At 38.4% G+C, this 55,856-nt stretch overlaps 3 protein-coding genes across 3 annotated transcripts in view; 1 reads left to right on the forward strand and 2 right to left on the reverse strand.

Moving 5' to 3' along the window:
- LOC107296427 (inactive pancreatic lipase-related protein 1-like) overlaps positions 1-7,067 on the forward strand; it is a 21,927-nt gene extending 14,860 nt beyond the window's left edge. The window contains exons 9-12 of the mRNA XM_015825776.1: positions 1,077-1,206; positions 2,473-2,584; positions 5,334-5,501; positions 7,004-7,067. Coding sequence (XP_015681262.1) covers positions 1,077-1,206; positions 2,473-2,584; positions 5,334-5,501; positions 7,004-7,067 — 474 coding nt within the window. The remainder of the gene's footprint in view (positions 1-1,076; positions 1,207-2,472; positions 2,585-5,333; positions 5,502-7,003) is intronic.
- Positions 7,068-13,171: 6,104 nt separating this feature from the next.
- Positions 13,172-24,502, reverse strand: CUNH10orf82 (chromosome unknown C10orf82 homolog). Its single transcript, XM_029286061.1, has 5 exons — positions 24,445-24,502; positions 22,027-22,248; positions 17,277-17,466; positions 16,335-16,423; positions 13,172-13,332 (listed from the first exon to the last, which is right to left on the reverse strand). The coding sequence occupies exons 1-5, from the start codon at positions 24,500-24,502 to the stop codon at positions 13,172-13,174; spliced, it is 720 nt and encodes a 239-aa protein (XP_029141894.1).
- An 8,425-nt stretch (positions 24,503-32,927) lies between these two features.
- HSPA12A (heat shock protein family A (Hsp70) member 12A) lies at positions 32,928-51,163 on the reverse strand. The gene is made up of 7 exons (XM_015825777.1): positions 51,128-51,163; positions 42,164-42,335; positions 40,280-40,366; positions 37,771-37,875; positions 35,555-35,813; positions 34,041-34,144; positions 32,928-33,562 (listed from the first exon to the last, which is right to left on the reverse strand). Exons 1-7 carry the CDS (start codon positions 51,146-51,148, stop codon positions 32,928-32,930), a joined length of 1,383 nt encoding a protein of 460 aa, XP_015681263.1. The 5' UTR covers positions 51,149-51,163.
- Between the last annotated feature and the right edge of the window lie 4,693 nt (positions 51,164-55,856).

Raw genomic sequence — 55,856 nt, forward strand, 5'->3', positions numbered from 1 at the left:
CATCCTTCGGTATCAAAGATATAAAAGCTCCTGTCCATGACTGTGGTACTTGTTCTCCCAACATAATCCTATTAAATAAGACTTTTAAGGGTTGAATCAATTCAGCTGACAAAGATTTATAATAGGTTGCTGTCAAACCATCCGTACCAGGGGCTTTGCCAGTTTTCAATTGTTTAATTGCATTTAAAATTTCCTCTGCAGTAATCTCATCATTCATCAATTTCTGTTGTTCCGATGTAAGTTTGAATATAGGTGGGAATTGCATATATTTATCAATGTCCTCAATTTTTGTAGACCCAGCAGCATATAAGTGTGAGTAGAATTCTGTAAACGCTTTCTTGATCAATTCATGTTGATGAACCTCACGGCCTTTAACCACAACTTTAGATATAAGTCTAGCTTTCTGTCTCTTGCGTAATTGGTAGGCCAACCATCTCCCTGGTTTATTTGCATTAGCAAATGTATTATGTTTAATATACTTCAAGTTGGTGGCCACCTGGTCAGCAATTAAAATATTAAATTGATCCTTAAGTAGTTTAATAGAAGCCTTCAAGTTAATATCTGTTGGCCGGTGAGATAATAGTTTTTCTTTAATCCCAATTTCTTTTTCCAAGTTTATTCTACTCTGTATTTGCTTACGTTTATGTGCATTGTTCATAGAAATTAGCAAACCCCTCAAGTAAGCTTTACTCGCATCCCACACAGTGTGTGTAGGGGAAACCCCCACCCCAAGAACTGTATATAGTTCTTCAATAATCACCCAACACTTTGGGCACTATTTTTGAAAATTATGCTGAATTTTGAACTTTCAGGATACACTTAAAATTTTGTACAGCTGGAAAGGAGAGTGCTTAATATTCTTCTGACTATGTTTTTTAAAAAATAAATATACAAATATATATCTCTTGTAGCATGGCATAAAATGTGTTGTCTTGAACAAGGAAAATTACTATTCAGTAGTACAAAGGACAGGGAAAGGAAAAGACAGCATAATTAGCTGTCATTTTCCACTAGTGCAACAAATGTAAAGGAAACGAACAGGACTGAATATTTTCCTCTCTCTATGTTTTTATTAGGGCAGCTGCTTCCCGTGTCCAACAGGCGGATGTCCCCCTATGGGTCATTATGCAGTTCAATTTAAAGACAAAATCACTTCTGGATTTACTAAGCTTTATTTGAATACTGGAGATGCCAGAAATTTTACTCGTAAGTGTGGGACTGAGAATTGGGGACGATTGATGTTTGTCTTCTTGCAACTGTGTGTATTTATATCTGCATATACTTGGGTATATATGCGCACAAACAGACACAAGTACCTTCATCACTGTGAGAGGAGAAAACCCAGATTACCTCCCAGATGATTAACCAAGATTGGTTTGGGTTGTAATGAGGATAAGAATGGCGAGAGAGAGACATAGAAACAGAGAGGCGAGAGAGAGAGGGACAGAGACACACACAGAGAGAGAATATGGGTGACCACTCCTGTTCTTGACAGAGAAGATGAATGTCTAACAATAGCTCTCCCCTAAAAGGAATGAAAGCTAATCACATTATATGGTTTTTTTCCGCTGGAAATTAGATCACTAAACATCAGTTAAGCTGTAAGATGCATCTGTAAGAAGCAGTTATAAGTAATAATAGTAATAATAATAGTAGTAGTAGTAGTAGTAGTAGTAGTAGTAGTAGTAATAATAATAATAATAATAATAATAATAATAATAATAATAATAATAATAAAAAAAAATTGGAAGGGATCTTCGAGATCATCTAGTCCAACCCCCTGCTCAGGCAGGAAACCCCATACCATTTCAGACAAATGTCTGTTAGAATATCTGCCTATGCCAATATTATAGTAGGTAGAATTGGGGGGAAGCTCTATGCCTCCTACAGATGCATGAAGCCAAATAATATGTGATTGGGAAGCTGCTTCCCACCTTAGCCTAAAGTTCACCTAAAAGATGAATGCAAACAGTGCTCAACAGCCTGTCTTTTAACTTCATAAGAGCCCACAAGGCTGAGCAAAAACATATCAGCCTCGTGGAACAACATAGGGGGGGGGGGTCTGATTTTAATCTTCAGTTATCTACATTTTTACTTTGAGCAGGTTTTGTAATGACACTATCTGAAACTGAAAAGGTGATGGGGAGGAGGATATATGATGCCTGATATTATATTGAAGCTTCTCTACCTCCACACTACATTTAAGCTATTTTGTGACATTATTTGTGGGGAATCCAGATTATGAGCAGATTTCATACATTTTGGATACGTAATAAAATACATGGACTCTGGAACACTATTTTTATTGCATGAGAATAATAAAATAGGGGTATTCCTTCCTGATTAAAGCTAATTGATATTTTGGGTCTTCAAAGTGAAGCTCATTTTGTGAGTGTATTATAAACAGTCAATTTTAGTAGTAATAGAAGCTTGCTTGACTAAAACTAAATTCTCATTAATGGTGGTGTCTAGGTTGGAGGTACAAATCATCAGTCACTCTGTCTGGAAAAAGCAGCATCTTGGGATATATAAATATTGCCCTGTATGGTAGCGGAGGGAACACAAAGCAATATGAAATTTTCAGGTAAGTTTTGAGAAATACCACATCTAAAAGTAGAATTTTTTACTTGTTATTTTTACTTTCCTGATTTTCTTCATCTGAGAGGTGTATCTAAAATATTTATTTTATAAATAAGATAAATAACAATATACATGTGTTGTTTTAACATCACAGAATATTTAAAAATAGTTTCCTATCTTCAAGAATTCTTTGGAGGGTACTTTATTTATTTCTCAGATTTAGTTTCAGTATATCATCCAGCCTTTTTGCAAAAAATCGAACCACATTTAGAAAGCATAGTAGCATGACAAAAATGAAATGCAAGTATGTGGGACTTTTATCAATATATGATGTCAGGATTTATTCATTTTTAGAATTTACATCTATAGGTATTTATGTACAGATTTTTCTGACATTTTACTGGTAGGTATATATTTAGATTTTACATTCAGATTTTGCCATCTGGATAATTCAATTTGATATACTATTTCATATAACCAGAATCATTTTATTTTTCCAATACCAATGAGTACTCAGTCAATAATTTTGCCATATTGAAATAAATAAATAAGGTTTAACAAATTAAATAGAAAAGAATAAAACTGCAGCTAGTGTTGCAAAAGAATACACTGAATTTCCTGCTATAATATCCTGACCGAATACATTTACTTCTCTAATGAAGAAAATTGACAAAAACAATAAATAATCCTATATTTCCACTATAAATACAGGTAGTCTTCATTTAGCGATCACAATTGGGACTGGCAACTTGGTTGTTAGGCAAAGTGGTCGCTAAGTGAAACAATGATTGTCCTTGAGATCTTACTTCAACTTTTCTTTGCCTTAGAGACCTATGAATATTGTAAATGCAAGGATTGAGCATAAAACTACCTTTTCATTACTATCATAACTGTGAATGGCTACCAAATGAAGCAGTCACTAATTGAGGACTACCTGTAGTATGATGTACAGGTAGTCCTTGACTTACGACAACAATTGAGTGCCAAAATTTCTGTTGCTAAGTGAAACATTTGTTATGTGAGTCTGTCCCATTTTACGATGTTTCTTGCCACAGCTGTTAATTGAATCACTGCAGTTGTTAAATTAGTCAAACTGATGTTAAGTGAATCTGGCTTCCCCATTGACTTTGCTTGTCACAAGGTTGCAAAAGGGGATCAGTGACTCCAGGACGCTGCAACCGTCGTAAATATGAGTCATTTGCCAAGCGTCTGAAATTTGATCACATGACTATGGGGATACTACGACGGTCGTGTGAAAACTGGTCATAAGTTACTTTTTTCAGTGCCTTTGGTCCCTAAACAAACTGTTATAAGTCAAGAACTTCCTGTAAAATGCTTTCAGACAATACTTTCAATTACTGTCAATTGATGATTTTCCTGTATTAACCTACTGCTTGTTCTTTAAAAAAAATTCCAATATTTATTTCATTCACAAACACGTATAAAATGAAAGTAATTACAACCATTTCAAGAGTAATTTAAAAACTTCTGAAACCTGGAATTACTCACCTGGTTCTAAATTATTAAAACCCTGGGAACAATATATGTTCTTAATATTAAGACCAAGAAGCGACATATGACAAAATTTTTCATTAGTTGGCAATCTAGAAACATCTCTCAAAGAAATCAAGAAAAAATATTGGAATCAAGAGTTAGAATTTGATTCCCCATCTTGTCAGATAAAAATAGAATCTGGATTCTGATTTATCCAGGTATTATATAGAACTATGCGTATCAAATTTGTTCTGGATTTCATTTATTTAATTTTCAAATGATACGTAAATCCCTTATAAGAGTCCCTGCCATAAGATATCCTTTCAACAGGTTGAGATTACAGCTCCCATAATTTCTGGTATTCCAGATGGTTGGAAATCCCAGGAACTGTAATTCAATTGATCTGAAAGGCATTTATTTGAGGATTTATCTCAAAAATTATTTTAAGCACATTGCATTTTCATTTTAGTATCTTTGTGTTTATGACTGCCGTTTTCTCCAAAGGATTTTTAAAATTACACTTTCCAAATTATTATGATGTTAAGTTTCCACTTGTCATTTGCTGTGACTGTTTGAATTATAAGCTGTATTATAATTAGACAAATATGTCACTTGCTACTTGACTAATATTTAGCTCAGCCAATAACATGTTATAGTACCAGAAAGTAGTTTTACTAGCTGGGATATATTAAATGGTTATGACAGGTAATTATTTCCATTTAGATTGCATTTAATCTGACTCTTGCAAGTTATCAAGGGGGGGAAACTTACTGCAATATATTCATATGCAAATATACTACTAAATAAATTTCTGAGTCCTGTATTCTTGCATGTGTAATCTTTTTTCCAATTTTCTTTTTTCAGATGCACTAAATTTTACACAAGTCATTTGAGCCATCTTTTTAGTAAACTTCACAGAAGCTAGGTCAAGCAAGAAAAGGTCTTGGTTAAAGTAAACATCTCTCATACAAAACTTAGAATATTAATATTGATGAATATTGCTTAATTTGTTTTTCAATTTGGAGGGTTATCCTAAAACAAGACACTACAAAAAAAATCAGTTTTATGGATTTGGAAATTGGTGTCTCAAAAATAACTTACATTAAAAAAAATAGGATAATGATAACATTAACTCAATTTTTCCCAAACTGGGAGCAGCAAAGATCCAGGTGCAGACTGGAAAAAATAGATGCATGTATGTATAAGGAGAAAAAAATAATGAAATGACTTTATCTGTTTTATGTTGTTTTGTTTTTAAGGGGGAGGCTCAGACCTGGTGAGATTCATACCAAGCCAATAGATGTGGAACTTAAAGTTGAAACCATTACTAAGGTTAAATTTCTTTGGAACAACATGTTCATAAACCCAACTTTCCCCCGACTGGGAGCCTCGAAGATTATGGTACAAGATGGAGAAACTGGAAATGTGTATGTATACCCTCACTAGTTCAAGAACAAGTAATAAAAGAAACATACTTACTAATTACAAATTAAACTTTCAAAATTATTTAGATTCTACGGATGTGGGTCTTACAATTTAACATGATAGCTTGTATGTTTTTTATACATACCAAATTATTCTAAAGCTATTTTAGTAGGACATCGTTGAAACTCTCAGCTATCATGATGGACACTAATTTACACTGGTTTTAAAAGAAAATTCTACAAATTTGTTGAGAGGGTGATCAGTAACTACTGGGTTTGATTATTGCACAATTCCTATTTAATAAGCATATATTATAAATAGTTGATTCTATGCAAGAACTGGAAAACAAAAGACAGCCATGACTCAGTGGGGACTGTCACAAATACCGTACATCTGTTTGACCGCAGAGTTGAAGAGAATGCTAAAGTAGATTGGCCCTTAGCCTGATTCAGCAGATTTCTTATCATCTCATAATAAGCTGTATGTATCTGGGTAGAGATGAACAGGGTGTTATCCAGCTCAATCCAGTTCTTGTGAAATTCCTTCTCTTTCTCAAGGAAAAGTTGGATGCCCAGAAGGTTCAGGTGGAATGGAGAGTTCATGATTTCTAGGATCATTTCTAGGGCTTAGCTGTTCAACCCCACACTCTCCCACTGTTCATTGCTTGTGTTCTCATTGCCCCCAATTTCACCCATTGGCTACCCGTACTAGCTGCTTTTTCTGCAACTATGGTGTCCACTTGCATGTATACGATTTGGGAATGAGGCTCATCTCACTGAAGAATGAGAGTCTTAACATTCTGGATAAGGAAGAGGAGGAGCCAGGCAGAATTGATTATTGCCATTGGATCCAGCTTTTGCCTAATTTGGATACTTAAATGAATGATCCTTTCTCACTGTGCTTCCCGTAGCTAATTTCCTTTATATTTGATTAGACAAAATTGTGTGTAAAGAAGATCCATTGAAAACAAAGTCAGGAAAAAGTCAGGTTTATATTAGGTCTTGCTAATCAGGACCGTAACATAGTCGATCTTGATTAAAAAAAATATCTGTTGTTGAATTGTGTGAATCTGGTGCCCTGGGTGTGAGAAGACTGTAACAGAGTTTGGACCTGTGACAGAATTTGATGGGGAATCAGCAAAAAAAGTGGGCATAAGAATCTGATTGATTACAATCCATCTTAAGCAAATAGTTTTACTTCTATATCATGGGTACAGAGTTGCAGCCACAAATATCTTCTTTGAATATTAAAAATGGGCGTTTTTTTCTTACTCTTACTTACTTTTCTTTCTTTTATAATTTTGTACTAAGTACAAAATTATAAAAACAAAGGTACAAAACTAATCGTATATCATTTTATCATATACCATATATAAAATACCTCAAAGGTGATTTTGAATTAATTGCACTTATTGAGAGTCGGTGATACAAAATATTAAAGTTCATGCTGTTGCAACAGTGACATCAAAGTATATACATTAATGCTGCTTTTTTAAACTCTCCAGATTCCATTTCTGCGGCAGCGAAACTGTAAGAGAAGATGTGCTGCAAACACTCACACCGTGCTGATCTTGAAATGTGGAAGGCTTTTGTGCAAATCTTAATAAAAAAAACTAACATTTCAAGCACCTTATATATTCTTATGCCAAAGTGATGTTAAAAGGGGACTTTAATTTTAAAGACAGAGGAACTCTTTTCCTTCACTGCCCTTGCTCCATTATGCCAAAAGGATAGGGTTGCTGTCACTGCAGTAAGAAAATGACATTCAAAACCTTATGAGCATTGATGCTTCTGTGCCCATGTAAAGTTAGAGCTTATCCAGATATTTTCTCAGCATATGGAACTGGCCCAAATTATTGTATTGCATTAGACAAAGACAAAAGACTCATCAGATACTGGGTGAAAGTGCAATTGCACCTTTGCTTAATAGTGCTGAAAGAGAGAATGCACCACTGTATCTACAGGGTGAAAGCAAAGTAATAGCTAAGGGGGTTCAAGGTAGGCCACTTCTTAATCTTATTTCTTAAATAAGGTCCTCGGGCTTAGTGCTAGCTCTGTGCACCCAGACTGAAGAAAAATTGCATGATAAAAATATGTGATATGTACTTAGGATGTTATGCTCTTCCTCCATGGACTTAAATATTTCTTGGTTGTATGAAAAAAATATATATAAGCAGCAACACTAATCTCAGACCATTGTCTTATCTGGAAAATCTATTCTTACTGGATAATTGGATATCAGTTGCACATGAATCCATATTGGTGTAGTTCCAATGGATGAAAGCAACGGATGAAAACTAATCAAGGAGAGAAGCAATCTAAGAACTAAGAGGAAACTTCCTGACAGTTAGAACAATTAATCAGTGGAACAACCTGCCTCCAGAAGTAGTGAATGCTCCAACACTGGAAGTTTTTAAGAAGAGATTGGACGACCATTTGTCTGAAATGGTATAGGGTTTCCTGCCTGAGCAGGGGGTTAGACTAGATGACCTCCAAGGTCCCTTCCAACTCTATTATTCTATTCTATTCTATTCTATTCTAGTCTAGTCTAGTCTATTCTATTCTATTCTATTCTATTCTAGTCTAGTCTAAATTCTAATTTTAAAACAATTAAACAAATATTTTGTCACTCACATTTGATTTGGTCCATTCTTTGGCATCCTTTCTTTAATGATTATATTCCACCATTTACTTGGTATTATTGTACAAGTTGGCCATGGTGAGTTGGCTTCAGCAAGTTGTTCCATTCCGCAGCAAACCTGAATATATACCTTCCTAATTTACAAACAGTCTTTGGATGTTGGTAATGGAATCAAGTATAACTTTTTAAAAAGATAATATTGTCTTCTAGGAAGGATATGAAACTAGAAGAGGTAAGCAACCTCTGCTTGCACCATGCTTACAACTGCTTTGTATGACAAGTCACCACATCAATGCATTCATAGTTAACAATGGGTTTCCATCAAACATCCTCTTTTAATAATGAAGTGAAGCAACAATCACTTTGTTGGGTAGTGTTTAAGCAAGCTACATTTTGCAGCTATCCCACCAAATGCAAAGTTAAATGAACACCAAATTGCTGTCCATTTTCCTGGCTTTCAGTGCTAATGGACATATTTTTGTGACCTTTTTCAATGCTTACAGTTTTAAAATAGTAGCAACAAAGAGAACTGCTGTTTGAAATGCAAGTGGCTGTAAACCATATATTATTTGTAAATACAGCATATTCTGAAATCATTCATTTCAGTGTGTCACTAAGGCCTAATTGGCATATATTTTGGTTGACATATATTGTTCTCTTGTAAAGGTGTCAACTTCCTCAGTAACAAAAGGACTGCAGTTTGTGATATACAAATTAGGCTTCTCACCATATAATCAGGCCTATCAATTAGGATGCTATTTGCAACAAAATATGCTCAAAGTGCATGCAAGATTGATGGGTCTTTTCAGATTTTAACACTGTACTATTCATAGCAAAGTTTTTGATCAGCATCATATCAATTAAGAGACATTTGACTTGTGAAACTGATGTAGCCTGTTCAATAGAGTTTGGCAGCAAAATTCAGCTTTTGCTATCAACATTTGAAAACACCCTGACATTTCTGTAATGAAACACAGTGTTGGGGTAGTTTAGAACAAAATCTGTAATGCATCTCCTTGGTGCAGGGCTATATTCTCTAGGATTTAACATCCCAGGAATAGTAAAGGGGAACAAAAAAGAAAAGAAAAGCTGCTATTAACAAAGGTCTTTTACCATCTCTACATTGCTATGTAAAAATCATATCGAACAAGTTATTATTTTTGACAATATGATCTAAAAGTAAAGTTTCTATTACCTTTAAACCAAGTTCTGGCTTGTAAACACTGAACATGTTTTGGTCCCTCATAGCAAGCTGAAAACGGATATAAGCTTTTTCCTACAACTGTTGTTTTAAGCTATCCTATGACAAACAGATCTCCACCCACAATTAGAACAACTATAGGTAGTCCTTGACTTACAACAATTTCTGTTGCTAAGCGAGACAGTTGTTAAATGAATTGTGCTCCATTTTACGACTTTTCTTGCCACAGTTGTTAAGTGAAATACTGCAGTTGTTAAGTTAGTAACCTGGTTGTTAAGTGAATCTGGCTTCCCCATTGACTTTGCTTGTCAGAGGTGATCACATGACCTCAGGACACTGAAACCATCATCAATATGAGTCAGTTGCTAGGCACCTGAATTTTGGTCACGTGACCATAGGGATGCTGTAGTGGTGTGAAAAAGTATCATAAGTCACTTTTTTTAATTCCGTTACAGTATAGTAACTTTGAATGGTCACTAAATGAACTGTTGTAACTCAAGGATTACCTGTAATTGTGCTTTAATATTAGCTTGTTCCCAAGCTCGTAGTTGAAACCATAAATTATGGTTAAGTAAAAGCTTTCTTTGTTCAAAGGATCTGGAAACATAGTCAAACCCCTTATTTCTAAGCCATTAAGTTAACATATGTGCATCCAATGCAGCCTGTACTTTTGTGAGCCTGCTTCTTTTCCCCATCTATACACTTTTTACATTGATTTTCCCTTGCTGATCATTTGAGTTATAATGATATCTTACAATAATGATGCCGATTTACACATTCTTCAATACTATATTATCAATTTCCAGATGGGGGTTCCTGAGTTGGGACCCTTTCTTTTGTGTAGAAAATGGTGGTCAGTGAGTGATGGCTAAAAGTACAGGTAGTCCTCGACATACAACAATTCTATTAGTGACAGTCCAAAGTTACAACAGCACTGAAAAAAGTGACTTATGACCATTATTCAGTTTTGACCTTTCCAGCATCCCCAAGATCATGTGATCAAAATTCAGATGCTTGGTAACTGGTTCATATTTATGACTGTTGCTGTGTCCCAAGGTCACGTGATCCCCTTTTGCGATGTTCTGACAAGCAAAGTCAATGGGGGAGCCAGTTTCACTTAATAACCAGGCTACTAACTTATCAACTGCAGTGATTCCCTTAACAAGTGAGGCAAGAAAGGTCATAAAATGGGGCAAATTTGTTAAATGACTTAAGAAATGTCTCACTTAACAACAGAAATTTGGGGCTCATTTGTGGTTTTAAGTCAGTGGTTCTCAACCTTTTTAATGCCGCGACCCCCAACCGGTTGTAAGTCGAGGACTAAACCGGTCGTAAGTCAAGGACTTGACTGGTCGTACGTCGAGGACTAAACCGGTCGTAAGTCGAGGACTACCCAACCGGTCGTAAGTCGAGGACTTTCCCTGTCTGGGAGCGCTGCGCATGCGTGGTTCCACCCCCTGCGCCGGCCGAGGCGTAGCTGGCAAGCTGCAGAGACGGAGCAGGCCGACCACCAGCTGGCCCAGCCCAAGGGAGGTAAGGCACCCGCCGGAAAAGGGAAAAAAAATGGCGGACAGCCTTGCTTGGCGACCCCCATGAAATGGTCGATCGACCCCAAATGGGGTCGCGACCCATAGGTTGAGAACCGCTGTTGTAAGTCAAGGCCTACCTGTAGTCCCCTCAGGTTGGCAGCAATTTCTTCGGGAGTTTCTTTTTTTTTTTAATTTGCAGAATGCAACTCCAAACTTCTCACTTGAAGAACTGCATGTAATCTAATATTTCAACACATCTGAACCACTCAGCGGGACTTCTTCCTGCAGACACCTTTTTCTGAAGAAGACAGACTGAAGTAGTCCCAGTGTGTGTATTACCTGTGTAAAGCTTCAAAGGAAAGAATTTGAAGGGTGCATTTGTAATGCAAAACACTGTTAATAATTACAGTTTGCAGTATAGCAGATGCCATCTAATCTACCTCCCTTTTCTGACGGCAGACCATACAAATTATAGGCTGAGAAGGAAAATTTAAGTGTAAAGGTTAACAGTTTTACAGAAAGATTCAGAAACTGAAATGCTCGACAAGGTACCATGCAATCAAATGCAAAGGGGAAAAAACCCTCCTAAGTGTAATTAAGTGAGGCACTTATTTATTATTATGCTAACATCTCTTCACAAAACTTTAACACAGTTTTTTTTCCCTCACCCCTGATGCTCTCCAAGCAAGCCAAATACAATTCCCTCTCCTTTCCAATCAAAAGAGCCACTTCTGCTTGGGGATGACTGGAATTCGGACTGACTTCAGTCACCTTGAGGACACAAGATTGAAAAAAAAAATGCTTTATCATAATACATCGCCCCAAAAGGGTTGCCCTCCAGAAGTGTGGACTTTACTAGAAAGGGGAGGCTACTGCAAAGAATTCTGGGAATTTGGGCCCACATACCGAGGGCACATGAACTGGAGAGGTTGATTAATTGGTGATTGGCAAGGACTGACTGATGTTTATCCAACAAGCAGATTTACTATATTATCCCTTTTAAGTGAAGTTGGGGAAAACACAGGTTTTTTGTATGTGTGTGCACAAAATAAGCTTTCAGTCTGGTCCATATATCTATCAGGCATGCATTAGCATGTGCTTTGCATGTATTTTCCATGGTATGTCTAAGTATGGTTGGTGAACATTTGCAGTGTTAAAAATCAAAGAAGTGTCTAAGTCTAAAATCTGCTGATCCTTATCTAGAAGGAATGCTGGCAGAAATGTAGGGTCAGCTGTAGAACAGCAATTAATTAGATAATTTTAATATGTACATAAACATTTCAAATAATGCACTTGAAGCAAGTAGCATGACATAATTATCTGACCTCTATCAACATAGAAAAGTACTTTCATATGGAAAAATATTATATAAACTGCTCAAATATTAAAGCTGTTATTTTAAAAATAACCCCTGCTCAATACACCTTAATAGCAAAACACCTGATAAGTGCTTTGCCTATGACAAAATTCAACAGCAGGATAATAGACTATTTCTTTAAATATAGATTTTTTTTCTCAAAATGCAGTAACTCTGGAACAATCATCTATGTAGGTAACTTCACCAAGGTGTCTTGTTTGTTAAGCATAAATAAATATAAATACAATTATGGAGAACTTTTAAGAGCAAAATCAGTCCCACTAAAATTCCTGATAAACAAGGAATGAACAAACATCATTTCTACATTCTTGTTAGATACTTCTGTAATCTTCTGCTATAAAATCACAGTTGTTCTCTTTTAAAACAGATTGAAATTTCATTGTACGTGAAAACAACCTTTTTCCCTCTTGGTTTCCAGTGACCACGGCTGCCACCAGAAAAACTGGGACAATACTCTTGTGTCAATTTTTTTTCAAACAATTCTCAATATTTTACTTTTTATTTCAAAACTTCAACTAATGTATTTGGAAGTGGTGGTTATCTCATCTTTGCAGAAAGTCATCTCGTGTGAAATCTCTTTTAAATTCCTTACTTGTTGACACCTTATAGTTTTTATGCTTCCTTAAACCCAAAGACAGCTGCATTTTGTCCATATATCCTCAAAGCCGCTTCTTCATCAAAGATGCCGCTGAAATCATTCATTTTCTCCAACTGAAGTAAGTGACTTCTCAGTTTACTGTATGTGTCAAGTTATGGCTCTCTCCTGGCACAGCAACTCTCTTACAAATGGAGTTGATAAGAAATATCACATATTTTTAAATACTTGTAAACTTCCACATGATTGCTCAAAGAGAGAAAGTTTTTAAATAGCCCCATTCCAGACATTAATGTTCATTTTAATTTTCTAATGGTACAGTTCAAATATTATGCAATTAAGGTTTCCTTGTCTTCTTTGATTTGGTGTTGACCTTTTTCCATTTTACGTTTCTTACTAAGGTAAGCTCCATAGTTCACATCTGTGTGACTGCATACAGAGCAACTTCTGCATATATTTCCAAATGTTCTTCCAACACCAGAGCGTTCGTCTGCAAAACACAAATATTTTGCATCATATGCACCAGTTGGTCTTTAACTTTCTTCTTTTCTATGGTGGAATGGCTGGATTAACACATTAACTATTGCAACAAAAAGAATGCAGTTATTACATGGTATCATGTTCTACGGCCATGTTTTTCAACCTCAGGGCCTTTAAGATGGGTAAATTTCAGCATAATTGATGGTGAATACTGATGTGGTGGTGAAGTCCATCAGACACTTAAAGAGTCTGAGATCAAGAAGCACTGCTCTGTGGGAATTCCTTGGTAAAAGATTGGATTCTATTTCAAATATATATATTTTGGGGCCAAAAGACCTAAAGTACTACACAGGCTTAGATTTTAGTTTTTCTAAAAGGACTGCATCTCATGCTAAAAGAATGAAAGACATTCAAGTAGGTGCAATCTTCTTACCACAATTCCACAGTAGTTTGAAAAACAGACTCGTTGAAATATTGAAATAAGATTGTTGGCCGTACAGGTACAATGATAGCTAGGGAAATGACTGAAGTCTGGGAAATGGGCTGTCAGTCAACAGGACTGCGGATTTACCATCAGCTTATCAGGTACTTAGTAGCCCAGGGCTTGGCAGCACAAGGAAACAACAACCAATTAATAGGAACACAAAAGGAGCCCCCAATCAGGCATCCCATGAGCAACGGTGATGTCACTGGCTAATCCTTTTAACCAGGCAGCACCTTAGGTCAGCGGTTCTCAACCTATGGGTCGGGACCCCATTTGGGGTCGATCGACCATTTCACGGGGGTCGCCAAGCAAGGCTGTCCGCCATTTTTTTTGTCTGCCATTTTTCCCCTTTTCCGGCGGGTGCCTTACCTCCCTTGGGCTGGGCCAGCTGGTGGTCGGCCTGCTTCATCTCTGCCGCTTGCCAGCTACGCCTCGGCCGGTGCAGGGGGCGAAACCACGCATGCGCGGCACTCCCGGGCAGGGAAAGTCTTCGACTTACGACCAGTTGGGTAGTCCTCGACTTACGACCGGTTTAGTCCTCGACTTACGACCGGTTTAGTCCTCGACTTACGACCGGTTTAGTCCTCGACTTACGACCGGTTGGGGGTCGCGGCATTAAAAAGGTTGAGAACCACTGCCTTAGGTGCTTCCAACACAAACATGTGCAACCAATTTGGGATCTGACTGCACAAATTAAACTATTTGGAGTCCTCCTGATATTAAATGTATCTTCACCTATATCTCCACAAGCTCAGTCAACAGCCATTGGGGGAATGGAAACTGTTTATCAATTCTTTAGGGAAGACTGAAGGACAAATACCAACATTCTAATGTTGGAAAGCTTGATCCCTCCATACTGCTGTGAGAGGGAGAAATTTTCATTATGCTTGTCTTTGGTGTCAGCTGCAACATTCTAAACTCTGTATGGGTGTCTATGCTGCCAGATGAATTTCATAATCAGCTTTGTTACTTATGAAATTTGAAGCTATAAAAACAAATTTATTTCTTGCAGAAACAGTTCTAATTTATCACTCAAGCTAGCTAGTCTCGATTTTTTTCAATATATCCAGCCACGGGCAGAAATATTTCATCTGCTATTTTATACTCATCTTGTGGAGTTAGAATATGATCGCTTATTATCATTGTTCTGCTTAAAAGTTGAGCACACTTGAATGCTAAACATTCGGGTTACAAATTTAAATCAACCAACTCCTTTAGCAACTTTGTGGTACAGCTTATAGACTGGGGTGGGCAACTATGATCCTTTACTGTGGACTTCAACTCTAGGATCTGGGTATTCTGAGTGTTGAAGTTCACAGGTCATAAGTCACAGTTGCCCATCCCTGTTATAGACTGATATACGCATTAGCTTTTTCTGCTGCATGCTCTCAGTTAGTCACCTCTACTTTCCAACTCTGATTTATATTTCTTGAAGCATAACATCCCCCACCCACAGCTCTGCCTTTGCTGGCTAGAATTATAGCATTCTTGAAGGCCAAAAGTGCTTTGGCGCAGGCAGGAAGACTCGTGTTGTAACTTCTTCAACCAAGGGATCTTTCCCTGGGATTCTCTTGCAGCTGCTGGAGAGGCTTCCATATACTTTCCCCTTGAATAGAATAGAACTGGAAGGGACCCTGGAAGTCTTCTAGTCCAGCCCCCTGCTCAAGCAGGAGGACCGACACCATATAGTCTTAGAAAAGGCTGCAGTTGCTTTAAAAAATTAGCAATAAATAAAAGTTTCTCAAACTTGACAACTTTAAGATGTGTGAACAAACTTCCAGAATTCCTCAGCCATGCTGGCTAGGGAATTCTGGGAGTTGAGGTCCCCACATCTTAAGTTGCCAAATTTGAGAAATACTGCAATAGATACTGCATAAGCATTTTGCCAGGCTCTGGAAACCATTTGTTTTCTCGGAACTCACTACTCTAGCCGGCATAAACCTGTGCTGATCTGGATCATAGATGTGCCCCAACATATCTGGAGAAAGTTGCAGTAGACAATGTTTAAAATCACTAAGCTGTAAAGAAGCATGGAAAAACACTGCCTCTATTCTTCCTTTAAACCAGCGGTTCTCAACCTGTGGGTCGCGACCCCATTTGGGGTCGATCGACCATTTCACGGGGGTCGCCAAGCAAGGCTGTCCGCCATTTTTTCCCCTTTTCCGGCGGGTGCCTTACCTCCCTTGAGCTGGGCCAGCTGGTGGTCGGCCTGCTCCGTCTCTGCCGCTTGCCAGCTATGCCTCGGCCTGCGCAGGGGGCGGAACCACGCATGCACGGCGCTCCCGGGCAGGGAAAGTCCTCGACTTACGACCGGCTGGGTAGTCCTCGACTTACGACCGGTTTAGTCCTCGACTTACGACCAGTTTAGTCCTCGACTTACGACCGGTTGAGGGTCGCGGCATTAAAAAGGTTGAGAACCACTGCTTTAAACCAAAGTTGGGACAGACTTGTCTATTAAAAGGAAAGTGAGTTTGGCCAATAGCTGAGTGCCCCAGCATGGTTTCAAAGAATAAAATCTGAACCCTTACGTGGAATATGGCCAGTGTACTTGGGCATCATTCCTTCAGGTCTATAGAATCTCTGGTGGTGTGATTCTTTGGTTACAGGCACTTCTTTCCTAAAATAGAATAGAATAGAATGTATATCAATGTATACATATATTAATGTATATCTAGCAGTTCTTGCCATTTTCCAACTTTTTTGGTTCTTGTTATGCACCCTGTTGGGTCTTCTCATAATTCTCCTAATAGTTTTCTTCTCATACTAATTACTTTTTATTTTTAAAAAACAAAAATCCAAATTCATGTCAGGCTGTCACCATTTATTCCTAGAGCTTTTAACAGTTATCTGGCAGAAATAATCACCCATGCAGAAACAAAATAGCTTTACTCCTACTGAATTTCTTGCCTTAATAATAAATAATAACAAACACTGGTTTGGCTAGGCTTGGTTGCCAGAAATATTTGGCTTTCTTACTATTAAAGCTGAGGCTGAGAGGCAGGAAACTCTATATTGATTTGATTTAATTTAATTTAATTTAATTATTTATTTTTGCCTTTGAGTCAGTCTTGACTCCTGGTGATCACCTGGACAGGTTCTTAAAAGTTTTCTTGGCAACGTTTTTGGAAGAGGTTACCATTGCTTTATTTCTAGGACCAAGAGAGAATGACTGGCCCAGAATCATCCCTCTGAGTTCACGCCAAATGTAGGATTAGGGCTCACAGTCTCTGGGTTTCTAGTCTGGGGCCCTAACTACTACACCACTATTAGGATAATAATAGACCATTACAAAAGACCAATCTTTGTTCCATTTTAAGTCCATTTGTGGCTTTAAAGGTTCATTACTTATGCAATTTATATATTTATTAACATTATATTTCCAAATGATTCCTGATCCATTAACAAATACAGTTCTGTAATATAACATCAAAATTCTCTCAAGAGAGAACAGCAATGTACACCATTTGAACATCTCAATGTGAACGTACGTGAAATCTTGTTTGCCTCCATCCAATGAGTTTTTAAAATCTCGGTAGCAGTTTTCTGCCATCACATGATAGCGTACTCCATGACCAAATTCTGTGACCTTGGATCTAGGCACAAAGCCACTCCAGCCTGGTATGGGTGGTTCAAGGAGGCTTCTTTTGGTCTCCACAGGCCCTGTAACATGGTCAAAAGAAGTATTATTGAGCTAATGGAGGCTGAAGCTAAAGGAGGCTGACATGGATTCCAAATGGTACAGGGGGAAAAATGTAAACCAGGTCCAACATTAACCATAGTTGAAAAAACAGATCCAAGTTTTGATATATTCCCTAGAATTTCAATGTCTTCCCTTAAATAGTTTGCTAAGAACCTACCATATAGCAGGGGTGGCTCATCCTTGCCCCAACATCTACCCAAGTCATTTACATGGCACATTTTTTTCCAGTCAGAGATGAAAAGCAGCAGATTTGAAGAAATTCTACATTTTGCAGAACTTAAAATAATTCTTTAGAAAATCTTCCCACTGCTCCAGTTCTCTGAACTCAAAGTCCCAGTATTTTCAGTAAAGGATAATTTCTCGCCTCATCACCTGCAGGACCATCTCCTCTGAATTAAATCTGCCTATGCAACTCAGACCAAGCTAAAAGTGTGTGAATTCTCTTCCCCCAAGATTCTAAAGGCACACAAGCCCAACAGTATTACATCTCCGGCATTCTCAAATAGTATTCTCCATGAGGCCAGGCCGATTCCCTTTTTCTTGTCATTGTGGAAAGCCATTCATGTTTTATTGATGTAAGCTGCCTAGGTTTGTTACAAGTGGTTGGCACACATCTTGTAAAAATAAATATATATTGGTTGGGGAAATTTATGGAGGGGTCTACCTATCTGAAAACTGCTAGCATGGGGAAGGCTGCTGTAGAGAGTTAGGAAGATGACCTTGACAGAAATATTCAGGAATTGTTACCTAGGCAAAAGCAGGTGAAAAATTCTTAAGATAACATTCAGAAGTGGCTCAGGCAGAGACCTTCCTAATTTACGGGAGTATAAGAAAGAGAAGGTATAGCATTATCAGACAGGGAATTCTGATAATTCTGTTATTATAGTTAATCTCAAGAAAAGTAGCATTAGTCTTCCTATGTAGTTGGCTTTCTGGTCTGGTCTACCTAGTGGAGCTAACATCTACTAGAGCAGTGGTCCCCAACCTTTGCAGCTTGGTGGCCCAGCTGGAGGGGGAAGAGGGGAACCGGGCTTCATGAGTGGTGAGTGGGCGCGCACACACATGCAGCTCCACTCATGCAAAAAAGAAGCCTTTGGGGGTGCGGTTTCACGCTCCTTCAGGGTTCTCCAGACCAAAAGCTTTTGCAAAGGGATGGAAGGCCTGAAGCAGCGCAAGATCGCTCCCCTGAAACATTTTGTCTGTTTGCAAAAAACTTCTAGTGCAGAGAAGAGAAGCCTTTGGGGGGGGTGTCTCATGCTCCTTCAGACTCACCGAGGCTGCCCAATGCTCCAAAAGCAGATCGGGTGTCCGGCTCAGGCAGCTTCGATGAGTCAGCGAACCTGAGCAGGGTGTGCTCATGCCACTCAGACTTGGTGGCTTGGCTTGGCAGCCCAGCTGGGTGGGAAAGGGGAACTGGGCTGCGTAAGTGGCAGACCAGCACACACATGCGTACACGCAGTTCCACTCACACATGAGAGAAGTCTTTAGGGCGCTGTTTGTGCAAGTGGAGCTTGCGCTTGCACCAGCCTACCTCTTGTGCCACCCAGTTCTGAATAGACCATGGCCCGGTAATGGGTTAAAGCCTAGAGGTTGGAGACCTCTGTAGTAGACTCTTTGATCTCTTAGAACAGTCCAAGAACTAAGGATGCCTACTGACCACAGAGAATTCACGGATTGATAATTGATTACAGTAAAAGTGGAAAACCTGATAGGAGAGGAGTGAAATACCCTGAACAGAAAAACTCACCCTAAAAGTATGCCTCACTTATAAAAATCAAATAATATATGTAGTAGAACCTCAATTGTGTAAAATTAATTCTAAATTTGCAGAGTATTTTGTCCAGTCCTCCAGCTGAGCATTTTAGAGGACACAAAGCAAGTTCACATAGAATCACAGAGAGAAGCCAATACATGTTTCTCCCTATGTGAAATAGCAAGATTATTAGAGCCCTTTGTCATGTTTTATCTTTCCAGTCTTGCATATGATTTGAAAAATAAAAATTAAACACCAAAGGACTTGACATGGGAGAAATACTCCTCATACCTCTCTCCCAATGAGAGAATTGCTATTATCCTGTTCTTCATTACAATTCATCAAAGAGACTTTTCCTTCCCATACAGTGCCTGCCTCGGTTGTGGGTAACAGCCATGAAGTCCCTTCAGTAGAGCAAAAAGAAAAAAGAAAAAAAAATCCTACAGAACTTGGCATCTCTGATGATAAAACACCAAGCTTTGTCATTTAGCCTTAAGCTTCGGTATTTGGGGGAAATAAAATGAACAAAGATAATTTGTTCATAGTGCCACTATTTCTTGTAGTAAAAAAGTCTTTCCTACTTAAGCTTCTAGAATGCAAAATTCTAGTTGGAATGAAGAAAGCAGAAAAAGAATTAAGACCTTGTAGACTGTTAAAACTATTCATCTAACCAGTAAAAAGAAATCAGTTTGGATACATTGCTACAGAGGCTGTCAATCTAAAGTTAAGACAGGGTTTGCTTATAACATTGGCTCTATTGCAGTGGTGGCGAACCTATGGCACGCGTGCCAGAGGCGGCACACGGAACCCTCTCTGTGGGCATGCGTGCCATGCCCCAGAGATGGCAACCGTCCTTTTTCAACCAGCTTCCCGCTAACTCGCCGAGGTCCCACATGGCCAGATGCATCCCAGCATGGCTGGTTTCCCTCCACCCGTCCCATCCGTCTTGGCCTCACATGCTCTCCTTTTCCCGGGCACGACCCACTGCAGCGCCTCCTCAGCTGTTGGCCATCTGTCCAGCTTAGAGGCGGCTTCTCTGAACTTCTTGTGGCGGGCTGCGGAGCCCCAGAGTGCGCCGGTCGAGGGGCCGGCAGGCTGTGGCTGCTGACAGACACTGTTGGCCCCCATGTGCTCGCTGACCTCTGTGTGCGGGGGTCGATGGTGTCAGGCAGCAGCTGCCCCAGCCCCTGCCTCGCCTTGCCCTGCGACAATGGCACCCCAGCTCTGCCTCACCTCACCCCGCAGGACGAGCCTCCTGCCCACTGTCCCACCTGCCAGAGACCCCTGGATCTCCCCCAACCCTGCCTGGTTTCCACAGGCATCCCTCCCAATGAGCAACATCGAGGTGACCACGCCCACCTTGGCCACGCCCACCCAGTCTGCCATGACTACCACAGCCACACCCGCCCAGTGGACCACACCCACCTGGCACCCGGTGATAAATAAGTGGGTTTTGGGTTGCAGTTTGGGCACTCGGTCTCTAAAAGGTTCGCCATCACTGCTCTATTGCTTTGCTAGCAGAAAGGCTGAACATAAATGCTTGCTTGTTCCCAAGAGCTCAGATGCAGTGAAGCAAGAACAAAGCTAATAAAACAGCCCATCTCAAACCCAATATTGCAAAAAGGACAAAAAAGTGTGATTCAAAAAGGACAAAAAAGTGTGATTTCAGTCCCTGAAACAAGTAATGCCATGAAGACAAACAGATCCAAAGATGATTCAGAGTCATGTAAAAAGCAACTTTTGGGGGGGCTTTGAACAAAGCCCCTAAACCAAGACACTTAGTGGACAATAAAAAGTATATTAAAGACACTATACACTGAAATTAAATTCTGTATTTTATTTTTATACTTTGATAAAGTTGTAAGACTAATCAATTAATAAACTATCTATTAAGAACACAATTCACACCCTGATTTGTATACTCTGTACTTAATCAGCAACTGAAAGAAAATTTTGACAAATTAATTTGTCTATTTAAAGGTTACTTGTAAGGCTGGCTTAAAAATATTCTTTCTTACAATCTTTTTGTTCCAATGTATCTTCATTCTGTACACTTCAGCTCATCTAAATATCTGATTTCCTAATCTTCATCTTTTATTGCAAAGTCAAGATTACTTTATTCATTGATAGTGCAAGAAACATTCCCTTTGGCATGGTTATGTTTTTAAAGATTTACTGTCTTATAGTTTAGTTCATTTCTAATTTGAAGACTCTAGGTGTCCAGATCATAAAATACAACTGAATTAAAAGAATACCCACAGAATGCCTAATCTGTATCCTGGAGCAATAACTCAAATACTATGAATGTCCATTCTGCTTTTTGATTCTTTTAGCTTTTTCATTTCTACCAAGTTGCATCTTCTAAGGGTTAGTTTATTTTTAAAATGAGAATACTTCTTCTCCTGTTTGACCTCACTTTTCAAGTGATAATTTAATTTAAATATTGTTTTGGTCCAAATTATATATTACTTACTGTTTATCGTGGCTTGCTGTTACACTTGAATTGTATCACATCTTAAATATTCAATACTGCCAGATATGTTTGCCTATCTAAACATAAGCTATTGCTAGATGTTTTTCAGAGAAAAGTCCTTTAAACAAAGACTCCCAACAGCCTTTCAGCCATTTCCACAACAACCAAATATTCTGGATTCTGCTGTACTCAAAACAACTAAAGATGCAATTATTTGTCAATACTGTTAAAAGTACAATGGCAATAAAAGGGATTTAAGTAAATTCAAATTATTATAAATTATGCATACTGTACCCAGCACATTGGGATGACGTTTGTAATTATAGTCATCAAGTACATTTAATATTTCTTCATTAGTGCAAATAGGTGGTAGCTGTGGCACGGTGGCTGCTGTATGCCTCAGTTCAGCTATCTGGTCATTATTTCTCTCTGTAATATTACGAAAGGTCTTAACACACCACACAGAATCATTTCCAAAGCTAGTTCCAACACGATAGAATCTGAGAGGGATGTATCCTACAAAAAGCAAAGAAATGTAGTCAGGCGCCATTCAGAAACCTTCAAAATAGGATAACTTAGGATTTTTCATTAAGTCAATTGTTTATGTATATATAGGACAGGGGACCCCAAAATTGGCAACTTTAAGACTTGTGGACTTCAACTCCCAGAATTCCTCAACCAGCATATCAAAGTTGCCTGGCTGGGAAACAATAATCTAATCCAACACTTAAAAGCAGAGATCTTGTACTATTACTTCCCTAAGCAATGGCCATCCATCCTGTTTAAGGAGTTCATACCTTTGGAAGCAGCTACTTCATTATAACCTCATTAGTTAATTAGAGTGTCCATCATAAAACCAGGTTTTATTGCCTGCATTCACAAAGGTGTGCAAGATAGATTATTTATTGGGTTATAAAACAGAATGTTTAGTTCTGGGGCTATATCTTTCAAAAGTATATTACAGTGGTGGCGAACCTATGGCACGGGTGCCAGAGGCAGCACTCAGAGCCCTCTCTGTGGGCACGTGCGCCGTCGCCCCAGTCCTAGGCCTTCAGCTGGGTTTTATAAAACCTTTTCGCTTTAGGCCTCTGCCACCGTGTGCAAAAAAACAAACAAACGTTCAATCAGTCAATTTCAGCTTTTCGCGGGGAAAAAAAGATCTTGCAAAGTTGGAATTGATTAATTGAACTTTTTAGTCCCACCCAGTCTGCCGTTATCACCGCAGCCACACCCAGCCAATGGGCCACGCCCAGCCAATGGGCCACGCCCAGCCGACACTCGACGATGCATAAATGGGTTTTGGGTTGCAGTTTGGGCACTCAGTCTCTAAAAGGTTCGCCATCACTGGTATATTATTTTGCCAGGTGATTAATTTATATTCATAACATTTGATCATTATACTTCTCCCACCCATCCCTATAATATAAATTATTATACCTAGCACAAGGCAAAGATTAAAGTCTGGCGTGCATGCCACTAAGGAAAGGAAGACTGGGGGTCTTTATATTTGCCCTGAACTACAGATATGAAAATGAAAACAAAGGAGGTAGACTTCACCTTGAAATATCATATGAAACTCTCAGCAAAGAAAGAGACTAAAGAAGAATATGATATTGATGGTATTTCCAGAAGACATATTAAAGATTAGTGCTTCCCAACTAAATTATCTCCAGAAATAGTACCACTCCCCCTATATTAATTGCAGATCAGGATGATTACGAATCCTTGGATACAGAGGGTCAGTTCATCTGGAAGACATCAATTTAGGGACTGCTACCTTACTATTTCTTTACAGACATTGGTTCATCCACAACCTGAGCATTTAAACAACTCTGGGTACAGGTGGTACACGGAATCTAGTTTTAATCCAGAAAGAACATATTCCAATGCAAGCTAGTGTCCAGATTACCAAATTAGCTAGAGCACATAAAAGACTCCAGTGTTGTAGTTAAATCATGACACATACAAAGTAGCAGTGAGTATCTTCAGTTTGATAAGTGACAATAATTTCAGATCCATTTCAATCATCTATGACTGGACCAGAGCTAGCTAACAGCTCTTTGCCTTTCAGTGAATAGTGAAATTGGGTCATTGTTTCAGAGAGATTTCCTTACCAGATTACTCAATGCCTTCAACATAGCAGAGCTTCTAATGTACTGGAAAAGTTCTTAAAATTTCAAGGAGATATCCAGAGATATACCTGCTTTGAAAGTATCTCATGTTGAACTGAATAGCACAGTCAACATCAGTGGTTGACCACAGGAAATATTTTATGACATTTTGTATTACGTCATAAAATACTTTATGATAATTATGTCACATTTGCCAAATTTCAATTCAAGTCATGGTTCCCAAATTTTAAATACATTCTCTAAGTTAGCCATTTTTGTCATACCTTGGTTGAAAAAGTTTTGCCTTTTGATACACTCTTTCGCCCAGTTAAAGGTTCCAAGGCACAAGAACTTTAGCAGTATATAGATAACGCGCTACTGGTTAAACATAATATCCTTTCATACGATCATGTAAGGCTTTCTTTTTAGCTTTAGAATACTAATAAAAGTTATAATCTCATTTGTTATTGGTACATCAATGTATTAAACAGTAACAAAGAGATTGAGCTGAGAAAGTTGATCATTGGCTTCCTCTTTATCTGGACATTGCAATCCTTGTCAAGTTAATGGCCGAGAAGTGGCCAAAGCTGTAAACTGTTACCTGTGTATCCTGGTATCAACGGATGATATTCATCTACTTGCCGCTGAAATGCTGTCATGATTTTTCCAGCTACAATGACAGAAAGCAAATGCTCACTGTGGCATCCACACTTTAATATGACTTAAGCCTTTAAAAGGCCAGTTTACTTAAAACATATTGACTTCCAGTTTGTCAAACTCTTCACAGTCAATCACTTCTGCATCTTAATGTCATGAAGACCATCCACATGGATATAGGCACCAATTATGAGAAAGAAGCCTTCCAAAGCAGATTCAAAACAGCTCAGGAAGGACAGCAAATGTCAGAGATAAGCAAACCCTCCCTAGAACCATGGTAACAAGGACCTACTATCCTTCATATAAAAGAAGTGTTTGTGTAATTTCTTAAGGACACAGGCACCCTCAAGTCAAACTCAGTTCCTGTTGACTACTACATCCATGTTGCTTTTTTTTTTTTTGGCAGCATTACAGAAGTGATTTTGCCTTTTTATAGGACATTATTTTTCAACTGTCCAGTTAAACCAAAAGCCCTGGGACTTCTAGAGAGGTATTTTGTTTTGTTTTGTTTTGATCCAAGCAAACACAGACCCCTTAAGCTTACAAGAGCAGTCAAGGGGAACTAGGAGCTATCCAGAACCAGCCCACAAAACACAAAACAACCCAACTTTCCAGGGTTTGTCCCATGTTATCTGGTAGTCATTTCCTGTCTTTAAATGTGGCAAACTGTTAACTAAATGGTCATACATAGCTTCTGGTAAGCAAATTCTCCTCAACCTCACCATTTTAAAAGCTAACAAAGCTCTTCAGACCACTACAATCACCCATATCTCCCACTAGACGCCCGCCAGCCTTCAGCTGCCCAGGTTTCATTGGCTTCTACTGCTTTCCCATAACTTTCTTTTGTGCAGAACATTAGAAGAGAGAGAAACGGTGAGAAAAAATAACAGGGCTTGAGGTCTACTCTAAGAAGCGCAATTCCGCAAAAGCAAACTTGCGAGCCAGAGAAAGAAAAACAATTAACGCCTTTGGTTAGTAAGTGTTGTAAGCGGAAAAGAGGTAGTGCGACCACCCTCCCCTGATTTCAGTTTTGCAAAGAACCCGCCAGGCTTAAGGAGGGAATCGTTTACCACCGTAGTATCTGCCGACTACACACTCCTCCGCCGAGTCTCTCCCGCCCCTCCCAGAAGAGGTCAATATAGCCGGCTCAGTCCCACGGCATTATGACCTCAGTCGGCAGGATCTTTACAACGGGCGGGAGGGAGACTTCCGGAGTTTAATAATAATAATACTCAGGCAGAGGCGGTTTAGCCGGTGTGTGTGTGTGTGTAAAAGGATCGGGCAGGAAGAGAGAGGAAGAAACGCGCTTCTTTTCACTGGTCAGTTTTTCAAATTGACCGCTTGCCTTTGGGTGCTCCAACGATCCCCGAACGCTGTTCCGAAGCAAGCAGGAAAGTAGCAATATTGTTTTTTCAGACGTAATTAGTTGCCAATAGATTTGAATCTGGAGTTTTCAAAATTTTACTCCGGTAAACTAAGCTGCATCCCAGATCTGGATTAAGGCAGTGTTTCATTAAAGACTGAAGCAGGAAGGACTCGGGTTTTTCAAGGATATAGCATGTCTGCACAAGAATATATTCGACGTGGATACCACCAGGGTGATGAGATTTTAGATCTACGATTCATGGTCGGCATGAAGTCCACCATTATTTGGAAAGCATCAGATGACACTGCAGGTACCATGAGTGATAAACTAGTACGGCGTTGCTTACTGGTTAGCAAGGACCATTAAACCTCATGGTGATTACTATAAAGCAAAAGGTGGATTTTGTCGCTCTGATTTCAAAAACATTGTAATTTTCAGGAATGTTGGATATCAATTAGAAGAAATGTCAATTTCCAAGGGAAGTTTTCAGGACAGCAAAAATACTAAAGAATAGCTTTGCTTCTGGATTCAGGGTGGGTTTTCCCCCCCTTTTATTTGTTTCTTATATAAGGTTATTTTACAGTATTTAGTATATTTCAAAAATAAATTTGGAATATCCAATTGCAAAGATTTAATAATTAAATACTAGGCAAAGCAGAACAGTGAAAAGTATCTGAAAATACTTGCAAGCTTAAAGAATAATGTATAGAATAGAATAGAAAATAACTTTTACACAAGAAGCCTTTCAAAAAATAACACAAGACTTCCAACATGATTTACTAATTTATTTGAAATTTTAAACAGCAGTGTTTTCAGATATAAATGTAACAAGCTGTAATCGTCAGAATTTAGTGGTGTTTAAGAATCTGGAACAAGGAAGGCAGTCAATAAAATCACACCAACCAGATTGTTTTTATAATCTGTTTTAGAAATTATCCAAACATAGATGTATAGATTGGTCTTCTGTCCCACAACCTACACAAAACGTACCCTGAATTTTTTTTCTCATACGTATTGCAATTTGCTATAATTACATGACCTTTGTTTGAAAAGTAGATCTTGTAATATCAATATATTTGTTTATCCAAAAACAGAATGCAGAGAAATGGTTGAGATCTTTTTTAGCAAGCCCAGATTTGATTGACAAGATTTCTAGTTTCCAGAATTCTTAAGATTTTGCCCAAGCAGAAACTTCTACCGAAAGCAGAATGTAACGTTGCTGCTCAGAGTGAAGATTGTTATCAGTAGACCAAGCTTTCCTTTTACAACTTTTTTTACTAGATTACTTCACTGAATAACTTCAGTTATCTATTTCTCTTATATCCTGCCTTTTTCTCCAGGAACTCAGTGGTGCACTTGAGACCTCCTCCTTCATTTTTCTCCCTCCTGACAACTCCATGAGATCAGCTGGGCGATGAGAAAGCCTTTGGCCCAAAGTCACCCAATACATTTCTGTAGCTGAGAGTGGATTTGAACCTGTCTTTTCACACCTAATCAATCTAGTTGGCCCATTTGTGAGAAACTAGCAGATAATAGATATAGCTTATAATTTGTGGAAACTTTAGCTTCCTACTCACATTTTGATAGTTTCTACCAACTTAGGATAAATTCTACCTATAAGCAAGCATTTATTTACCATTTATTTTAAATGTAACATAGTGCTTCATAATAAAACCTGAAGTTGTCACAGCATTAACATATTCTATTGCTAAACTGTTCCATTAAACATCTATCCTATTTCCACTATTATTTTAGGAAGCGGGGGTGGGGAGTGGAACCTGAGTGGCAGAGAGAACATCAAGCAAAATTATGCTCAGTTTGGGGCAGAGTTGACAGCAGGGAGGAAAGATATTTTCCAAAAACCTCAGTCTTATTCAGTGGCATTCTATGTTTGTGTGTGTGTGTGTGTAAATTGTTGAAAGCTTTATATATATATAACTAAAAGTAGCAGAAGCCCCAAAAGAGCAAATCAGCTGATATATTTGTACTTCTGTTGGCAGGATTATAGCTGAAGTGGTTTGTTGGCTACACTATATATTTTGCAAGCATAGCAGCCCTCCATGAGTTATCTCCCTTCATTGGCTGCAGGCATACAAAACAAAGCACATTGAGGCATTAATCAGATCAGATTCTTACATGTCTCCATCCAAAGGCAGTATTTTCATGTAAGCTCTGCATTGCTAAGCAACTGGTTAACGTTAAGATTATTGTAATCCACTTTTTAAAAAGGAACAAATCTTTTTGCAGAAACTAAAGGACCTCTAGCCTCTCACAAGCTAGACATGTTAACACTCTGTGGATTCTCAATAATGCAGGAATATAATATTTTGGACCTCGAATAATAGCTAGTTTGTTAATAGCTTGATTCACGAAGACAGAGAGAAGTACAGGTGCTTGCTATGCATGCACTTTTGTTTAGGGAAAAATAAAAAATTACAAAAATAAATCTTGCTCCTATCAAGCTTTCTGTATCAGAAATATAACCCATTAAAAGTAACCTAAAATTAAATGATACTTCAATAAATATAAGCTAAAAAAGGAGGGTTGCAGGAATCCATTTTGAATTTGGTTCACTATGTAAAAAGTGGAATTTTTTTAAAAAGTGGATTGATTAACCTATGGCTTTAAAAAGCAATTCAGATTGGGAACTGGTGATTCTAACTAGCCTTTCTTAGTTAGAACCAGAGGGCATTTGTGCAAAGGAAGGAAGGAATGAGCAAGAATATAAAGGATCTGAAGTGACTGAAATTTGCAGAAATGTTGGACAGTATATTCCTCACACAAGCTGACAATTCAAGAGTTTGAGGGGAAAAGTACTGGTAACTTAAACCTCCCTAACATGTTCCTTTCCTGCAACAAACCTGATGGAAATTTAGTTGTATCCAGTTTTTCTGATATAAGTTATAAGCACTGAAGTTCATAAACCCATTTCCGGGAAGTAAACCCCCTGCTCGTTTGGAGGCTTATTTATGAGGTGCAGTTTTGGGTTAAAATTTGTATCTCCATTATGTAAGGGGTTTGTGTACTTTGAAAAGGAAATGTTTCACATCTCCTGCCAGTGCCATTTTTTTTGCTATTGCTGGAAGTAGTCTGACCTTTTCAGCTTCTTGTTTACACCTGAAAAAAAGGTGTTGTAGCTTCAAAAAATCACTCATGAAAGTTAATGTGACTTTTAAAGCCACAGTATTGAACAGCAAAAAAGTCTTGCTTTGTGGCACTTTTTAATTATTTCTGCCCTTGTTAGGTTGATTCTAAGCCTTATAAACAGCACTCTATTGAGGTTATGACAATGTAGCAAGTAAAAATGCAATAGTAGTAATCCAAGGTAGTCATGGGACTAGGAAAAAAAATTAAATTGTAGTCTTACAATGGGATCATGTGACTCAGTCAACAACTCTGTTCCACAATTTTGGATATAGATTTCATAATACAGAAAATGTACCATTGGTATATTGCAGCATTTCTCAGCCTTGGCAAGTTTATGACAGGTGGACTTCAACACCCAGAATTTCGCAGCTAGCAAGCATGGGAATTGAAGTCCACCCATTGTAAACTTGCCAAGGTTGACAAACTGATCTATTGCTTATCCAGGCATGGAAGCCTCCAATGTGTGATTTTATATTGAACCGATTCCTGACTTTACGTGGTCTGCAGTCAGAGGATGGTACAAGGCCTGTACAAACTTCAACTCATCTACCATTACCAGAGCCCCTTTCTTTCTGATGCTTCATTCTGGTTCAGTTTTGTCTCGCAGAAGAGACGTAATTAAAATAGAACGTATGCCTTGAAACAGGAGTTCATTTGGTGTGATAATGTGGTAACTGATCATCTACTTTCTATAGAGTAGGTATTATCCAAAGCAGAGCACAGATGCAGAGCATTAAGGCAGCCTATACCTGTTAAAGCAAAAAGAATGAAAAATCCAGCACTGTCTGCAAGCTATTATTTGCATAGCACGGAGAATAATGTGGTACTGTCTGACATCCTGACACTCCACTCCCCTTATTATAAGATCATCTTTGTGCATTACATCCCTTGTCATCTTTAAAAGCCTATAATTACTGAAGTCACGGCAGAAACTATATTATTTAAAATTAAACACTGATGCAAATCAACAGGGATAAAGATCATTCTGTACAAGAAAATACTACTTTCAGGAAGAAAACATCTGTACAATATTTAAATATTGTATATACATCAAATAATTTTTGTTCATAGCTCATTCCAATGGAGTTGCTTATTTGAAAGCTACAGAAAGGCATTCACTCACTCATGGGAAGGGGGGCTTTTAAAAACACAGCAGTCAGGATGAAAGAAGAAATGCTAGCATGCATACTTTATAATTATTCCAGGAGAATAATTACTGGAGGAATAAGTTAGATGCTGTAATTAAAATGACCCAATCTATTCCTCTGATAGTAAATCAAAGCTTATTCTCTTCTATCAGGAAATATTATTTATAGGATATAATGCAAAGGGACCTTTAAATTCTTCCCAGAAAATCAAAATGTTTGCATGATGCAAAGTTGGTCCCTAAATTATGTAAGTGCTTAATAAGGAATCTTGAGATTTTAAGGGGGGGGGAGAAGGAAAATGATTCTATGGCTTTTCACTCATGCATAGCTAATAGGGAAAAAGATCCAGCTAAACAATTAGCTTTCAGGCATCTTGAAAGCATAATGGATTTCGGTGGATGACAATGTTTTGTCAGTGTTGTGAAAAAAAAGTGTCAGCTAGCTGACAAAACAGACCTTCTGCTGTCATGAATTTGGCCTCAAATCCAACATGTTGGAATTAGCTACCTATCAAGGCCTGAACTGTAATGCTCAACTGGAGGCAATCTTCGTATTTGCAAGTTGTTAGCCTGGAAAGACACACTAGGCTGGCAGTGTATTTTCATCAAATCATCTGTAGTCGTATCACAGGAGATTTGTCCATGGCATAGACAGCTTTAGACAGACTAAGCAGAGGCAGCCCCCTGTTGCTAGGGATCTTCCACAATATAGTGCTTTCAGGATGTTTTGACATTGTAACTTCCAGATTTCCTATACAACATGGCTGCTGGTTATACATCTTATCTAGGAATTCTGGGATTTACAGGTCAACATTACTGGATGACATCAGTTTGGACAAGATGGCACTAGAGTTTTAGTCAGTTTCTATGTGAGACTGATGTTTCATTCTCCCTTCTTGGATAATAAGTTTGTCAGTTAAAGCTTCACTCACGTTGAATGTAAAGTATTGTTGTGTACCTTGGAAGCCATTTAAGTGATCTAAGAAATAATGTCTGTACTCCCTCTTCTGGTCAGAAATAACATTGCTCAACTACTTTTTTTCTTTTTCCTCTGCTGAGAAGCTACTCTTCCTAAATCAGGCTATTGGTCACAGAATAGAAGAAGCTCACAAGGAGCTAAACTGAAGACAGCACATTCTGTTCAAGGAATATTCAGCTTTTTCAATATCAGTTTATGCAGTTACTCCAAAGGGAAGATTAGGGAGGGCTGTTATTTTGCAGAGAATGGTAAACAACGTAACACCATACACCAGGGGTCCCCAACCTCTGGTCCGTGGACCGGTACCAGGCCACGGCATGCCAGCAACCAGTCCGCACAAACAACCAGTCCATGGGATGCAGGCAACAAACACACAAAATCACGCACTCTCCGGTCTGTGGAAAACCCTTTCTCCACAGAACCGGTCTCTGGTGCCCAAAAGGTTGGGGACCTCTGCCGTACATAGTTGTAAATTTAATAGGGTTTTTTCCTTAATGAAATGTTGAGTAACTTTTGTGGAGTTATATGAATTATTTTATCAAGTTGGTCCCAGGAAAATGTTATCGCTTGTATGAGATACCATTCCCTAGGATCAACACAGGAAGTTCTCCCTTTGTTTGGCATGGCTGAGAAAGGCAATGAAAATGGATTCTTTCATTCTACAACCTGAGGATAGAGATGATCTCTGGTTAACTATTGCTACCACACCTCTTGTTTGTTTTGTACAAGAACTGGCTGAAGAGAGGTATAGATAAATAAAGCCAGAGGTTGGCCAACAGTAAAATGGGAAGTAGGGACACTTTCTCATTTACAGAATTGGTTTAATCTTTGGAAAGCATTCCTATTCAATATTGAAAAAGGGAGAAATGCAAACATCAGTGCTGCAAAATTAAAGTTGGTGTTAAGTAATTGGATAGAGCATTATAAAGGAGTGCTTTTAAAACTATAAATGGCAAATTATTCAGGTGCAATGCTACTTCTCTCCACAGGGAGGAGGAATTCCTTTCCTAAAATAATGTTCTAATGTGTGTTGGCATTATCTAGAAATTAAATAAAGTATACTTCTTGCTTCAGCACTTCCAGCAAATGTTACTATTGGATCAATTTCTTTAATAAGATTGCAGCTCTAACAGGTTTACTAACTTAAAACTTCATTGAACAGAAGCAAACCCCCACCAAACCAACACGTCATTTGATCCTATAAAGAAATAGTTTCATGCTACAAAGACCCAATTTCTAAACCTGGTTTGCAGCAGCTGTTCATTTGTATTTTTACATGCTTAAATTCCAGTATTCCTACTTCATCAAATAAATAAGAGAGGTTGGCTTTTAAAATTGCTGAAGACTTAACATATTTCTACTGTGAAACTGATAGCCACAAATCGTGATTATAAATTTCACTTTTAGTGCGCCAAAAAAAAGTAGATTAGTTGGTACCCTAAATGTAGAAGTAACAGGTTTGATTATTAGGCCCTAAAATTCAGAGCATATGAAAGACATCAAGTACAGCGATATGTCTCCCAAATAAATAGAGCAGTAATATTTCAGTGCTTAATTTTCATTACATATTTTGGCTGTTCAAATATGTTGTTTACTGGGTAGCACCTGGTAACTCCTTGTTCAGATTTTCAATTGGTAATTTCAAGAGCAAAGAATAATAATTAAAAATCCTGATGCTTTTCTTCTTCTATGCTTTATCTTTCTAGCCTAAATTCAGGATGTTTTTGGCAGCCAGTGAACAAAACATTGAAACAATAGGTGGTGGGGGCCATGGAAAAGAAAAAGAAATCAGTAGTTTAAGAAATCAATACCAGCTTTTACACTTTTAGAAGTGGCAACATCAATTGCCATGGCTTTAATCTCAGTGTCTCCAAACTGCATTAGCGTTTTAATTTCCCTCCGGCCTGGCACGGATTTGTCAGTTCCAGTGAGATCCAAGCGGAGTGTGCCACACTTCCTCACTCCAGCTTCAGTGATGAAATTCACATTATCGTGTTCCGAGCTGTAGATGTTGATCACAATGACCAGCTGAGAAGGCTTGGCAGGGGTATAGCTGCGGGACACGGTCTCACCAAGTGCCACCGATTGGTCAGCCGAGATAAATTTGTCGAAGACATCAGTGCACCAACGGGTGCCATCTTTAACTAGCAGCTTTTCAGTAGGGTGCTTCCCTTCTACGTAGCGATTCAGGACCCCCACCCCATAGGTCAAGGGGGACCGGCGCACTTTAATGACAGCAGGATCCAGACCAAAAAGGACGGCTCCTTTGAGGATTGTGAGCCCCACATCTTGAGGAATGATGATTCGGCATTTTGAACCAAAAGCATTCTGGACAGCTTGTTGTAGTAGTGGGGCTTCTGCAAATCCACCCACAAGGAACAGGAACTTTACATTTGTCAGTTCCGGTTTTTCAAAAATATCACCTGAGCAGAGAAAGAAATCGATGGGGTCAGAAAAATAAGCGCACCCAGTGAAAAAAGAATCTAGTCTCATGAGAATAAACTCATTATAAAAAGGCTAGGAACAAAGGTGTGCATGTGTGCCTATGGGGGAATATACAGATACTTCTGTTCATAACGGGAGATAGTGTAAGTAAATCAAAATGGGCAATGTTCTTCACATATAACTTGATAATCTCAACGATAATCCTACAAAAATGATAATCTTTAAACCCAAATATAATTATTTCTGTCATACTGAATTTGTATTTTTCAGGCTATATGTTCAGTGGAAATTACGATAAAAGACTTATACATTCAGACTCAGCAACTGCTAAAAAAAGTGCAACATGATAAACGTTTTGGAATAATATTTTTTGTGACGAGATGAGATGGTCTCTAAATTCTGAATGTTCTGACTCTTAATGACTATTTTAAAGCCTTATACACCCTTAATACCTACTGAGATGCTCTATAATTTGGTCAATTGTAGGTTTGAAGAGGGCATTCATTGCATCAGGACTCATTCTCAGCATTCCTTGAGAGGACCACTTCACAAAATCCACACTGAAAAAAAAAAGAAAGAAAGCAACTTTAAAAAAAAACTATGCTAGTTCTACGAAACATTCTTGGAGATAGTCATGAAGTCAAGGGAGGCAACATTGTACAGGTTAAGAATGCCTTGCAACTTTTTGTAGGGAATGAGGGAATGTGAAGAGATGGATCAATATTCCATTTGGGAAAAAGACTGAAAAAGATCCTACTGAGTATTCATAAGTCTACACGCAGAAGGTTAGTACAAGGATGTACACCAGCTCTGCCCCTTCAACTCCAGCCTCGCTGTTGTCCCACAGGAACAAAGATTTTAGGGTCAGAGGTCAAACAGTCAATCTCACTTGTGCAGTCCCATTTTCAGTTTAACACCAAGATGGAGAAGTCTTAAGGAAAGGTCAGCCCACATTCCTGTGTACACCTCTACAGTTACAACTTCCTAGAAGGGAAATATTGTTTAAAACTGGCGGGAAACTCTTGCCTATTCTGCAACTGAAATGTAACTTATTTTTTGTGCCTGACATCCCTTCTCCCTGCAAAGTAGTCAGGCAGAGCTCCTCATCTGAAGGAAGATCTTGATCTGATTGCCACTTGTTAACAAACGAAAAGTAATTCACAGCAAGGCCATGCTTCTAAAGATGACTACAGGCTTTGCACTAGCCAAACACATCTGTTTGCACAAGGAAGGGCACTCACTTTCTCAAGAGCTGCTTTTGAGTTGGTGAGCCTTTTGGATCAGAACAGCATGATGACAATGAGGCCTAGCCAGCTAGTGAAATTCAAGTGTCATCTTTTGTGTGAACAGAAATGTTTCTGTAGCAGAGAGCTGGATTTTTCACCCTCCTGTCAGAAGAGGCATTTGGTGCTTTTTAAAAATTCTAAAGATATGCCGTTGACTTTTACATAGTTACTACACCATCCTTTCTATCGTTTATTAATGGGACATTATTCCAAACAGCAGGGGGGAAAAACCCCACATCCTTCTTACACGACTTTAAGATTGTTTACATTAGCAGATGCTATGATAAACAGTTTACATCCTCATGATAAATGGAGCAATTTCACAAAATGCAATTTTAAGGAAGGGGCAGAAAAAGCTGTGGTTTTCTTTTTTGTAATGGACTAGTTAAGGAGGGAGGTTTGGGTTTGGCAATTTTACAATCTTAATGCTGGAAAGGGAGGGAGGGGGACTTTGTATATGCTAGTGTTCCTTAACATATTGTCAGCAATTTTGTCCAGATGTACTTGAATTAATTATTCATATTTCATGCAACTAAACACAAGAAACTTTCTGGATTTTTCTATGATGAATATTATGCACTTCTATCCCCCCCCCCCCCAAAAAAAAACAAGGGATCAGTGATTCCATATGATTTTTTACCAGAAAAAACAGCCACAGAACGGTGTGACTAATTTCTGACTTACTTGCTTTTCCTTAAGGCATGTTCTACACTGTGGCCTCGAAACTTCTTGTAGTAGTCAATGAAAGAAAAAGGCAGGGTGATGTTCAGTGGATTGGTCCGATCAGGAGCTGCTGCTCTCTTGCGAGATTCAAATGCTATCATCAGATCAACCCAGGCAGCAGGCCGCTTGATTTTAAATTGTTCAATAAAATCTTCACCAAATATTTTGCACAGAAGTTTTTCAAATTCATAGTCCACACCTAAAGAGCCATATGGCCCTCCTGCATGAGAAATATAATATTGTTACTAGATAATATTATTTAAGAAATGACACAGCGAAAAATGAATGGGTATAGCAATATGCTTTTTCCCCCCTTTTTTTAAAGCAAGCTTCTAGAATCTTGACTGGATTTTATATGTCCAGGTATAGAAGAGAACCACTGAAATCAGGGAGACGGATAATCATGATTAATTCTAGTCCCATTAGATCTGCTTAAGCATGTTATGACTAAATGTAGATCAAAATCACTAAGGATCTATCACTTTTGATCTCATAGGCACATGGGGCCTTCAAAACCTTGGATGTTTCTCCCAGAATCCTATATAACTTGCTTTCAGTATTAGTTTTTAATTTAATATTAGCAAATAAAGCTATTAAATCCTTTCAACTAATTTGAAATGCAGGTTACAGGGAAGTAACTAAATTACTTCAAATGTGACTTTAATATTTTGTCTGTGGCTAAGAGGATAACTCCATGATACTCAGTGTAGAGATTGTATAATTTGTTCTTGAGGAATTTCAGACCTAGAATTATAACAGACTGTCAGAGAAAAAATAATTAAGACTTAAAAAAAACACTGGAAGCTTTATATGATTTTGCTAAGAGGACTGATGATTTATGAATTTGTGAATTAGAAAGGGTTAAAGAGGAAGGGGGAAAGAGTAAGATGGTAATTACTGGATAGAAAAAGCAAAAGTCAAAAAGCTATGCTTTCTTTTTTCACATTTTGTTTACACTTTTAATGTACTGTAAAATTCTGATAATGTTTTTTTAAAAAGATGCAACATTTGGATGTTGTAGAACCTTACTAATCTGTAGCAAATCATGTAAAGAGCTACAAATAGATCTTCTGCCCCTACTGCCCCAAAATAATAAATCATCTCCATACGTTTCCCAAATTACTAAAGAGAAGGAACACTGACAGTAAACCCAGAAATCTATTTTGCCTCAATCAGGAAAACTTCTTGAAAAGTAGTGATGGAAGGCAGCATCTTCTAAATGGGTCAAACTGAAAGGGAATTATAGCATTTATTATGCTAAACCCCCAAGTCAGTAGAAATTAAAATAATCACTTTGTTGTACTTCATATAAAAGAGATAGTGACATCAACATGGTCTCATGAGTGAGCAATAGAAATATGTCAACTCCTACTGGCGTTATCAAATCTTTGTATTTTATATGCTAACACTAAGGAGGATTAGTGGATTTATAAAGATTTTGCCTAGAAAATTCGAGCACGTTCTTGCTGTGATAAAAGGCTATCAAAGGCAATGGGAGTACTGCCGTGAATTTTCAATATCTTTCCCATATGATCAGGATGACAGGAATCAGCTGCGTTTGTTCTTTGCCATTAAAATGCTCATGGCCAAACATGCTATATTTGTATACTCAGTGTATAAGGGGACACAGCTCTAACTCTATGTATCCACCCATAATTGTGTCTAGAAATCTATGTGAGAGAGATCCTGGCACCATCAGATGGTCCATTCATGGAGGAGAATGAAGCATCTGTATAAAAGCCATGGATAGTAGGTTGTCCGTGGCTAGCCAAAATGATGATGATCCCACAACATAACTTAACATGTTCTTCGAATGTGTCATTTCTCAAGAAGTCCCCAAGTGAATAATATATGTATGCATGTAGCAGTTCCTATGTATGCTTTCTTCATTTAAAATGCCTATTAGAATAAACTGATATTCTGATCTCAGTAACCCAGAAAAACTCATAAGGAACCCGAGGGATAAAATTATACAGTAGAACCAATGCACTGTATGATTTCTTCTTCATTGCTTGAAGCAAAGAAAGTTGAGGCACATAATGCCAATTTTTGCTTTTTAAAAGATAAGTTCCTTTAGAACAGGCTACATGATTTCCAGCAAATCTTATAACAAGTTATTCTCTGAGTGAAAAAATTAAATGCTCTATAAACTGTAGGAGTGAGGAATACCACTTCACCTGTCGCCTTGTACAGTTCCTTCAGGTGTCCTTCTGGTAACCTAATCTGGTGCACAGTCACGTCAACTGTTCCTCCTCCCCCATCCACAACTATATAACGGTCGCCTGTTAATTCAAAGGGAATAAGAACAGTTGGGTTTTCTCCCCGAATGGGTATTTTGCATTTATTTTAAAAGGCACTTCATAAAAATCACAAGTGGTTTACAAAAAAAAAAAAAAATCATGTAACTGAAGCCTGTGCCAAAAGCTACAAATATATTTCACTGTGTGAGTTAATTTGCTACTGAGTAGGCAGTGATTTGAAAATGGAAAGCAAATTAGGAATGCAGCACATTTAGCCACTGATGCTTGAACAGAGTACTGAGTGAAAACTACAATGTCTTATTTATACTGTCATTTGCTTTAAATAATGTGTGAGTTAATAAAGATAAATAGGTTTATAGTGGTTCCTTCACCTCAAAGCATTGTGCTTTCATTATGCCTTTAAACAACCCTGCAATTGTTCATCTCGTTTGGACTATTGCAATGTACTTTACATGGGGCTGTCCTTGAAGAGTATCTGGAAGCTTCAGCTGGTACAGAATTAGGTCACACCACCAGCAGAACCATCTTCGTCCCATTACAATGGCCCATCCCACCCAATCAGGCAGGGAAGTAATGTTGGGGAGCCCATCAGTTAAAAATGCTTGAAGCATGATCTTGGTTCAAGGTTTTTGCCACAACCAGTGTAACAATCAATTAAGTGTGACTACAAAATATGAAACCTTTGGACCTGGACATTGACTAGAAGGAAGTTATAGACCTGTCAGTTAAAGAATTATGACTGGCAGGATCCAGGTAGAGAGCCTTGTCTGTCATTGTCCCTGCCCTTTGAAACATTCCCCCCCCCAACAGGTGAGGTGGGCCCCCACTTTCCTGGCCTTTTGGAAATGTCTGAAGACCTCGCTCTGCCAACTTGCTTGGGGCTTCCAAAGGAACAAGCAGCCATGGGCCTGGTTAGTCTCTTGAAGACCCTCCCTCCTCCCACCTTTTAAACTTTAAATTTAACTATTCTTGCTTCCTAATATAATATTTATGTTTTTATATTTTACTTGTACACCACTCACAATCCAGAGTCCCTCTGTGAGGGAGATGGGTAGTTTCTAAATTTATAATATATTTAAATATATAAAAATAAATTGTTCTTGAATGAGTCACACAATGGCAACTGAGTTCTATTGCTTCACTGTTATTATCCTTTTTGGGCAGCAGATGTCTTATTTAAAGAATTTACAGTTCGGTTCACAGCCCAAATCTTTTAAGCAATTCATAGACCAACAAAATTACGATTACTTTTAGATGGTGGTGAATTTTTTTTTAAATAATTAGGATACCGCTACCAAAAAAAAAATCCTCTTTCTGAAAGCCATATGAGTCAATTAATTTACATGGGGCATAAGAGTTTATTAAAAACATGCTGAATTCTGTATGTAAGCAGGCTAAAAGCCACTGAAAAATTAAAGCCCTGTATGATATGACTTGTATCAGCAAGACTTTGCTAACAATTTTGACTTCCATGGATCAGCTGACAATTTAGGACAATCTTTAAAAGCAGCACCCCGTATATAAATTACAAAGGCAGGGCATCTTTCAGAAGGATACATTCCAAATTCTAAAATCCTTTAGCCAACCTGTCTGGTGTTGACAACAGGTCCACACCTCTAGAGCAGACATGTCAAACACAAGGCCCGGGGGCCGGATGTGGCCCGCAAAGTGGTTTCATGTGGCCCGCGAAGCCATCCTGGAAACAGTGAGGGAACGGCCCCGCTGCCTTGGCTCTGGCCCAGGCCGTCTGCGAGCCAATGTACAATTTTGTGGTGGCCATCTATGCTGAAACACATTCAGTCTTAGCTCCACAAGGCCGTCTAGAAATAGCGAGGAACCAGCCCCTGCTGTGTCGGCCCACGCCCCCTGGGTGCATGCTGGGGAGGTGTCACCCTTTGTGAGGAATGAAGAAATGGACCATGCCTTGGCGCTTGCCCCGGTCCCACCCCCTTCTACCAGAGACCCTCAGATCTGTCCCACTCCTGCCCAGGCTCCCACAGGCACCCTTGACGCGAACGATGTAGAGCTGGCCATGCCCACCCAATAGGCCACACCCACTCCATCTACACCCACCCAGTAGGCCGCACCCACCCTGGCCACACCTACCCGGCCCCCCGAGGGCAACTGCAATGCTGATGCGGCCCTCAATGAAATTGAGTTTGACACCCCTGCTCTAGAGAATGCCCACATTATGGGAAGCAATGGATGGGTATGGAAGTAACTGCAGTAAGGAACAACAGAAGTTTTGTTCAGTAGCCTAGAATTTTTAAGACATGTATTTACAAATATGCCTTTATGTGGCCTTCAGCATTTATTAGTATCGAATAATCTTAAAGGCACCAAAGGGAACAAGACAAGCGTTTCACAGAGAACCCAATTCCGCTGGCAATGCAAAACCAGCAAGAGCAAAGGGAAAGGACACTACCTTCCTCCAGCTCGGACCAGATTTCTCCTATGACATTTTCAACCAAAAAGGTGCGGCTCTGTCGATTTCGTCGAATGTGTTCTTTTGCTAGTGGTGACACAGAGAGAAAATGGCTTGAGTATAAAAGAGCAAAAGCAAAGCTGTGTGCATATGGAGCAGAAAGCGGATGCAGGAAAGTGGGCTGGACATCATTTGGTTACGAATTACAACCCATACGTTGATAATCAAAACTCTAGTCCCAAAAAAGGTGTAGAGCTTGGTATAATTCTTTCAACAAATTGACTCAAAGTAGACTTCGATGGTAGTTGGAAAGCTTTTAATTCTATATAAACCAAACCCTTTCTTGTAAACTTGCCATAAGCATACCATAAAGATAAACAAAACAAATTCTGCTGAAAGTGGTTTTGCAATATTTTGTTATTAGTTAGGCTATTAATTTATAAATAACTATGAATAAGAGAATCTGTCAGACATTAGGGCAGATCATTTGCCTAGTCAATCCTAGCTAATCTATAGGAGAGAAATGCACAACATGGTGCCTACTCACACCAAACTGTCTTTAGGCACTCCCTTTTCACTCAATTAAGTCTCCCTTTCCCATCTTATTTCTTAAAAGATTATTTTAATTTGAAAAAACTCAAAGGAAACAGGAATGCTGGAAAACAGAAGACGACCATCTTATTCTTATCTCCAGCAATGGCCACAGGTCCACAAAACAAACAGGATATCCTGCTGGAAAAATTGCCTTCTGCTCAACGGGCATTTTGTGATTGCTGAATCCTAAGCCCAACAATAGCATCATCATCACCATCATCATCAATTTATATGCCACCTGACTCCCATCAATTCCCAACATAACAAAATAAAAAAGAAACTATTATCATTGTCCTTGGAGTTTTAGTTGTTGTTTTCTCCCTCCCCCCCCCCTTACAGCTAGGATGAAGGGAAAGGCCCTAGGCCAGGGGTAGGCAACCTTGGCTCTTTTATGACTTGTGGACTTCAACTCCCAGCTGGCTCAGGAATTCTGGGAGCTGAAGTCCACAAGTCATAAAAGAGCCAAGGTTGCCTACCCCTGCCCTAGGCAGTCAGAATAAGTTGAATCAAGAGATTCACTGGGAATTCCTGGCAGGAGGGTTCTCTCAGGTTGAAATTATAACCTCTTCCAGTTTGCAGTGGTCCAGATTATCTAATCTGAAATGCATTTATGTTTTCCTTTGTTCACAAAAATCAGCATGGTTGGTTAAAGAATGGGGAAAAGCAAGGGTTTTTTTTTTCTTTTATTCTCCAGTTTTGGAAAACAATTTCACATATTATCTTTTTTGCCATAATTAGGCATATCCTTGGGCCCTGGAGCCAGGATGATTAAAGTTCCTGTCTGGAGTTCATAGTTTCCAAATAAAGAAATAAAGAAAAACAGTAAATTTGGGTCACTGTTCATTATTGTTTACTAAATTTTAATTAAAATGTTTATTTTCATTTGATATCTATTCCTAAATTTGTTCTATGCTTCTCAAAGCTGCAATGTTTGAGCTGCACAGCCATATACATTTCTTAAAACATATACTTAAGTTAAATCAGTAAATAATACCCATTAGCAGTTTATTGTTCTCTAAAACTGCAAACACTTCAGTTTGATTACAGTGGTATAAATGAATCTTTAACACACCTCCACGTATGTTTGCATGTAAATTTCATAATCCCAGGAGAAAGCTAATAAGCAAGAGAATGTTTTATTTGTGGCACCTCATTCTTGGTTTCCCCCACTATCAAACTAAGACCAACTTACAGAGAGAAAATTTGTCTAAATATTTCCGTAAGAAAAAGTGTGGAATGTGCAGGAATTAGATGCATCATCCAATCAAAGTCTGATTAAAAGGGCGGTACCTGGCGTGAAGCCTGAGGCAATAGTTTCACTTGGAGTGTAGCCATTGACGGGCGCTCTGCTGCTTAGGTCTATCATCTGATGAAGGCGGAGTTTCCTGCAATAAATTGATGCAGCTTCTGGTTCCAAGGCAATTATCAGTTGTTCAGGAATCTCCGGGGATGCCATGCCTGCCTGTGAGAAATGAGATGGAATTGTAAAAAGATCGTTTTATTTATTTTTACGTACATACCGTGCTCAAAAGTACAGGTAATTCTCGACTTACAACAGTTTCTTTAGTGACCTTTTGAAGTTACAACAGCACTGAAAAAAAGTGACTTACGACCGTTTTTCACACTGCAGCATCCCCATGGTCATGTGATCAAAATTCAGATGCTTGACTCATATTTATGACAGTCATGCAACTAGGGTCATGCAACCCCCTTTTGTGACTTTCTGGAAAAGCAAAGTCAATAGGGAAGTCAGATTCACTTAACAACCATGTTACTAACTTAACAACTGCATTGATTCACTTAACTGTGGCATGAAAGATTGTAAAACAGGTCAATATTTATTAATTAACAACTGTCTCACTTAGCAATAGAAATTTTGGGCTCAATTGTGGGTGTAAATCGACAATACCTTTAATCCTAATCCTGACTTTTCTTTTTTCTTTTCCTCCCATCTCTATTACATATTAATTTTTTGACTGAATATTGAAATATACAGTTTTGTTTTACTGGAGATAGAAATCTATACAAGCAAGGCCTCTAAGGAAAAGGTGGAAGAGTCAGGATCAGAAAAAGGAAAGGAGCCAAGGTTGTCGTGCAGGAATACAAGCTAATTTGAGGGCGAATCCACATGGAGCTCTGTTTCCATCTGTCCTGTTTGCTCCCTAGAGCAGTGGTGGTGAACCTATGGCACGGGTGCCAGAGGCGGCACTCAGAGCCCTCTCTGTGGGCATGCACGCCGTCACCCCAGTCCTAGGCCTTCAGCTGGGTTTTATAAAACCTTTTCGCTTTAGGTCTCCACCGCCATGTGCAAAAAAAAAAAAAAGGGTTCAATCAATCAATCAATTTTAACTTCTTGCGGGGAAAAAAAAGATCTCGCAAAGTTGGAATTAATTGATTGAACTTTTTAGTCCCACCCAGTCTGCTGTTACCACCGCAGCCACGCCCACCCAATGGGCCACACCCACCCGGCACCCGACGATGCATAAGTGGGTTTTGGGTGGCAATTTGGGCACTCGGTCTCTAAAACGTTCGCCATCACTGCCCTAGAGACTAAAATTGACATTCTGAAACTTGAGCTGGCCACAAACAAGGAGTGTATATCGGAGGTGGTGACCCTTTGAGAGCTGTATGCAACGAAATTTCATTTTGATGTATGCCAATTGGTGTACATTCAAAGTGACAATAAAGTTGTTGTTGTATACTTTGCTTACTGAATATAGTGTCAGAGGTCCTTAGAATGTATCAAGAAATATTTTAAACCAGGTGAGGCAAAAAAGAGCAAGGTTACTCTAATTGTTTTCTGCAATTTAAGCCTAACAGTTGGATAAATTATCTATTTGTTAGGCTTTTCAAATTAAGTTGCACTGGTTGCAAAACAACCAATGTAACCTTATTCTTTTTTGCCTCATCTGGATCAGCTCTTACACTCTGGGAGAGCATCTAATATTCATTTATTAATTATAGTTATAACTGACTTTCCATTAAAACTGCCAAGATGTTGTACAAATGTTTAAAATATATCTGATCTCATACCGATCAATCAATAAAATGAAAAGATTTATTTGAACTACTAAGACTATTTATGCAAGGTCTGAAAAGACCGCATGAATCAATACTCTTAATCTGAGACAGTGACTTTAATTCATTAGAATATAATCTTAAAAGTTGCATTTTTCTGTCTTCCCCACATTAACTTGGCCCATTAACTTCAATGGGCACAAAACAATTGTGAGAGTAACGAGATGAGGTTGAGAAAATAATATATGGGAGTATCAAAAATTCTGGGCCTTTGACAGATTGGAAAAGCCTATGCATTCAAGCCAAAATTAAAATATTTTTATTTGAGCCATGACAACTTTTTTTTTAAAAAAAATGTTTCATAGCATGAGGCAATAGCTTTTGGATATTGGGGCTAAATATGCTTACCAGTATTAAAACAGTGTTTTAGTTTTTAAGAAGCTATCAGAAAATATTGATCATGCCAAAAGAAACACCTTTTTTTTCACTTGTTCGTAATCTAGCAGCATTGACTACTATTTGGTCTACTCCATTTTCAGGGGTCTGAAGCTCAATCCCAGGAGTGAAAAAAAAAACTATTTTAACCTACAATAAGCAAGGCTGATCAAGGAGAGTGGAAGACTATATATTTCAAAAGGTTTAGTTTTTAAATGAGTACAAAACCTACTGCTTCCTCAGTTCATGTGGGAGTCAACAGTGAGAAACAGACGCAGACATTTTGAAGGGACACAAGTTCCTGGCACTGTTTTTAAACCAGGATACAATAGATGGATCACAACAATATATCTCATGTATTTACTAACATAACATCAATTTCTGCAAACTGCTTTTGAGTGGCATGGATGCAATAGAGCAGAGTATAAATGTCTATGAAGATTCTCAGTCATCCAGGTCATGGTTATCCCAGTGTCCCAAAGCCTTTATCAATATTTACATTTTGACTCTCACCTTCCATTGGAGTACAAAATGGGAGTTATCAGAAGCCTACAGCACTGAGCTGATGGCCTGCCTACTGGCAAAGATGGGAAACAAGAAGAACTAAAACACGTCAAGGAAGCCCTCAGAATGTGTGGCTATTCCAACTGGGCCTTCATCAAATTCCAAAAAAGACCCAGCAGGAGCTCCTCCATAACAGAACAGAACAATAAACAAAGCAAGGCTGTCATTCCACACATTGCAGGAATATCTGAAAAGCTCAGGAAGATCTTCAGCCAACACAACATACGTACACACTTTAAACCCAAGAATACAATAAGGCAGAAGCTTGTCCACCCCAGATAAAACACCCAGACACAAACTAAGCAACACGGTATATGCAGTACAATGCAGTAAGACATGTGCAGATCTGTACATTGGGGAAACAAAACAACCACTTCATAAATGCATGGCACAACATAGGAAAACAAACCCATCAGGACAAGATTCAGGGATACAATATCATCTATCTCCAGTCTACAACACATCCTTTTAGAAGTTCCAAGAAGGCTCCACAACCATTTGCACAATTCAGATGATTTTCCTTGAGGGCACAGATAAACCTCCAAGTGGCCTCAACGGTTCCCTAAAAGAATGCAAATGACCAGCTATCTGCAAGGAATATAAATCCTTCCATTCCCCACCATCCAGTAAGAGCTGAAGAAGCTTCTTGGATGAGAAGTAAAACATCTTCAAAACAAGAAAGTCCAATTGCCTCTTGAAAAAGCATCTTTAGAGCAGAGTATAATTTTTAATTTAAAAAACGTCCTGTTTTAATGATCTGCATGGCATATATGTTGGACTGACAAGATATTTTATAAAGTATGAAACAATGTCTTCTAATTGGCATTTTAAAAAAATTGAAGGCTAGGGTTAAGTTTCTTTTTATTAAGTAGTGCACTAGAGCCCTATTTTGGGGGGGAAGAATAGTACTCCAATCCCCAACATAGTTAGGTATCTCTAAAATATAATAACTTCTCAAAAAATTTAAAAAAAATGAATTCAACACTATTTGCTTACAGATGTTCATTACCCAACTAAGTAATACAATGTGTGTGTGTATACATACACAAACATTCTACTTCTAAGTCATTACTAAAATTACAGACTCTAACTGTATAGCCTAATTTAGAAACCTCTTATCCGTAACTTTTTAACCAAAACCCTTGTCCACTGTCAATTATCCTTCTGCTAGTTCAAAGCAGCACTCTGAAATTGTCCATTCAGAAGTTTTAAAATGTCTTAAAATTGGCACGTGGCTGATTCATTTTCCTTTGATGGATTAAGCCAGAGTTTTCAAACATTTTCAGTCCACAGAATCTAGTATCCTGTCTTTTTAATTGAAGAATCATCACTGATCGATAAAATGATTCCTTGATTAATTGAAAGTTAATTAACCACTTTATCTAGCTGAATTGAGTAACAACGTGCGCTTTCGTTCATGCCTACAGAGAAGTGGAATTCAATGAAAACTACTTCCAGTTATGTGTGGCCAGAATTCAAAGAACTGAATTATAGCATATATAAATATGCACATGAATTTCTGGTATATGCACACTATCTATGTTACAAATAATATGGCATAAAAGAATCCAAACACAACATGATTTGTCAATATTCTGGAGCATTCAAACAGAAATGAAATAGATTAAGTATGCTATTTTAGTAGAATATGCATCTACTTCTTCGGTTGATCCCTTGGGTTTTTTGCAATTTTCTATGTTAGGATATAAAATGAGGTGTGTGGACCAGTTTATAGTACCAAAAAAGAGAACTTATTTTGTCCCAGAGACATATTCCAAGTGTATATCCCAGGGATAGGCAACCTTGGCTCTCTTATGACTCGTGGACTTCAACTCCAATTCTGGAAGTTGAAGTCCACGAGTCATAAAAGAGCCAAGGTTGCCTACCCCTGGTATATCCTAACCAACCTCTAATGGACACTGAAACTGGTTTCAGAAGCAAAATTGTTTTAGAGATAGAAAGCACTGGTTTCATTACATAAAAAATTAATCCAACCCCACCATTACAGGAAATACAGGCAGTCCTTGACTTGCTACCTCCATTGAGCCCAAAATTTCTGTCGCTAAGTGAGATAGTTCTTAAGTGAGTTTTGTCCCATTTTTACGACCTTTATTGCCACAGTTAAGTGAATTACTGCAGTTGTTAGTTAACAGGATTAAGTGAATCTGGATTCCCCATTGACTTTGCTTGTCAGAAGGTTGCAAAAGGGAAAATATATGAGCCCAGGGCCACTGCAACCGTCATAAATAGGAGTCAATTGCCAAGCATCTGAATTTTGATCACGTGACTATGGGGATGCTGCAGCAGTTGTTAAGTCTGAAAAATGATCACAAGTCAGTTTTCAATGCTGTTGTAACCTCCTAACGGTCACTAAATGAACTGTTGTTGAGGACTACCTGTAGTGGGAAATCATTTCTTGAATATACATTTGCCAAAACAAATGGGTATTACAATTATTTTCTATTTTAATAAATTATACGTTGGTAAGGGGTCCCCAACCCCTGGCCCACTACCGGGTCATGGTCTATACAAAACCGGGCTGCACAAGAGCAGGCTGGCATGAATGTACAGCTTGACTTGTAGCTGAGTTGTGTGCACATGTGCATGTGCACCGGCCTGCCACTCGCGTGGCCCGATTCCCCTCTCTCCCTCCCCCAGCTGGATCATCAAGCCACAAAAGTTAGAGACTGCTGGTCTAAACCACCTATCGTTGTTTCTTAAAATCTAAGATAGGAATTTAACTTCACAGGTAATTCAGTTATGGTAGTTGCATTGGTTTCACTAACTGCATGTTTATTATTTAGGATGCTTTAATAAAGGGGGAGGGGTGAACATTCTGCTCTATGAAGCAGGTCAGAAGGAGCTAACTTTTGCTTTTCTTGCACACCAGCCTCTCAGCTGATGCACATCCCTGTTTGTCAACAAATAGCACACGTTTCCTGACTAATTCAGCTGGATAACCTATTTAACTCCAGCAGTACTACTTTGTGCTCTAAAATATTTCTAGTTATTTAGAAGTAGCAGTGAAGGATTCATTCAAAGTACCTAACCTATTAGTTTGTTGTTATGTTGCACAGCAAACGCAGGGGGAACAGATTCTATTAATCGTATTTGTGCAATCCAAGTCCTGCAATTAGGTCTAAATTGGAAATTGTTAACATACATTTCTTGCTTTGAGCATTTTAATACAATGATCAATTAGCTTCCTTAATTAATTATAGCTTCAAAATGATGCAACCTTATCCTACTTCACAGGCTCCATAACAAACATTAATATTAATGTAACAAAGGGGATTAATTAGTGTATCACCAGAAGAATCATATCCACAACATTTTGCGATGATAACAACAAACCACTGACAACCATCTGTTTCCACTAACAAAGGGTATTCACATGAATTTTCCCATTCCCCTTAATATTTCAAATGTGATGCATTTCTTTAGATATTCTGCAGACAGAAAGTGAATCTCTGTTCAACCAAGATATAAAGCTTTAAATCGCTACTTGCCATGATTTTTTTAAAAAAATGCTATCCTTCTTATATACACTAATATTTAGTTATGAGTCAGTAAGAACCACAATATCCTCCAGAGAACTGAAGAATTCCACAACTGAAATCTTAAAATTGACAAGTTTGAAAAACACTGTTCACTTTGCAGCAGCAGTCAAAAAAGCTAATGCAATCATTGGTTGTATAACCAGAGGCATAGACTCAAAATCACATGAAGTATTGGTACCGCTTTATAAAACCTTAGTAAGATCACACCTGGAATAATGCATCCAGGTTCGGTCACCACATTACAAAAAAAGATGTTGAAATTTTGGAAAAAGTGGAGAGAAGAGCAACTAGGATGATTAAAAACCTGGAAACTAAAACATATGAAGAATGGTTGCAAGAACTGGGTATGGCTAGAGAAAAGGACTAGGAGTGACATGATAGCAGTATTCCAGTATTTGAGGGCTGCCACAAAGAAGAGGGGGTCAACTTATGGGTGGAAACTAATCAAGGAGAAAAGCAACCTGGAACTGAGAAACTTCCTAACAGTGAGAACAATTAACCAGTGGAATGGCCTCCCTTCAGAAATTGTGGGTGCTTCATCATGGAAGGACAGAGAGACTAGACAGCCACTTGTCTGAAATGGTATAGGGGTTTCCTGCTTGAACAGGGGTTTGGACTAGAAGACCTCCAAGGCCCCTTCCAGCTCTATTCTGATTGATTTATTGATTGAAAGTTGACACACTGGGAACAATCCAAAATTAGCAAGTAATTTGGAACTAAGGAAGATTTGAATTTAGGCCAAAACTTTAAACTACCTCAACAAACTTGAGCGTGGTAACCATTTTTCTAATTTTTTCCCAAAAATAACATAACACTGCAGTTGAGATTAAGGGATCAATCCCTTAATCTCAACTGCAAAGCTGGCTGAGGAATTCTGGGAGTTGAAGTCCACAAGTCTTAAAATTGCCAAGGTTGGAGACTCCTGATCTAAGGGATACCCATTTTTTTTATGTACAAGGCACATAAAAGATGGAGAGCGCCTGTATTGTCACAGGCACCATCTTCATTTTTTTGGCCATAGCCTGCAGACGTCTTTGGTTTCAACTACAGATATTTCCACTTTGTCACATTCCCTGCCTGCCATTATTTTCTTCATTTTTGTAACACGTTTCTCCTGTACGTGTATTGATCTGATTATTGATTAGTTAATATGTTCACAAACTCAACAACATCCCACTGCTATACATGAGAATTGTTAGTAGAACATGAATACTTTGTATTTTTTATGGTTACAGATGCATACCAACATAAGGCCAGAGACAAGACAGATTAACATTAGACTCTAATGTTTGAGCTTTACCTACATTTGTGTCCTTCTCAAAAATCTTAAAATAATTTAGATACATTACCATTAGTAATCTTTTTAAGATAGATTGTTGGAAAAAATGTTGCTCAACATTGGTGATGGGTACAATTATTCAAAGTTATCAGAATACATTAGGGGTTAATCAAAATACCCATAGCACCTTTGGGAAACATATGCTGCCAAGTCACTGACAATAGGATTGTATACATCATGCTAGCTCTCAAAATTAAACAGATGATATTCTACAGATGCATCTAAATGTCTAAAAAGGAAATGAGTCTAAAAAGGGAATGAATCTCAAAGCAATGGACAATGATGTAATAAGGCGATCTTCATCAATCATATAAACAAAACAAAACTTGGACCCAATGCCAAAAGTTTCTAAATTTATCAAATATTAGGAAGAAGATGAGTATTTCTCAAAGAGACACATGGGCTGCTAAAAAAGACAAAGGAACTTCTTCAATTCTGTCTTTATTATTTATAAGTACCTTCTCGATTTATAACCATAACTACAATTTCAGTTGTTAAGTCATGATGGTCATAAAATAGAATATTCTTTATTGGGTCACCATATGACCAGATCCGATTTTACAATCTGATTTTTTGTGGTGATCATTAAGTAAATGCGACAGTCATAAAGTAAGCCTTCTGTTTGCCGTTTGCTGGATTTTATCGGAAACTGGACGTAAACAATCAGGTCCTGGCAAAACCATGGTAAATCATGTTCGTAGGATCATAAGGTTCTACAAATGGTGATAAATGCAGGCTGGTTGCCAAGCACCCAAAATGCGGTCACGTGACAATGGGGATGGTGGTTTGGATGTCACAATTTTGAAATCAGGTTGTAAGTCCCATTTTGGGGGGTCTGTCAGAACTTTGAATGATTGCTAAGCAACTGGTCTTAAGTCGAGGACTACTTGTATTGCCCTGGGGTTTTTTTTTGTTGTTTTTTTTAAATATAGACCATGTGGGTAATGAGACTACAGAACACCTTTGAAGCAAATGATATTGCAGGGTTAGTAACTAATTAGCTATCATAAAAATATGAAACAGGGAACTTCTAAAGTTGCAAATTTGATGGATTGCTAATGTTCATCTGATGTCAACCATCCTAGCTAGACATGAAATAGCTCCACAGGTTTTCTAAGCTACTTTATTGACTATAACAGAAAGTTGCAAATATGATTGTGCTATACCTTCTCCTTGTTATAGTTCAATGAATTAGGGAAGTCTCTGAGATACTTCAAAATGTTATCTGAATGTTTCAGAATTTAAAAACGCTTTAGCCCCTCTTGCCTAGGCATTACACCTGCATGTCTCCATCAAACTCATCTTTGTTACTCTCTATACCTGCAATGTTCACCTTACCTTGTAGGCAGCTTGCCTCATAAACTGCTTTGCAGGCTGCTTCCAGATAGCAGGCACTGTGATGACCCATCGCACATCAGAATTTTCAAATTCTGACCCAGCTTGATCACTCAGTTCCTAAAATAATCGGAAGAAATGCACTGGTGAGATATAAAATTAGAACCATCTGTTTCCAAAATCAGTAACACTTTTTAGTGGTTCCTGTGAAAATAATTTTCTTGCCTCTTGCACTGTCTGTCTGTCTGTCAATATCAGTCAACCTGATTGAAACAGAACACTGCCTAGATAGCTAAATCAGGGTTTCAGTTTCATCCTATCAAGGAAAATATAGCTCAGGAAGGACAAGTACGGTATTTTTCCAAAATGAAGGTCCAAATTGAACAAACATAATAATGCATTTTTGTTGGGGTCTGGTCCAAATGTCTTTTCCTAAAATTAATCAGGTTTAGTGGCACTTGTAAACATATAGCCATTCTATTATCATTTCTTTATTTAAAAGGGCTGTTTTATTTAAAGAAGCATTCTAATTAAATCACTTTTTTCATTTTAAAACTTAAGAGTTAACTGCAAATTCTTTCCCTGTGTTGGCATTTACTGCTTGTTTTTTTTAAATAAAATCAGAAGTGTCTGCTCTTAATATATAAGGGAGACTAGCTCAAGTGTTTTCTTTAGGCATCTGTGTCCAATTGGTTTCTGGTGGTATTTATGATGAGGAATTCCATCACGGGCAACAATTTTGTGTATCCTTTTTGTTTTCTTCGTTTAGCCAGAAGAAGAATGAAAAGGTGTAATGTTATTTCCTTAAGAGGAAAAAATATGTGGTAAACCAACATTACAACAAAAAGATTTAAAATTTGTGGCTGAAAAGGGAAGGTCTCCCTACCAAAGTTTTTTTTTTTTTTTAATTGCCTGAAAAATAATGCTAAATCTTTTTTTTTTTTTTGCTTAAACCTTGTGTCTCCTCAAGATGTGACTCAGCATGTTACTGTAAGGATTCTCCAATTTCCTTTGATGTGCGCCTTTGTTCCTTACTTTATAGCTTTTTCAAGAAGTCAGCTTTCCCCTAATGCCATACTGCAATGTTTCTTGAAGAAGCTGATTGTTTTAAAATAAATTTCAGTTTGGGTTCAGGCCTTGATATGAGACAGAGGAAATGGTCACCTTGGATCATTTAACCCAGGAATTGGGGTGGGTGGGTATTGTTAAACTCAAGTGGCAGCATCTAACCAGCCTGAGCTGATACCAGACCTTCCTTCTTGTAATCTGGACAGGAAATAATTAATTCCAGAAACAAAGACCTCAGAGCCTGATTAACAGTATTTACTGGAAGGAAGAAGGAATGTTAAGATTACAACATATAAATTCCAGCAAGAACTCTACTTCTGTGTGAGAATCCTTTATATAGGCAATCTAAGAATTATTCTCCATTTTCTCTTTTTTTTTTTAATGCAGGGAGATGGGACCTGGAATTAAGGAGAAACTTCCTAACAGTAAGAACAATTAATCAGTGGAATAGCTTGCCTTCAGAAGTTGTGGATGCTTCATCCCTGGAGATTTTTAAGAAGAGACTGGACAGCCACCTGTCTGAAATGGAATAGGGTTTCCTGCTTGAGCAGGGGGTTGGACTACAAGACCTCCAAGGTCCCTTCCAGCTCTATTCTGATTGATTGACTCAGCTCTTCTATGAAGCTGGTGTAGTCTCCTCACTGTTTATTGCAATTGTTTTGGTAACTGTTCTTCCTATTATTATTATGAGAAATAACTCTCAAGGCTAACTTAAAAAAATATTATGCAAGGCTGATATGATTAATATTTGGGATGGGAGATTAGACACTTTCAAAGCTATAAGGCTAGACAGGAAAGAAACCTGCTTCTAATAATCTCATATAAATGAGACCTGGAGGGCATTGGCCATATTCAATCCAATCAGAAAAGGAAATGACTATAGAAGGAGGCAGCTCCTCAGATAACCCAGTCCAGATCTATTTAGGGCTCTAATAGCCCCTTGAATCAAACCTGGAAGCCAAACAACAGCCAGCGTTGCTCTCAACATAGGGAGGCCAATGAGCAATACCCAACATCATCCACACCATGTTTTGCAACTTCTGAATGTTTTCCAAGGGGAATTCCACGTAGAACACTTTACAGCACGGGGTGTCAAACTCGATTGCATCACATGATGTATCGTGATATATCGCGATGTTTTTTGCACCAGAGCTGGGGTGGGCATGGCCTGCGCGTGACACATCTGGCCCGCAAGCCACCAGTTTGACACCCCTGCTTTGCAGTAACCCAAATGGGAAGGGACTGAGGCATAAATGAACGATTGCCAGCACATTCTATTTTATGTCCCATTCCTACTGCCAGCAGCATGTGAAAGTCTTCTCTATGGTTACTACTATTCTTCCAGTGGCTGGCAATGGCCATATTTATCTAGACAGGTTAGCTTTGAAACTAATTTGCTGCAGTTGATATTAATCTGCTAAGAGCTCCTTATTTATTTATTTATATTGTGTAGTTTTATAATTAAATTATTGATTTCTATTTTATCTGCATTGCTGAACATTTACATCCCAGTTTTTATGGAAGTAAATTCGTGTAAATATAATCAATTTTAAACAAAAACCTCTCCAAACCTCAATAAATATTGTGAGAAAGTAAGGAGTTAGAAACAGTCATAAGCAAAACCATCATTCAAAGTCAAAGCAATTGCTTTCTTACTGAGATTGTATCTGCCACTCTTATTTCTTAGAAAGCCACTGGGGAGAATCATGTCTTTGATCATGACTAGGTATGCAAGACAGATGGATTTAATTTTTTGCCTACAATAACATTTCCCATAGAAACTCTTCTTATGTTTCTTTGGCTCTGAGTGCTATTTTGCACCAAGAATTATTTTTCTTCCACGATCCTGAATCAGGACTAGGAACAGGAAAGGGGGAAAGAATTTATTGTCAAAAAGAAGAAAGGTTTGCAAGCCAATGCACTAATATGTGTGTGTGTGTGTTTGTGTGTGTGTGTTTCAATGACTTCCAAAGAATGTGCAATTTGAGAACACTTCACTGAGAATACTTCCAGAAAAGTGCACAGTTGAAGTGTGATTTCAATTTGTTCTCTTGTACTTTGTCCGTAGAATTTGTACTTAAAGTATGAGAAGAGAACTCCAACAGAACTGGAATTGAACAGAAAAAGGATGACTAGCCTAATGGGAGTGGCTTGACATGGAGATGGGTTTTGTGGCTCCCCACAGATTAGAGATGCACATAGCCTTGGTTCAGAACAAGCAACCACTAGGAACAGACAATCTCGCTCTCTATAGGACTTTGAGCCAATAAATTCCAGATCTTGTCATGACCCATGACAAGAATCTATGGGAATGGTAGCCCAATTGCATTATAAACTTTGCAATGATAGATCAACTCCGGGACCTATCTCTGTTTACCAAATTACAGAATCTAGAGAAATCCCTTTCTGAATGCCCCACAATCAAAAATCAGATCCTTGGGTGGCCCAAGAATCATCCAATGATCTTTACTCAACTTTGCTTTCTGTCCAAACATATATTTTTAAAAGCAAAATTATTTGTTGCCAAGAATTTGCTGAATATGCTGAAGCAGCACCTAATTGTTGCCACTGTATACTGTGGAAGGAGGATGTTATCAATGTATGCAAAAGGATGGAATCTTCTGGAATGTCTTCTTAGTGAGGAAGGAAGGAGTTAAGTAGTTTAGATGTTTTAACGTCAGTGTTTCTGCATTTCCTACAGCTGCTCCACTTTGTTTATATCAAGAAAAACTGCTGCAGGCTGGAATTTGGCAAGGTTAAAATGGTTGAACAGCATTTGTGACAGCTACAAATATAAAGAGCTGGAAATAGATGTTGAGGGGTTTTTACCTTTAATGCTTGTTCCTTAAAGTACTGTAGAGCATATGCGAATATTTCAAGGGCCTTGACTTTCTTGCCATTTGCTGCTGACAAGTCAGTTTCTAGAGTAAGGTTCTGAGGAAGAAATAGTAAATATTAAACCATGCTTTTTGACTTGAGGGAAGAATACCACATTGAACTTCGCTCATTATACCTTCTGCCTAATACTCACAATTCTTACTGTTTTCAGGTTGTATCACTTTATTTTTATTATTTTCCCCTTAGTTGTGATTTGCAAGTTTAATGTGATGCTGCCTTGATGCAGATGTGTCCTGTGATTTACCGGCAGAGCTGAGATTAAGTAGAACCATTGTATATGGTAGACTGACTGGACACAGTGTTGTGCATTAATTGTTTTGGGTTTTTTTAAAAAATCTTATTGATGCATGTTTTATTCAGGCAATTATTTGGGGAATGTGGAGAGTAGCTGCATGTTAATATTTAAAATGTTAAAGGAGAGGTATATATATATATATTTAAATGTTTTTTTTTACTATCTCCCCTCCTTCCGCCGCGCCCTCCTTCCGCCGCGCCCTCCTTCCGCCGCGCCCTCCCCTCCTTCCGCCGCGCCCTCCTTCCGCCGCGCCCTCCCTCCGCCGCCCTACTATCTCCCCTCCTTCCGCCGCGCCCTCAAGACATGGCTGTTTCAGCTGGCAGGACTGGCCTAGGGATATTTTAAATTGGATTTTAATCAACTTTTAAAATAAGAAAAAGGCCTATTTAAATATATCTTTTAATTTATTTTAAATTTTGTATATTTGTACCAATTGTTCTGTTTTTTAACTGGCTGTAAGCCGCCCTGAGT

Source organism: Protobothrops mucrosquamatus, unplaced genomic scaffold, assembly GCF_001527695.2.
Source record: "Protobothrops mucrosquamatus isolate PMUCROS unplaced genomic scaffold, P.Mucros_1.0 scaffold2797, whole genome shotgun sequence".
In the NCBI taxonomy this organism is placed as follows: Eukaryota; Metazoa; Chordata; class Lepidosauria; order Squamata; family Viperidae; genus Protobothrops; species Protobothrops mucrosquamatus.

What these genes read in the sequence shown, in the direction of transcription:
- CUNH10orf82 (XM_029286061.1), bottom strand. Translation starts at nt 24,502, where the DNA reads ATGACAGCATTTCAGCGGCAAGTAGATGAATATCATCCGTTGATACCA. An exon ending in ACGTCATCCCAATGTGCTGG is followed by an intron (nt 17,467 to 22,026) that starts GTACAGTATGCA and finishes ACCATGTTACAG; the next exon opens with GGCCTGTGGAGACCAAAAGA. An exon ending in ACGTACGTTCACATTGAGAT is followed by an intron (nt 16,424 to 17,276) that starts GTTCAAATGGTG and finishes ATTCTATTTTAG; the next exon opens with GAAAGAAGTGCCTGTAACCA.
- HSPA12A (XM_015825777.1), bottom strand. Translation starts at nt 51,148, where the DNA reads ATGAGGCAAGCTGCCTACAAG. An exon ending in TGAGGCAAGCTGCCTACAAG is followed by an intron (nt 42,336 to 51,127) that starts GTAAGGTGAACA and finishes CATTTCTCACAG; the next exon opens with GCAGGCATGGCATCCCCGGA. An exon ending in TGCCTCAGGCTTCACGCCAG is followed by an intron (nt 40,367 to 42,163) that starts GTACCGCCCTTT and finishes TGTCACCACTAG; the next exon opens with CAAAAGAACACATTCGACGA.